Source organism: Watersipora subatra, chromosome 3 (genome assembly GCF_963576615.1).
Source record: "Watersipora subatra chromosome 3, tzWatSuba1.1, whole genome shotgun sequence".
In the NCBI taxonomy this organism is placed as follows: Eukaryota; Metazoa; Bryozoa; class Gymnolaemata; order Cheilostomatida; family Watersiporidae; genus Watersipora; species Watersipora subatra.
Genome location: NC_088710.1, coordinates 18003573 through 18075661, shown reverse-complemented (window position 1 = coordinate 18075661; position 72089 = coordinate 18003573).

Here is a 72089-nt window from a genome sequence, read left to right as displayed (position 1 = left end):
GGGCAAATAGCCCACCCACTCAAAGCGCCAGACCCTGGCTAGGTAAATAGACTAATATCAGGTTGAACTAAACATGACTAAATATGAAGAGCCTATGAAGTTTTGATCTGATCAGGAAAATGGAATCAATGGCTTTTTAGCTAGAGCTGGAACGAGACCAAGGAATGCAGGGTCAGACCAGACTCAGGGTCAGTAATGAGGGCCAAAATCGGGTCGAACCGGGTCAGCACGCGTGATTTTTTATTCATTTAAGGTTAGAAGATAGTCCCATTACAGCCTAATGTTGTGACATCAATAAACTGAGATAAAAAGAAACCATTATCACACCAATCATTATATTTTGTGGCTTGGTTTATAGATGCAATCTAAAATTTATGGCTAGACATTGGTGGATCAATGCTATTCAATGGGTGACAGATTAATGGCATGATTTGGCTAGTGTTTTTATTACAGATTTTATTTTCACCTGCTAGTATAATCAACAAGAGATTAGTTAAGAAATTCTTTACAAATATAGAAATAGATAACCCAGCATAGAGGAAAGCAAAAATCCATCATTTCTCTAAAACTTCTGGTATTAGTGGAAGAAACTAAAGATAAAATAAATTTGCTGGATTGAAGGCTCTTAGACGCGCTTTTAAGTTCCTCAGGATGCCCTCGTTGTAAATGCCTCAATAGTATTGAGGTGGACCGTTCTTTGCAGCTTAAAGGTTGACTTGCAACAAAATTCGCATCACAGTTATTTGGTATTAAAATATTCACCATGTCTTACTCTGCTGTGTTGTAGGTACCAAATATGTGGAATGTGATTACAAGCATTTCAAAGCTCAAAAACGAAAAGCCGCCGTAGATTGGAATATCTTTATTTCGATGACGTAGTCATTACAGTTTGGTTATCGCCTTGTCACGGGATGTTCTCACGTGAATTGAAAAGCCTATAAAAGCTAAATATAAAACTTATCGTAGCACTAGTTTTTCACAAACACTTCGGGTTTTATCGAAGACCCCGTATCAAATATAGATGCTCGCTATTTTACAGTTTTGTTTCGGCTTGGACTAATCGTCAAGTCGTAATCTGATCATGTGACCCAACACTTCGAAAATAATTTTTGCACCACTTTTCGATTATCACAGGTGACCAACAGGCTCATCATGATTATCAGACAATGATATGTACTCCTTCGAGCTAAGGTTAAAAACTTTAACGATTTTTACGGTAACTTATAAGATATCAGTACTCAAAGTGACAGCATTACAAAGACGATAAAACAGACGCGTAAAACAATAGACATGGTTTTATTGAATGAGTGAAGTACATTTATAAAAATATTTTGACAAATTAGGTTGCATGAAAGTGTAAACAGAAACCATCCTGTAACAATTACGTCCTATTTGAGTCGTTTGGAAAGCGAATCCAAACTACGGCGGTCTCGTGTGGCTGCGATTAATTGTTCGTTTTTGAGCTTTTAAGAGCTTTTAATCACATTTTCACATATTCAGCATCTACAACACAACAGAGTAAGGCATGGTGAATTTTTTGATACCAAATAACTGTAATGTGAATTTGATTGCGAGTCAACCTTTAAACAATAGCATGATGTTGAATCTCAGCAGCTTCTCCATGGTAGCCATTAGTGCTAGCCTGGAAAGGTTTTTCACCAATCCAGCACTACTAAGCAACACTCTCGTCGCTTTCTCACTGTGGTTGCAAACCTCAATCACCAAAGGCGAAGACAAAGTCAAGCCACCACGTTTCTTAACTGTGATTAGGGAATTTGTTGCTTGGTTTACATCGTAGTTGGTAACATCCACGATACTAGTAATACAATCATTACATTTTAGCTTTGGTGACCTAGCCAGCTACATAGTCAGCTGTAAAGTTATCATTCTGTCTCATTTTTTACTTAAGACATACTTGCAAACTCATCATATTTAGTCATGTTTGGTTCAGCATAATGTTAGTCCATTTACCTAGCCAGGGTCTAGCGCTTTGAGTGGGTGGGCTATTTACCCCCTCTCCTTTCTCCCTTCTCTCTTTTCCCCTTCTCACTTTTTCTTTGGAGAAGGGGAAAAGAGCGAATGGGGATAGGAGAGGGTGGCAAATAAAGCCCTCATGACACATGATTTGTTCGCAACAATTTATAGCTTTTATAGTTTTAATCTTAGGTGGTTAACAGATATTATCACAGAATTGCTTTAGTTTACTGGATTATGTATCCAAGAAGGTTTTTATGTGAAAATAAATGTGATTTTGTCAAATTCTCCTCATTAGCTTCATTGTTAACAACAGCGCAGTCAAGCGTGAGGTACAATACAATGACGTTACGTCATGCTATTTAAGTCTGACAAGGCAACCGATGAGAATAACTATTATTGGCCAATCTAGGTTTCTATATCTATGAAAATAACTTATTATTTTAGCCAACAATAGAAAAATGTAGCAAAAGCTGTTGTTTACTAAGACAAGTATACTGACCTTCTACAGCTTCTGCCTACAGAGAAAACTTTAATTTCTAGCAATGTACTCTGTACACCAGCTTCTCATTGTTCCATGGAAGGACATATCCTAGCCTTTTTCCTAAGAATATTTCAGACTTAGTAGAATTCAGTACTTTTATTAGCTATAATATAAACAGGCAATAATATAAAAGCAAACACTCCTTCTTAGTTAGTATATCATCTCTGCAATCATCAAATGAAGATGGGATGATTTCAGCTAGTTGCTATCTTAGTTTGCTGCTAAGGATTCCTAATTCAGTAAGTATTTTTAGTACGAGTTAAATTTTGTTTTTAGCTGTTGGACTGTCTAAGAGCATACCTTATTAAACAGATGAAAGAGTCAGACGGTAAGAGCTTGGCTGAATTGATAGTTATTGAAAAGTTTATGTCAGCGTGCCTTGATTATTTTGCAATACACTTACTATAGTTGACATTCGAGAGTTGTGAGCAACTATGCATTGCTGTTTTTTTGTATCTTCGTGTAAATGAACATCAGAAGAAGCTGGCAAAATTAAAAAGGAATAACCTAAAAGAGATCAAGAGTCAGAATGGATGTAAAAGTGATGTCGTTTGTTTTATCTGCAAGGATAATATTCGTTTTGTCCATAACTACCCAGTGCGTTAGGAGAAGTATTATTCTCACTGTAAAATATTTACTGAATGACAAAACCAACAATTGTGACCCAGGCAGTCAGAATGTACAATCGTGCTAAAACCACATTTTTGAGTTATTTAAAGAATTGAAATCAGCAAATTCTGAGGATTTTAATGCATTTTAAATTTTTTAAATCGGATTATTTATGCCCAGGTTATGCAAGATTTAGTAGAGAAGGTCTCGTGATGAACTAAAACTGTCGTTTTGAGTTTAAGCAGGATAAAGTTGGTGATTCATGAACTGTAAATTATGGTATTTGTTTACAAATCAAAATGCCATAGCAACCGACCACTTAATCTCAACCTATATTGATAAAACCTGGCATTATCTACAATAAAACCCTGAAAAAGATGATGGTTGCATTTTTGTTCCGATTTGATTGACGGTTGACCTCCCAAAGGTCATGGTAAGCTTAACAATATATGTGGCTAAAAGCTCGCAGTCCTGGAGTTTTTCATTAAAAGGGTATGCTTCAAACTGGGCACTTCTCATCAACCTATATTGCTATGACTGCATATAATGACAGTCCAGCAACTTAACAAAGTGTTGGAAGTGCATTCAGATTTGTCCATCTATACAGAAGGTCATGGTAAGGTCAAGGAAAAGTGACAACAGGGGGCATCAGGATGCGGAAATATCAACCCATCAAGTGACCATTCAATCTAGAGCTTCTTTATGTAGTTTAACACTCACACAGTGTAGCACAAGTACGCTGCAGAGATTTATTGTAGTGCATTGGAGGGGTTTGTTTATTATGCTAGTGGCAATTTGTCCCAACACAACCATATTCAATGTTTCCTTCGGTAATTCTTGATACACAGTTCTAATGAGGCTTGATTGTTCAGACGACATAAAACTAGCGCATAATTTCCTACATTTGCACCCACTTATTAGTTTGATGTCAACAGCTAGAATAAGAATGTTATCAGTAGTGATAGGCTGATCTTTGATAGGCGGTAATTTGATTTAATTCATTAGGATGACCGTTATTACTCGCATTACCGTTAGCAGCCTCATATTGCGTAAGAAGCTGTTTTTCTAAGGTTGCCCTATTATGACAACCTTCCCTCATCATCACTTTCACTATGATCTGAGGCAGCTGACTCAGATTCTAAGTAGAAATACTCATCTAAATTGATAGCAGCAACGAGCCGTAATTTTTGCGATGGTTTTAATTTGTTCTAGCCTGAAGCATCAAAACAGGAAATAGCCACATGCATGCGTGCACCCGTAGTTAGAGCCTATATTTATGATCTTGGGTTATGAAAAATTCCATAGCAACCACCGATATGGGTATAGTTAAAAGGCAATTCTGGCTTAATAATTGGTCAGACACAAAAATAAACAAGACCATGTGAAAGAGCAGGGTTGAATGCACTATAAACCACTGTTTACTAAAATAGTGACGGTGAGTCATATAATAGCGTAAGCACGTTTAGCGCCGCTATTGTGAACAATGGAATTACTGCACGATTGTACATTCTGACGGCCGGGGTCACAATTGTAGAAAACCTAAGAGAAATTCCACCCAACTAGCTAGAACAGATTCCACAACAACCAATGAAAAACCACTACAGAGATTGACATTACACCAAAGGAAATCATCATTGATGGACACCAGGGTTTGTTGGTACTGCCATGTGTCAGAACAGACCAACCTTCAGTGGAGATTTGGTCTGTTCTGACCACTGGAACTACCTGTAAAGCATAAGCCCTACAAATTTGTCCTTATGATTAAGAGTCACAAAAGGAATGTGAATGAGATGCATAAGATGGAAATAATTTGGTCATCTACGTCACCATATACGCCTTACCTACGGCCATAGTGCAACAAACCCAATAGAAGCAAAACAATTTGCACTGATTAATGCAAATTCAACAAAATTTTTGCTTATGACCCTGAACTATTGACAACACCAGAAGGGCTGTTCCAGAAACTGAGAAAAGATGAAATTTTTAACAAACTCGACATGTCTAAAGGCATCTGGCAAAACCCTTTAAAAATAGAAAGCATCTTGAAGATGAATTTTAAGAACCCTAATGGTCACTTTGAGTTATTAAAAACGCAATTTGGAACGGTAAACCTTTAGTATTGGTCAGATGTATAAAAGAACTACGAGGAGATCTGAATGGAGTTAAGAACTGCATGAATGACGTCCTTGTTTACACAAATACCTGGTTCTCCTAAACCCAAAATCTAAAAACCTAAACTTTTCAAGATAATATTCTCACAAGTGGCTGATGAAAGATTCATGGTCAAGCTGTGGAAATGCAAAGTAGACAAAGCAAGTCTGTAATTCATCCGTTGCAAGTTGGAGCACCACAGAATTGCATTCAAGCGTCAACAACTTGGGACAATCAAGGTGGCATCCTATTTTTCTCTTGTCCCACTGACAAAGTAAGATAAATGTTGGGTATATGTGGCTACTGCAAGCTATACATACCTTTTTAGTCAACTAACACCAGCTCACTAACAGACTTCACAAAATGGGTAAACCAAAAAAGAGAAGTAGAAAAAAGCTCAAGAAAAGGCATACAATACACTAAAGAAGATGCTGATCAATGAACCAACCTTGAGACTGGCTGACAGCAGAAGGCTTTTACTCTAAGAACTAAAGCATTGGATTAAGGTATTGAGATTGTTATAATACAAGAGCGTGATGGAACACTGGTCAACTACGCAAGCAGGAAACTACCAGACAAGGAACTAAAGTACTCTGTAGTTAAAAAAAGATACTCGGCTGCAGTAGGGACAATCAAGTCAAGAAGGTTCTACAATATCTCTACTATGTAGAGCTCCCTCTTGCAGACTGTTAATCGGTCTGGTCTATATCAATAAAACAAAGTGTAGGAAAAGCGGAGTCATGAGATGGCAATGTACCTCCAAAATTTCAGAATGTGAGTAGAATTTATATCCAGAAAAAGTAATTATGGAGCAGATTATCTGAGAAGACTGTTCAAATATTATTATATCATAGTAGTTTAGATAATGTTGGATTATGTTTTAGAGTTGTCTGCTCGTCTTTATTACTATTCAACTTATATTTTACCCACAATTCTATTTCTTCTTCCCTTGCTTGATTGTATCCTTATAATGGTGGCTGTATAATAAAAAGGACTCAACTATAAATCCCTTATAATCACGTATAAAACAATAGGTTATGGGCCCAGGAAGACTCTAATATCAAGCAAGCACCATGGATGATAAACTGTCTGTGGATAAACTTACTACGTCCAACTATTCTACCTGGAGATTCAAACTAAAACATTTGCTCATTGCAAAGGAACTTTATGAACATTGTGATGGTAGTATTGCAGAGCCAACGGAAGGTGCAGATGCTAAGAAAGCTTATATAAAACAATCACAGAGAGCTCTTAGTCATATTGTATTGGCGATCAGTGATGAATTCATATATTTGATCACTGAGTGTGAGACACCGAAAGCAGCGTGGGAGAAGCTACAGTCTCACTTCGAAAGAGACACACTAGCAAATCGGATATATCTAAAGAAACAATATTTCAGAGCTATCATGCGTGATGGTACATCTATAGAAAATCATGTAAAATATATGAAGGATATTGTAAACAAGCTCACGGCTATCAAAGCTCCGGTGAGCGAGGAAGATCAGGTAGTAACACTGTTGGGCAGTATGCCGAGTAGCTATGCAACTGTCGTGACAGCCTTAGAAGCGCAAAAGCCTGAAACCCTAACATTAGAATTTGTTCAAAACGCGTTACTCAATGAAGAGCAGAAACATGGCGTAAAAGCTGCCGAAATGATTTCTGGGGAAAGCGGCAAGTATGGAAAAACGACTTCAAATTCTGACACTGTCTTATATACCGTTGGAGATAACACGTATGAGAGAAAATGCTATAACTGCAATTCACCATATCACATGGTCAGAGATTGCACAGCGCAACAGAATAGTCGAGGTAACTACAATCGTGTTAATTACAATCGTGGAAACTATAGTCGCGGAAACTACAGTCGTAGTCAGGGCTGTAGTCGTGGTCAGGGCCATGGTCAGGCAAATCAGCATGGAGCTAAATTTGTGACTGAATCCCAAGCAACTGAAATTCAAAGTGAGGAGAGTGCTTTTCTAGTAGGAGAAAATATAGCGGCAGCGAAAGAATGGCTCATTGACAGCGGGGCAACTCGTCACATGACTCCTGAAAACGGTGGTTTCAGTACATACACAAAGTTCGACCAGCCTGAGAAAGTTGCTATAGCGGACGGCAGAGTATTGGATGCCATAGGCTCAGGTAACATTATGATATCAATGTCCGTTAGCCGGAAAGTGAAAAGAAAAGCCACTCTCCAGGATGTACTTCATGTACCAGTATGTAATAGGCTGCTTGTGAGAGCAGCATCGCTTGAGCTCTATCTTTGAATTAATTGGAAGAAAATCTGGCAAAGGTTGGCTAAAAGTTATAGTAAACACGAGGCAAAGGCGCCAAACCAGAAACAAATGATAAAACATTAGGACAACAAAATTTACATTTTTTTAAATATTAAAACTTAGCTTCAAGTGTGAGTTTAGTAAGCTAAAATCATTTGAGTTAAGTTCAAAGTTTCTGTTATGTAAGGTAACAAAAGTTTAGTGTACCGTACGCATTTCTGTCAAGTCTCCCAGTCCACCGTTAGCTATTACATCTGTCTCAAAAGTGAGAACTTCATAAATAAATGTACATAGTAATACTACAACTTATTGCATGTTCACCAACTAAATAGGTTTTGTTATTTTGTTAGTGTAGGTACTGAGCTACAACAATTGAAACATGCTTTTCCACCATAATGTTCTCCTTTAGGTAGTATTTTCATAGTGTGGTAACATATAAACTTGTAATTAGTTATCTTATGTAAGAAATAGTGCTTTGATATGCAAGTAAATTGACATATGAGCACAGTCCCAGTACCAATTAGACTCATAGGTCGAATATGATCATGAATACAACAGACAAAAATGTTTGTATATACCGGAGATGACAAAGTTAGACATACGAGGCACTTGTAAAAGCTTTTAGTTTAAAAATTTAGAAAAAGAATGTTTAACTTTTAATTAAATGTTGAGAATTATTGTTATGTAGACAGCTCATGTTTCTGTACAGTCATGCTAAGATGCATTAAGTGTACTCACCACTTTGTACTGCCACAGATTTAGACGAGTCACGTTGAGAGAGTCTAAAGAGTTGAAAACTTGTTGAATGCTATTTTCACTCTTCTGTACAAGTTATTATGTGGCCCATGTTCGCAGTTGTTTAAGTTGTTTACGCTATTAACGCATAACAAGAACAGTAGTATCCTTTCGAACTGAAAACTATTTAGAGTAAAGCTTTTCAGAAGAGAATGATGATGTCGGGTCTTTTTTATTTTTAACAAGCAATCGTTTTCTTTAAGCTCAGTTGGTAAACTGTGTATGTTAAACTTAAGACAAGTAGCCCTTTGTTAATGCTTTGAATAAATGTAATGAAATTACTGCTCATGGGTAAACTGACATTAAAATGGGCTCTTTCTTCCATGATTCATTTCTATTCATTTCTATTTGAGCAGTCTCAATGCACCAATGTTTTAAATGAATGCTGCTAAGCCTAATTTGACAAAGCAGCATAACTATTTATGGGGTTTTTAATTAGGTTAATACTTAACCTATGGCTTCAAGCGCTGACGTTGAATGTCTGCCATGCAGATGTTCATTGAAACAGTCCCTTTCAACAAGACTCAACTTGCGCACAGATTCTTTGAAGCGGTGTGTTTCAAAGAAGCTGTAATAAGTTACTTTGCAACTCAGGGTTCAAATGAGCATTCATACCTTGCGCATTTAATGCCAGAGCTTCACAATATACATAAAGCATTAACCTAATTAAAGACCCTACAAATAGTTATGCTGTCTTGTCACACTAAGCTTAGCAGCATTTGTTCAAAACATTGTTGCATTGAGACTCTTCAAATAAAACTAAAAATGGCTGAAGCATGAAAATGTTTAGAACGGAATAGCCTGCGCAATATTTTAGTGCGCATCCTTTACAAGTTCCGGTTCCATAATTCTCAAGCATGATCGACTCAAAGATTTGCAGACCGCAAAACTCACTCAGCTTGTGAATTTATGCTTTTTCCATGTTGCGGTTAACTTGTGGGTTGGCTCGAACTTGTGTGTCTTGCGAGTCATTGAAATGGTGGTGCACTATATACACACCAGCTAATTGAGGCCTTATAACCCTCTTGCTACAAGTACATCAAGCTTGGAATTGTCCGGTGGTCAGTTGTGTAATTTTGTCATTCACCATGGCCGCAGGAGGGCTGTTATATCTTAACTTTAACTGGTCATAGATCTCTAAATAAACATGCATTTGGAAGCTGGGAACTATCTCTAAAAGTTGATAATTATTGCTTGCATTCAATTCTTTCACTGCCGCACACCGATGTATCGGCTCGAGTTTCCTTCTTTTGTGAAGCTGATACATTGGCTTTTAGACAGTGTGTTAGTATGAATACTTAGTTTTCGCTTTGAACAGACCAAAAATATTTGGTCTCCATGAAAACAAGCTAAAGCTATGGAGTGATCAGCAGACCTCTCAGTACCGGCTCACTGATTATCAAACAGCAAGTTCAGTGCGGAATAATCACGGACAAAAAAGAATACCGTGATTGTTTAAGCTGTAGAAGCTTCTAACATCCTTAGCCATTGGAAATCCAGAAACTCTATATCAAGTGTTCCTGCCTTTTCTAGTGCATGTATTTCATGTGAAAATTGTAATATTAATCAAATATTAAGACGTTAGTCAAAAGTACAACTATTTAAATCACTGGCAAAATATTGCTGGAAAGTTTGTAAAATCCTTTACCATTTTTAAATGGATTTAATTTAAGATTATTTTATTTTCTCATAAGGTATCTTCTTTTCAACAACCTGTTTTTAAAATTAAGTAGATATCTTCATTCTTTCTCAAGTTATCACAAAATTAGTGACGTTATGTCAAAATTTGTGTGACTAGAAAAAATAAATTCGGGCAGAGCTATAAATAAATTCAGTAGCGAGAGAGTTAACTTACGAAGATCTTTTAGGCTACCCTGCAAAAAGTTATAGCTTTCAACACTTTCTCCCATTATTCTAAATTTTAAAGCATATTTTTATTTTAACCATATTAAACAATGTTGAATTAAAGTTCATTGCGCTCATTAAAATACTCGCTACAGTTTGGAGCAAAAGCTAGCTTTTGATGCGCAATAGAAAAGGAGTTAGGAGCTTCAATCCGTCAAAAATTAGTTTAGATAACGGTCACAATGCTATCAAATAGTATGCTATAAACCTGTATATCTATGAGTTGTCCCACGACCAAACACGATTGAATCGATTGTTTGAGGGCTTTATGATAAATGCATATGTGCACACAACTCACAACTCAAAAATTATTAGTCTGGTTGCCACAGGACATTTTTTGTGTCACTTTTCTACTAAGAAAACAGGACTACGGAGTATAACGAGTCTTAGGCTCAAAAAATTGTTCAGAGCATCCTTCAACTTTTTGGTTACGCCTACCGGTGATACCATTGCCAAATGGCGATAATTAGCCATTGAAAGGGTGAGTAGAAATACGTTGAGATTTTTTTTTATTGCGCCATGTGTAGTTAGGCAAATCTACCAATTAGCTATACAGAAAAAGATGTAGGCTTTTTAATATGACCGAAATTTAGAGGCAACGATAGCAATTAGTTGCTGTTAGCAATTATTGGTCAATTGGCTAAATACATATAGCAATTGGTCTGTTTTTGGTATTGTTCTGGTAGAAATTGTTGTTATCTTTGGTAGTAGCAGTAAAGACTTGATATTTTTACTTGCATTGGTTCCTATGGCTAGCTATCATAGATTGCATAATTCATTACAATAGAGCACTGCATCCTAGCAAGATCATTAGCTTTGTTATTGGAGACAAGCCGGTAGTACAACGTTTTTGTGAGCTACTGAGCAGTACTGTATCTACAAAGAGCGTGACAGGTCCATTGAAAGCCATCTTAACATCTCGAACAGCTCATCTCTTGTAAAGACTATGCTGAATACTGGATGACGTTAGCTTGCGAGTCAAAATATCAAATAACTTCCCAAAATGCAATAAATCTCAAGTGTGAAGAAGCTAAGGTCAGAAACCAGCAAACTAGTTTGTCTACTTTATCCTTTAATAAATAATTAAATGATTAATCAATCAAAAAGTAAATGCATTACTTCATTGAAAACTCTGCTTACTCTCCACCTGATCACTACTCCGCAAAAGCTGTGTACTGCAATCAATTGAATCAATGATGTAGACTATAACTCCATATGATTCCATGTCATACGTATAGATAATATACATTAAATCTAAGTGCTGTTTGCTTTGATTAGGTGTTGTTGCTGCACACATATGGTCTATATTTATGCAACTAAAGGTGTCTCATTAGCCCTGTTGCAGTCTCATGACCTGCCAAGTTCCTTTGGTCATCCAGTCAGATCTCACAACTGCAAAAACCTCTCCCAAGTGCATATTCAGAATTCTGTCTGAAACGCATCAGTTGATGAGTTGCTTGAGCAGCGTGGAATGAATTACATAGCAATATACCCCAATGCATTAATCATATTCATCATGGCTGAGTTGTACCTTTCAAATCTTCACAAAACATATGGTAACAGTTTAACATAAAAAACAACATATGGAAAAACTGTTTGTTACTCAGTAAATCTCTGTAATTGAAAGACTCAAAAGCAAACAGCATGTTATTAAGTGAATGGGAGTTTAGGGAAACTCGTGAACTTTATGGTCAGACAATTAAGATAGTTGTATAATATTTTTAACTATAGTGTAGATGTGGCCATGGCTATTCACTAGACTTACAATCTTTTTATGGCTAATGATTGCAGCTGTCTGCATAAGATAAAGACTGAACAATTTTAGTAACCTTTGATTTTTATGATGCTTCACCACCATTTATTCAAATATTATTATCATTGATGCCTTTCATTCGTAACAAACAACCATCATGACACCTATTTAACGCTAAATTTTATCCCCAACAAACTTTTAGCTCTTTTTGTTTGGGTCAAAATGTCAAGCAAGATAGGCTGTTTGTTTTGCTCATAGAACATTTCCAGTTGGATGTCAGTAATTTTGTTGATCTTCTCACCGTCGCCATCATCAACTCTATCTTTACCCATTGTCATTATTTTGCAAGTGGCATCATTCATATCAATTTGATGAACTTGTGTCTTGCAACTTACTAATATAAATAAACATATACAATCAATGAAAATAGTAATGTATTAGTTGTAAAACTTTCTATGCTATCTGAATAAAACAGGCAAAATAAAGTATAGTATATCTTTCTTTAATCAAGGTCAAAACATTAAACAACACTTTTTATAGTAAAAATAGTTCTTGCATGATTCAATTTTGCTCTAATGAGCTTTTTCAATACTGTTCGCTCAACTTAATAATTTCACTTGTGCTTGAAACAGTTTGCGTATGCACTGTGCAACAGTAATCCTTTTTATAGGAGTAGTAGTAGTAGACTTCCTTTGCTATAAAGCTCCTTTGCAGTAATGATATCACAATTGAATAGTTTCCAAAATTTAGCTGTGTCAAGTGGCCTACTTGTAGTGATTATACCTAAGTCACACAGTTGACCACAGTACACATAAAGTACAAGGTTGTGGCAGATGAATGTTTTAGTAAAATAATGTAGAATTTTCAATAAAATAATACATGGGCTTATTGATTGATTATTCGTTTGATTATTCGTTGAAGGATGGAGTTAATGGGTATGCTAACTTCTCACATTAGTTTTTTCAAAGTGTGTAAGATCTTTTGCAGCTTGAGAAGCACTTTGATAGATATTTTGGTTCATTAGTAAACTTCATCTAGCATTCCATTTTTAGATGAGTCAACAATGCAAGTTGTTGCGGTGATTTAATTAGTTTGCAACAAACCTGGCATGCTCTTGGTTAATAGTGCTCCACAGCTCACAAAAAACATCTGATTACTGGCTTTCTCCCATTAATAAAGCATACTAGAATATTGAGATGTGATACTCAATTGTAATGAATTATGCAATCATGATAGCTAGCTGTGAAAATCACTTTGGGTGAGATGTTACGTTGTTCACCGTACTTAGCATTACATACAGCTTCTAATCGACCAATATCGGAAACAGACTGAAGACCTTACCGATATTGATACACGGAAATATTCACCGTATTAAAATGATCTAGATTTGGGTCTCAAGTTATGATTGGCTGATTGGAAGAATGGCTAAGAAAAAATAATCTTTTGTGTTTCCGCACACCATTAATAGCTAATTATTCCCAGCTTATCAACTAAAATAGCAGTGGGGAATCGAATTACTAATTACTAAAAAAAATGTTAAAAGTGGTAAGCTGCCATAGACCCCTCTTTCCGCCACCTGTAGACAAAATGGTGATGTGTGGCAATGATACTATATTATTTTCCCACAAAAGAGAAATGATTGCGAAACGGTATAGAAGTTTCACGATTCGTAATTGAAAGAGACTACATAGTCATACATGTAGATGAATTATGATCAGCATTCACGGTATTGACACTTACAAAAGGTTATTTGAATAATCTTAGTGAAAAGCTATTATTTGCACCTAAAAAGGGCAAGGCCACTTCCAATTTGAAAGCTTATTCTCTAATCAAGAGAAAACATATCTTGTTGAAGTCAAAAACAAATACTGTAAATAGTACCCAAATTAGCTAGATTTCCAGAGAAGGAAACATTGAAACTTATTTTATTTTTTACATCCGGCTATTCATCTCAATTTTAGCAAAAAATAAAATTTGTACATATAATTTATACCACTACACTGTTTTGCAAATATTATTGCAGGTTTAAATTTAATATTTTTATTGTTTAGCTTTCAGAATTGTGAATTTAAAGACACTACGCCCATATTTTTTAAGCTCTGGTAAAATCATTATACATTCATTTAAGTGATTATTTTTATGTTTAATCATTATTTAGAAGGCGTCTAATTTAATAGCTGTCGCACGTCAAATATTTCAAAACTAAGCTATCATGCTTCGGGATTCAATTGTACCGACTTTGGGTCAGAAAATGCTGCAAAGTGAAAATAAATATTGACACTTTGGTTAATCTTTTGCCACAAACTCGATCTTAAAACTTGTCTGAAAATCTATTATCAGGTTTACATACATGTAAGCTTTTTTTGTGTTATGAAGTTTTCTGTCAAATGTTGATTAAACATGATTACTCAGTATATGTGGCTCATCAAAAATAACAGTGATAGTTATTCTAAGCACAAATGATTCTGATGGCTTCAGTTTAACGATAATAAGGAGCTGTGACAACTACTTTCTAAAGCAACAAGCAATTTTTCTGTGACTGCCTTAAGGTTTTTGTGTTACTTCTATTTAAACAGGAATATTTTGTGTCTGTAAGAAATTTACGAAAGTCAGAGTTCTTAAAATGAGAACCACTGACTGACTGAGTTCATAGTCTAGTTTTTGGTTACCTAAAACAGCAGAACATGTTTTAGATGAGATCTTTAAAAAATCTCCATCTAGAGTTAATGACACCAACAGTAATTATTTAGTGCTTTCAAGAATTTAACTTGCAAAGACATGAAATAGCATTTGCCAAACCATTGTATGATTGTACATGTATGGCTAAGATACAAGTATTTCATTTCATTACAAAACTGTGAATGCATATTTTGTTTGCACAATCATTATAGTACTTGCAAGATTTGTTTTTAAAGATGTATGACTTGACATTGTTTAATTAGTATCAAAAGCAGCTAAGCTAACATCGGAGCTAGTCTGCTGGGTAGAATGCATTTTTTGAGTACACCACCAGTCAGACATCGACGAGCCAAACAAGAAAAGAGGTGAGGAGCTTGACACAAGAAACTTATATATAAAGGCACCACTTGGCAATGAACAAAAGAGTAGCTGTGCTTAAGTTTTACACTTCTCTTTGTGTTATTATCATATTTGTATACAAATAATTATATCTCATGTTAAAGCTACAATAATCTGTGTTAATAAAAAAATTAAAGTTGATGCCTTTAAACAAAGAGGATTTGGTAAAGCAAAGCACTTAGATTTCCTACCAGAACAAGTCACAAACCGTAATGTAAGCTTTCTTTACACTGGTGGTAGCCATGGTATATCAGGTACCGGGTGTCATACCAACTTAAGTGGCGCTCTTAAGAAACTTCCTAATAATGCTTTAAAAATAGCACCTGGAAGAAACCTAGAGAGATGGACAAGAAACTTGCCTGAGAAATGCCACCAATTGGGGGACTCAGAGAAAAGGATTGGAGCCTGGCTTTACGCTTATCAATTAATACTCAAGAAAAAAATTAGACAAAATGACTGCATAGGCAATGGACTATAGAAAAAAAATAGACAAATAGGCAATAGACTGAATACTCATATTTGGAATGATGTGCTCTTACAATGAGGTACTTGTCTAATTGAAACAATGCATGAACTGTTCCAAACGTGCTCATGCGATGATTTTGTGAGAAAACAACTTGTAAGAGTAGATGACTTTAACTATATTTGGAAATTACTGTAAGCAGAGCAGAAATGTATAAAATATTAAATATGTTATATGAAACATCGAATTTAATTAAATTTATGTAAAACTTAAAGGTTGGCTGAAAGAATTTCATGGCTATTTATATCTACAACAGTTTGATCATGATTCTCCAATTTTATCAATGGTTGCAGAAAAGGCTGATCCATGTATCTAATTCCTACTACAGTGCAGCTCCATTCAACTTGTGCACCCACACATGCTGTGGTATCAGCTGCTGCTTACTCAGCTGTTTGTGTTGATAAACTTTAACAGCATAAAATGCTTTTGATGGCGCATTCAAAATTTTATTCAAGTGATTGCAAAGTAGACAGATTCACGTAATAAAACTAGATTTTTTAAAACAAATTAACTACTATTAGCAATCTTTTGCACTGCTTTTGGTCAAAAAACCAATTGAATGCATAGTACCATCAAAATGAAACAGTTTTCCAATAAACTTACACAAATATTCAGCATAGAATAACTTTAAAGAAAATGTTAGAAGCATTTTTAAGCCTAAAGTAATTACGACCTACTATTCAAAATTTGATGAAACGTGCCAAAAATTTCAAATTGGCTGACAAAATATTGTTACTGCTGCGGGCCCAGCGCCTCAACTAGCAGCAGTGCTCCTGTGCATGGGGGTGTTATCATATCTTAACAATAAGAATAAGGCTTTCATTTAATGTTTTTGTTATTTAAACAATAGTGTAACTATATCTTCATTTTTGCTTAATGTTACATTTCTGTTAATTGATAAAAAAAAAAACTACACACAATCACGCGCACATATGGCGCACATACACGCATGCACACACACCTGCAACCACTTTCAGACACTTGCAAACACACCCACATATATGCACACACAGTCTTCTAAATGCATGCAATTGGGGACGCGATATTTTTACCATCATTTTGAGGACAATTTTAATCTGTCATTAAGAGCTTTAAAAAATAACATATTGAATTATTTTTTGTTGGGTTTACAAATGCACTGATTTTGAGAGCTGTCACTTTATCCGTTTTTCAGTTATAGCTCATGAGAATTTAACACTAACTTTGGGGATTTCACCTGACACACATTTATGAATTTTTTATCTAATAAACAGGGACTTTTCCGTGGAGACGATAACTCTGGCTTATTTTTGCCTTTTCAACTATTTTGGAGTTGTCGGTATGTGATATTTTTCCCACACTTTCGTAAATGTGCTTGTAAAAGTTATCCATGACTTAATTTTTCCGCAAATATCAACTTAAAAGTTTGATAGTTTTTTATCAAACCTGTGCAGAGTACTAATTCTACACATGTATGATGCGATAAGCTTAAATTGACCTTAGACTTTTATGTTTGGTAATAAATTCAGTGTAACCACTTGCTTTACATAATTCACGGTGATCTGTTCAAGTTATGGTTTTGAATTGCAAACAGCCCGGCCAGGGTTGCAGGCTGATGTCTTATCTAGATTTATGACTTTTCAACATTTTACGCGATTTTTTTCAAGGTAAACATTTTAACATAGTTTTCATAGAACTCTCAAGCCCTGAATAGGCAACAATGTTAATTACTATAACCGATTAAGTATTTTGCACTACCAAGGGCAGCTTTGGTCTCATTTTTATCACTACCAAGGGCAGCCATCAGAAAATTTACATTGCGTAATCATGAGTTTACTTTTGTAAACAAAAGTAAAACGAACCAGGCCAGCAATTGTGAGTAATTTCTTTTAATCAGGGAACCAAATCAATTTGAATATAGTTAATTTCAGTTGTACTTTTCTGTTTGGTTGCACACAATGATTACCACTTTTGATTTAAATTTTTGTGCAATTCCTTTGTTTGTAAGCCATGCATGAAAAGCAAAGCATAGGCGGAGACATATTAGAATCAAGCTTTGGAGATGAAACATTGGTATCTCTTATATGCATAATGTAAGCCCGAAAAAACATTTGTCTTATAAAAAATATAATTATGTTTAATAAAACGTGCTTCCCATACTAAAGAAATTGCCTTCTATTACATTTTCTTAAATATATATCGAGTTGCCCATCTTTGCAACAACCATAAATTCAAGTGTAATCTATTTAATTGCTTTATAACAAGATTGACTCAATATTTAGTGCAAATGTGACCAAAAGTATGCAAAATATTTTAACCATTAGCTTGGGAATGTAAAATAGTTACTATCACTGCACACACTGATTAGAGCTATCTCGGTACTATTGAAATAAGCTTTGTTCAATTTGAAGGCGCCTTTGTCATCAAAATTATGTATGATTCTACAGTCAATACTTTTTGAAGTAATTGGCTAGTTATTGGAACTGTAAACCATCAAAAACAGTCTCAAATATGTTGTCATACAATTTTTCTGATGTATGATATGAACATAAAAGAAAAACGTGTTTGTATTAGTACACAAGTATGTTCATTATTTAGGTACAATTGACCAATTATTACAAATGCACACGATATCATAAATTCTCTCAAAGGTAGTCTAATAAGGAGTCTTGACTTGTCACCATCAACTATTTATTATAGGCCAATATGGACACAAAGGAGTGTTTGGTTTTTTAATCAGCAAGTTTATAACCATTAGTTTAACCAATTATTAGAAATATTATTAGGGAAAGGTTTTCCCTTTTTGGTTGTAGAAAAATTATCACAAGTGTGTATGATATTTTAACCATTGATTTGGGGACATTGATTGATTATTTTATTTGAGATCACAGTCATGATCATTCCTAATACTGTCGCTGCAAGATGTTCTAAATTTAATGCCAAAATATCAACCCCAAGGAATATGCTTCTTAAGCAGTTTCCTGAGCACATTGACCAATTATAACAAAAGAAAACAGACAGTCATAGACAATGTCAACACCATTGGAAAAATATGTCCCCAATTTGATGGTAAAATTATTCTCACAAGTGTGTATGATATTTTAACCATTGATTTTGGGTCATTGACTGATTATTTTATTTGAGTTCACACACAGTCATGAGTATTTCTAATACCATCGCTGCAAGATGTTCCAAATTTAATGCCAAAATATCAACCTCAATGAATATGCTTCTTAAACGGTTTCCTGAGCACATTGACCAATTATAACAAAAAAACACAGTCAGTCATAGACAATGTGACCACCATCGGAAAAATATGTCACCAATTTGATGGTAAAATTATTCTCACCGGTGTGTATGATATTTTAACCATGGATTTGGGGACATTGACTGATTATTTTGTTTGAGGTCACAGTCATCATCATTCCTACATAATATTCCTGTAATATCATTGCTGCAAGATGTTCCAAATTTAATGTCAAAATATCAACCCCAATGAATATGCTTCTTAAGAAGTTTCCTGAGCACATTGACCAATTTTAACATAAGAACACAGTCAGTCATAAAAGATGTCAACTCCATTGCAACAATATGTCCCCAATTTGATGGTAAAATTGTTCTCACAGGTCTGTATGATATTCTAACTATTAATTTGGGGACATAGAACAATTACTATATGTGAACTCACAGTCATGAACAATCTAAAAACCGTAGCTGTAAGATGGCCGTTATTTGACAGCCAAATATCTCAGACATTTTTACGCTATTTTAAACATTTGTATGATCGCATTAACCAATTAATATAAAAGAATGTGCAGTTTTAAGCCATGTAAAAGCCATCGTGCCAAGATGTCTCAATTTGATGACAGAACTATTATCACATGTGCATATGACATTACAAATTTTTGTAAGTTCACTTACAGTCACTAATCATTTAGTGGCTTTCAAAGCATTTTGGCTGCTGTAAAATCTCTCTAATTTGATGGCACAAATATCAAAGCGAGTTTCTGTTATATTTGTACCATTAGCTTAAAAATTGATCAATTATTGTAAGTGCACACTTACAATGTCATACACACTTTGATGTGTATGACATTTAACCCATTAGTTTGGGATTTTTACCAATTCTTTTACGTATATTAATACTGCCCTATGTTGGTAAAACTAGTTACCAGACCAAATTTTAGTTTTTTCGCTCGCCGCTCCAGAGTTTTTAATCAACTGGGATAATTTTCACAACAGACATGTATTACAAGACAAAGAATATTCATATTTATTTTGAATGATCAATGTAAAACCTAATCCTCAATAATCCCATTAAACTAGTTATGCAAGCAAAATGTTGAGTAATTAGGCCGGGTATTTTGCTTGAATAACTAGCTAGCAAGAGTTACAGACTTATGAATGCAGTTATGCAATGCATGCAGCCATGGTTTCTGCTGGTAAAACTAGTTAAAAGATTTGCAAAATTTCTTATTATCTGAAAATTAGAAAACTATTTGCATAATAACAGTAGATGAAATGGGTTTCTGCAGGCAAAACTAGTCTCTGGGTAACTTAGACAATGCTTGTGCGTTATTTCTATAAATTTGCGCTTGAAATTGAGTCACACTGGTACTAATTTTCATGAAAATTAAAATAATAATTGTGGTGGTTGTACTCACTAGCCAAATGTAAATATTCATAAGAAAGTAATCTACTTCATTAAATTACAAGATTGGTAATATATTTTGTGAATAATGTAAAAGGTAGTATCATAAAAACTAATAACAGATGATGATATTAACCGAGTACATAACATAACTACTTGGTTTGCAAATGCATGCTTCCCACATGTGATAATATTTAAAATTTTGACATGGCATAACACAATTAGTTTAATAAATTTACCATGATGTCTGCCTGCACTATCACTCAAATAGTAGGTGCAATAATCCTAAAATAAGAATATACAATCTGCATGTACATATTGCAAATATTATATGCATTAAAATAATAAAAAGCTGTTTAATGTCATCAAATTCTCCATTGGCATGTAGTATTATTGCAACAGCTGGTTTGTCTTAGGTTGGATGGAATTGCGTTACAAAAATTCATTGTGAGCTAATCGATGTGCATCTACGTTGTAAGCGCCAATCGAGTATTGTTAAATTTTTTGATGTTACATGTTAAACTGCTACAAAATAATGGCCGCACAGATTGCAAAAGTTGTTGCCTAGGAAAGTGTGCAGACTTGAGTAATGCTGTTGTAATAAAATATTGTAGAACAGAGTACTTACTGATATTTTGATTGTGCCACCTATCCTTGGGTTAGTGAACGTCTTGTCAATTAAATAATGAATAAAAATTGTTCGCTCGATATAGAAAATGTTCAAAAACATGATATAAATTTGAACTCTCTGGCGCTGATTGATGAACACAGAGCACTCTCTTTCTCTCTGACACTCACTCTCACTGCATGGCTCATTCAAACAGTGTGTTTCTCTTCCATGCTGCAGCTTGTCTTTTAACGCACATCAACGGCTCATGGTACTTGCATGGGTCATATTTGCAGAGTCACAAAATGCGATGTGACAGTGTGGTATTGGCTTCAATTTTATATACTGTGACTATGTGGATATTTTTGTTATTTTTGGATAATAAAAACTTTTGCAAACATCTTAACTAGTTTTACCAGCAGGAACGATAGCTTCATGCATTGCATAACTGCACTCATAACTCTGTAAGTGTTGCTAACTAGTTATTCCGGCCGAATACCTGGCCTAATTACTCAACGTTTGGCTTGCATAACTAGTTTAATGGGATTATTGAGGATTAGGTTTTACTTTGATCATTCAAAACAAATATGAACATTCTTTGTCTTGTAATACATGTCTGTTGTGAAAATTAGCTCAGTTGATTGAAAACTCTGGGGCGGCGAGCGAAAAAACTAAAAGTTGGTCTGATAACTAGTTTTACCAACATAGGGCAGAATAGGTGTATTAATATATATTTATTTTCTTTCAAATGTTAGCATGATTAATTAAATTATTGAGCCTATAATTGGCACACATACACAAGACAATAACACTAATGCAATACAAATATAATATATCCTGTGTACAGTAAAAGACAAGTAAGTTGGCATTTGCCAGATTATCTGCAGGATCTGGGAGACAGAACACAACCTATGACTTTAAACACATTCCACTTGCTATGCCTGTTTGGCTTTTAACTCATCTTGAAGTTTTGAAAAATAGAAAAAAGTAGGTAGTAACTATTAAACTCTTTAAATAATTAATTAAACTTTAGGCCTAACGTTTTAAACCTTCAACAATATTTTACTATGTCACTATAGTTTATGATAATAGTAATCTTTGTGAGCAACATCAAATAGTGTGAAATATTTTGAAAAGGTGATTCGTCCTGATTGTTCACTATCGTTCACTTTATTTTTTTGATTCAAGACATTGCTCAACTCTTTGGCAACTGTGCAGTAATTTGACGCACTGTAAAGGCTATTTAGATAGGCAAATATGTAAGCATTTCCTTAGAAAAATGGGCATAGTTGAAACCGTGTGATCTAAAATTAAAGTGAGCATAACTATCATTAATGCAAAACAATTATAATATTTGCTGTTTGAGGCTAACCGGGTGATGTTGCAAATAAAGTTTAAAATCTTGTGCCTAGGTAGATTTTTGACAAATTATTTGCAGTGTCTGTGAGATTTACAAGCTACCATTTCATTAACAAACTGTCTCACTCACTGAGTCTGGTTGGTTTTTAGCTAGCCATAAAGCCGTGCGCTGAATAGAATATTATAAAACGGCGTAGAGGGAAAATAATAAGTTCATTTAATATTTGTAAAGTGTATATGCTATTGAGCACAAACTTTATGAGAGTTTAGGAGCTTATTTGTCTTTGATTTAGTGTACAAGCAAAAAATGTTATAATCTTGTTATTGTGCATGAGAAGTACTGAACTTTACTGATTGAAGTACTGAATAAGTTTTTTGGTTCTGTAAGTTTGATTGGTTCTTCTTCAATATTACATAATCGTAAGCAGAACACGACATGCTCGATGTATGACAGGCAAAGTGTCAACAATGATAAACATGTTGGCTCAAAAAATCTCAAACAGTGCCGAAAGTTCACCAATGCTGCAAGACTTTTTCAAAGCAATTATTAATAAAAAATGAGTGGCTATAAGTTACGCAAAGTAAAGTGCGATGAATTTTCCAACCATTAAAACTATAAGTCACTTTCCAACAAAAGTAGTCAATGGCCAGCTATAGAGTAATTCTCAAAAAAATGTTTAGTACAAAGTAGCGATCACAATAGAACAATTAGTAAGTTATTGCACTACTGCTATTGATATCTAAAATTATTTTTGTTACAATGCAATTTCTAAAAATACTTGTGTAATTTTTTAAATGAAATTAAAAATTGACAAAACAGAAATTTTGGCTCGTGACCTTCCTTAACCTTTTGACCAGGTATAAGCCCCCAAAAACCACTGAAACTTGTGTAATTTATGGTCGAAAATTCAATAAAATCAATATTTTATGAACATGCATAGCTCAAATCTTAAATTTATTTCTATGAACCAAAATTTTTGTACATAAACATTCAAAAAATACAACCATGTGCAATTGTCCCTGTATGAAATGCTTGAAAGCATTTTTTTTAGTAGTCAAACGCTATAACGTAGCCGTGCTAGCCACCATAACAATCATTTTCTCTGTATACTCCAAGTATATTAAAAGTACAAAAAGTTTACATCACTTCTATCATTTGAAATATTTTTATTCTGATCAGACAAAAAATCACTAACGATCGCAGGATCAAATGATCTTTAATTTTACCATTTTGAAAGTCTAACCGAAGTTGACTGGTTTTTCCAACTTTTATTCTTTTCCAAGGAGGCGCGATTTGTTTAGCTTTTAGCACAAAGCAACGCTTCTCGAATAATCGTTTCATATTGTAAATCATTGACCGATATCTTGTTGATGATATTTAAAACTTACTAGTGTTCATATCCTTTGTTTAATGTTACTAGGCGACAGCTTTATAAACGTTTACCTAAATAGACATAAATGTCGTTTCCCCATGCAACCGGTAAACGACATTTCGGTCGTTTCCCCTGCAAAAAGGTTAATCAAAAGAGCAAAAGTAATAACTTTGTCAGTAGTAATAAAAAACAGTTGACAAGGATCTGCTGGCAATTTTGCAAGTGTGCTCTTGCGAATTTTCAACAATGGATCTACTAGTTGGTCATTATTGATGCTCAACAGAAGGTTTTGTTTAATTTTTTGTCTAAATTATCAAAAATATTTTTGCAAATTGGTATCATTCCTTCAGACTTTTTATTATTGTAAATTTTATAAACAACTATCAGCTTCTCCTGCTTCATATAAAATTAGCATTGTAATTAAAATCATTAAATATTTTTCAATTTTGTATGTTATGGAGTGCATATCTTAAGAGAACAAATTTCTTTTCTGTATGAGAGACTGTGTAAAAGTTGCAAACCATATAATCTTATTATTGTCTGCAAGTAACTGTATTGCATAATTTCCTTTGTTCTATTAATTGATCTTGTGGCTGTTTAATGTTGCATCATGATTACCTGGACCTTTGCTGCTTAACGTTTAGCAGAGATTAAGTGGAAAGTAGTAATATTTACTTGGTTCAGGAAATTCTCTAACAACACCGAAAGTATACCAAAGCAACGGAAAATAAAAAAGTTATTAGAAAAAAACGGCACCAGAAAATAACTTTGCAATAAACAATTACTCACTATTAGAATTCTTACTACGCAAGCTGGTTCATCAACCGAACTAATGTGATGGAAAAAAAACAACTTTATGAGTGTGATAGTCAAACAACCAACTTTGAGAATCATGCATTTTGGGTTTGCAAGATTTTTTCAATTGCAATTTAAATTAAATACTAAAGCAAGTCAGTAAAGACATGTTTTCAAACCTTCCATGGTTAAGGGTGATATAATTCTATTGTCTATCATAATTTTCTTCTGGTATAAGTTGCTCATGGTTGAATTACATATAAATAGTCAAAATACTAAATTTTTTTGAGAAATTGAAAAGAATTTCATAAGAAATAACCTTCATATTTGTTTTAAAATATAACTGTTCAACTCTTGGTAAATTCGATAGTCTGATTAAAGAATTAATTTGTGTTCCATATTACGTGTTATTTTCATAATGTTTACAAATAAAATATTTGACAATATTGCTCTATGTCAGTATAGCGTATGATAGTAGTAGTCTATTAGAACAACATCAATTTAGATGAAATATTTTAAAAAGTATGATTTATCTTGATCATTAGCTTTTGTTCATTTTATTTTTTCTATTGAAGATGCATGTGATAACTCTTTGGCAAATTTACAGTGATTTGGTGCTTTGGGAAAGCGGTTTAGATAAGCAAATATGTGTGCATTTCCTTAAAAAATGAGCATAGTGGAAATCATGTAATCTGAAAAGAACGTGAGCTTTACTATCATTAATCCAAAACAAATGTAATATTTCCTGTTTGAGGCTAACAAAGTGTTGTTGCAAATAAAGTTTAAAACCTGGCACCTGGGTAGATTCTTGAAAAGTATTTGCAGTGTCTGGGGAATTTTGAAGCAACCATAATATTTACAGCATGTCTCACTCACTGAATCCGCTTGCATTTTAGCTAACCAGAAAGCTTTTGCGCAGAATAGAATACTGTAGAGCAAAGTAGACAGAAAATAATAAATTCATCGAATATTTGTAAATTGTGTATGCTACAGGAGCGCAAACTTTATGTGAGTAAACATCTGATTTTTCTTTGATTTGGTGTATAAAGCATCAAATGTTATAATCTCGTTATTGCAGATGACCAGCAGTACTGAATAATTTCTTCGTTGTCTATATTTAACTCCTGCTTCTTCGGTATTACATAATCTTAAGCAAGACACTACTGTAACAGGCTAAATGTACGTCAGGCAAAGATTGAAAAGCCATAACATGTTGGCTCAGACAAATCACAAACCGCATCAAAATTTCGAAATAGTTATTGAAAAAAACAGTAACTATGAGTACACAAAGTATAATTAGATGGGTTTCCCAAACACTGAAACTGTAGATAAGATTTACAATAGAAGTTGTCAATGGCCAGTTATAAAATAATTCTGATAAAACTGTTTAGTTCAAATTAGCAATCACAATAACAATAGAACCATAAGTAACTTATTGCACTATCGCTGTTGATATCTAAAATTAGTTTGTTACAATGCAATCTATAAAAAGTGCTTGCGAATGTCAAATAGGATGTTTCCATGTGAAATATTTGACAATTTTGTTCTATGTCTGTATGGTTTATGATAACAGTGATATTTGTGTGCAACGTCAATTCAGATGTAAAAATTTGAAAATATGATTCGTCATAATCATTACAGGCGGCTCACTCTATTTTCTCCATTTAAGACATATGACATTACTCTTTGGCGACTGAGCAGTAGTTTGATGCATTTCGAAAGCTATTTAGATTGGCAAATAAGTACGCATTTTCTTAAAAAGATTGGCATAGTAAAAACCATGTGATTTAAAATGAACGTGAGCATGAGTATCATTAATGCAAGACAAATGTAGTTTTTCCTGTTTGAGGCTAACTGGGCGATGTTGCTAATGAAGTTCAGAATTGCGCGCTTAGGTAGATTCTTGACAAATTATTTGCAGTGTCTGTGAAATTTACAAACTACCATTTTATTAAAAGCATGTCTCACTCACTGAATCTGCTTGGTTTTTAGTTGACTATAAAGCCTTGTGCCAAATGGAATATTATGGAATGGATTAAACGAAAAATAATATACTCATAGAATATTTGTAAATTGCATATGCTATTGAGCACAAATTTTATGGAAGTAAACATCTTATTTGTCTTTGATTTAGTGTATACAGCATCAAATGTTACAATCTTGTTATTGTATATGACCAGGTGTACTGAATAAGGTTTTTTGTTCTCCATATTTAACTGCTGCTTCTTCGATATTACATAATCATAAGCAGGACACTACAGGCTAAATGTATGACAGCCAAAGATTGAGAAGCGATAAGACGTTGGCTCAAACAAATCTCAGATAGCACACAAATTTTACCAATGCTGTGAGAGTTTTTCAAAGTGATAATTAAAAAAACGAGCAAGTATGAGCAACAAAAAGTAAAATGAGACGGTTTTCCAAACATTAAAACTGTAGGTAAGCTTTTCAACAAAAGTAGTCAATGGCCAGCTATAGAATAATTCTCATAAAACTGTTTATTTCAAATTAGCAATCACAATAACAATAGCACCACAAGTAAATTTATGCACTATCGCTATTGATATCTAAAATTAGTTTGTTACAACGCAATCTATAAAAAATTATTGCAAAGTTTTTTGAACAATTTTAAAAGTAGCAAAAAAACCAACATTTGCCTGTGAACCTTTTTAATTGAAACAGCGCAAGTAATAACATTGTCAAGAATAAATAAAAAAACAGTTAACAAGAAATCGCTAACAATTTTGCCAGTGTGATTTTGAAAACTTTTGACCAGGGGTCTACTGTTTGGTATTTTTGGTTGATCATTCGCAGTTTTGGTTTCATTTTGTGATTTAATTATAAAAAGTTTTTTTTAAAAATTGGTCTAACTTCTTTAGATTTTTAATTGTTGTGTATTTTTACAAATAGTTAGCAGCCTCTCCTGCTTTATATAAAACTAGCAGATTGCCTGATTTTTCACGGGTAATAAAAACGGGTACTGCATTTATTTCTGTGTACTGTTTATATATTTGTGTAATTCATACTGTGCCTGTTTCAGTCCTACTAAAGCTCTCTACTGATTGCAATATTCTTGCTTAGCGTGTCAATTAAGCTTATGCGAGAGTCATGTAAGTTATGCATTGTTATGTTGAAACAATGCATACTTGCTATAAATGAACATACAATAGAAGACAAAAAGACACTGAGATTTATGTATAGATATATATATATATTCATTATGCATTGTTTATTTGCTGACACGTTAGCTAAGCGCATTTGGCTTTGTATTGTATAACAATTGAAGTTTCATGCATTCATTGATGCGTATTAGGTTCTTAGATATATATACTACTGAAATCCAGCTAAAATTAAATATGATGAATACTACAATAAAATTAAAAAACTTTTAATCTATTGTACTCCCCTGAGCCAAGTAGTGATAAACATTAAAAGAAATCATCCACGTTGGCGATTATTTACGTTCAGTATTTCACACCCATTTTACACCCCAAATGCTCTTTTTATTGTTTGCGAGTATGCAAGAACACTTTGCTTTTCTGTATACTTAATTTTTTGCCAATTTGATGTGCTCCATGGACAATTTCATGGGCAATCTCATGTGCACACTTTTATAATTATGCTAGTAAAAGTTATGCATGACTTCATTTCTTCTTCAAACTCAATTCAAAAGTTCCATAGTTGTCTATGAATTCTCTGTTGAGTAATAAACATACATATTATGACATTTCTTTAACTTACTTTTGGGAACTATTAATTGTACACATGTATGATGTACAAAAGATAACTCGGCGTTAGGCCATTATATTGGGATATAAATTCAATAGAACCAATTGATTTCCAGGATCAATGCTGATCTCTGCGAGTTTAGTTTGTAAGTTGTAAACAACAGGAGTGACACACTGATGATTTATCTACATTTTTGATTTTCCAACCAGTAATGCTTTTATCATCAAGGTAAAAATTTCCACAGAGTTTTCTATTAACTCTCAAGTCCTTTCACTTTGCAGAACTGAGAAAACAGCTGAATGTAAGGATGTTTTACACTCATGCCAAGCGATTGGCATAAACCGACAACAAATTTGTATACGTTACTGAATTAATTTTGTTGCCATATCTCATTTTATACCGCTAGCAATGCCAATCATCAGCATATCTACATTGTGTAAGCATGATTTACCTATTATAAACAAAAGTAAAAAGAATAACAAGTGAGATGATGACAAGAACTTTTGAAAAAATCCAAAAGCCAAAAAGAAATAAATATATTCATTATATGTTGACATTGCTGCTTAGTTTTACACATTGATAACCGTAATTGATTAAACTTGAAACTTGTATAATTCCTTTGTTTTCAAGCCATACATGAAAAGCAAGCATAGAGACATAGGAGATAAATTACGATTAGGCTTTAGATAAAAACATTGGTATTGTCAACATACTCAATATAAACTTGATAAAATATATATATTTTCTAAAAAAAGCTATAACTATTTTCAATGAGGAGCGATAAATGTATGGCAGAATTTTCTATCTAGCAATTTCATCCTCTAAAAATATACTGCCTTGTCAATTTTTGCAATTGACTCTGATATTTTAATAGTAACTAAAGTTTTTTAGTGGAGCTTATGAAAGAATACTACATAGTAAAAATGTTCAACGATGGACAGTGGGTCTGAGAAAGAAAAAAACAGAAGATTTGTTTGAAATCTAACAATATACAGATCTCAGATTAGAAATTTGCAGAGACACTTGAAATTGGTTTAATAATGTTTGTTTGAAATGTTTTGAACCAAAATTACCAAACATTTGAGTTAACTTTTAAAATATATTTTAAATCAGAATTTCAACCATTATTATTCATAGATATAGGAAAAATGTAGACGAGTTAGAGAAAGCATTGGAAGCTACATGTTTTATTTTTATATTTTATTCGGTCTAAAAATATCAAGGAAGGATGATATAGTAAAGTTTTTGCAAATACATCCAATGGATCAAGATTTAGAAGTCAATAAAGTACATGTACAAAGATCTTATGCTTAAGACTATGTGAAATTAACCTGAAATTTTATGCAGCTATACTTATGTAACAAATGTACATAATGAATTCAAACAACTCTTTAGAATAATAAAGCACAGTTTTTTTTTAATTACGAATAAACTACAACCATACTAAAAATAAAAGCCAGTAAGTAAAGAAGGATGCATATGTGAAAATATTAGAAAAAGTACAAGAGCTCTCAAGGATTATTAAAGGCCTGAACTATTGAAGGAAGCAAATGAGACACACTTTCAAATGTCTGCTGAGCTTGTATAACTGCTGACCAAAGACATTATATTGAAAAAATAACTTTCCAAATACTAAACTACAAAATAAATTTGTATTGCAGAAAAGCAGAAATAGCCATTAGCTAAACATAAGTTCAAAAATAGTGTAAACTTTCAATTTGCTTCCGAAGCTACAGTATAGATAAAAACTCACAAATATTGTGAGTTTTCACTCACAAATATTGTGAGTTTTCATCTCTTGTAATTTCATTCTTGTAGAAACTCACAAATATTGTTGATTTTTACAAGATAGAAATTAGCTCCCCAATAAAATATATGTCCCCAATTGTTAGATAAAAGGTTTCTATGAGAAGAAAACTCCGCAAATAGTTGCCTACTAACAAATGGAAACAGGTCAAATATGTGTGAAAATTTAACAAACCTTTTGGGGACTTACATATTTTTTCACACACGCACACTCACAGATGTTTTCGTACAAATGCAGGCAATTGGAGAAACTGCTCAGATTTTGTCGGGAGTTGAATTAAACTATTTATTTTTCAGTTTTTTATAAGAAAAAAGGGTATAAAAGATTGGGGATGTCCTCAATTTCTGAACTTCCCCAATTTGTCTGTTAAATTCTGGTGTGAGTCCCCAATTGCATGCATTTACACACACACACGCATGCACGCACACACACACGTGCACACGAGAATGCGCATACACAGTAGTGTTGGGCCGGTATTGGGATATCCGCTCTTACCGATACCGAGGGATTCTCGGTATCCAAGGAAAACAATCATTTTCGGTGTCAGCTAGGTATCTGCGGCCGGTTTGATATGATCGGTATTTATCCGTAAAAGCCTACCGGTAAATGGTTATACGGATATCCGGAGAGATTTTTAAAACGCTTCATGACGAACATGCTAATCTCAGCACGCATTGGCGAACAAATTCAACGAAAATTTCCACGTTTACTGTATCTACTATTATATTACGTTACATTAATAATGCCACCAGCCTCGAAGGTTTGGGAAGGCGTATAAAGATTCTAACGGGACTGGACTCTAATTGGACTGCGTATAATTATGTGATTACATTACCTGATTACAATATATGATAGTAAGATTTTTTTAAACTGTTTCAGTATATTTAACAAAGAGAGCCCCTTGTCATTATCTATCTGTTCTTTATTATACATAACGTTTGTATCAATAACTATATTTTGTAATAGAATTAACAATAAAAACACCTATCATGAAAATTATATTTCCATCTTTCTTTTTTTTTTGGCTTTCTAAAACAAGGAGTCTCTTTGCCGTAACAATATACTGCTGACTAAAGAATGTTTTTTTGCACTGGCTACTTTTTGCACAACGATAAAAATTGTTCGAGACAGTTATGATTTAAAGTTTAAACCATTTAAAGACACACTGATAACCACATACCAAACAATAGTACCGACAATACCGAACTTTCTTAGTTGGCAAAGGATACCGAAGATGGTTAATACCAAGGATACCGACACCGGGAAAACCGATAAAAATGTGCAAGGATATCCGATCCGGGACTAAATTAAATACCGGCCCAACACTAATACACACAGACACGCGCACCACTCCTGCACAAGCACCAGAATATTACAACTTGTTACAAGTTATAACATTTCCACATATAAAGAAAATCCTAATGACTTTCGTTAAATCCTTATTGAACAAACTCTCTGCTCACCAAAGTTTTGCTGAAAATCAATTGTGATATAGAAATTAATTATGGCTATACTGTTAATATCTTGATATGACTGATTATTATAACCGAGATGCTATCAGTTGTGCGGGTTGGTCACACCGATTGTTGTGACCAAACCACACAACCGATAACATCTTACAATGTATGTAATCGGGGCATCTGCTAGCACCCATATATTGCTCAGTTGTACTACCTGCGCTTGATTCATAACAATTTCATGTGCATATTGCCATAAACAATCTATTATTATGATCCTAAGTTTTCATTATATACAGACAAAAGCCACTTTAGGTCAAACCAGTAAAAGAGCAGCTTTTTAATTGCAAACATTCGCAATTGTTATTTATCAGTTAAAAAGTTATGTAAGCTATGTATGACTGTTCTACTCCAGATTCTTTTGAGCAATTTTACATTTTAATTGCAAGGTTGTGATGCATTAAAACTGCACTGCATCATTTATATATAGTACACAGAAATATTGCGATGCATTGCAGCTTTTTAATGCGCAGTAGACATTTACTGCTACTGCAACTACGATCTAACTCAAATTGTGCACTCCTATCTACCGCGCATTTTTTATGAGGCTTCATTTAAAACCAAGTAATTCATAGATACTGAAAGCAGGTATTCTTCAAAAATTGAAGCTTCCTGTGTACTGCAGCTCTGAATTAGTATGAGATTGATACGGTGGATTAACTGACACTGCTGGCTTTTTGAGCGACTGCACTACATTGTACAAACTTGTTAGATGAGTTGTTTAGCAAACTCATGAACTTCCACTTAACATCCATATCATTTCAAAATAGGAGTCAGACATTATTACAATTTCAAAGAAGTTAGGTTTTTTGTGTTACCTTTGCATTATCATTGTAGACAGAAACCATAATGTATTTTAATTTACACATTTTACGACAAGTTGATGTGATTAAATTGTTTACCCTCACATACTTTCGTTTGAGCAGAATTCAAATCTTACAATTGTGTTGTTGTTGCATCCAAATTGGCTCTATATTGGAAACAGTGATGAGTTTCTCTAAAAATGTCCTGTGCATGTAAATACAGTGTGATGTGAAAATTAAAATTGTATCCAACACTGGAATGGGCACTAGCAAGACTCCTACTACATTCATAACTGCTGACTCCGCAGTAGTTGCCACGACTGTACCAATACTGCCTACAGGCCATTATGAAGTAGCTGTAATGCATGTATGTATATTGCACACTTTACAGTAGCAAAAGCTCGACATGATTGCACTGCAAGGCTATGATATGCTTGCTAGTGCAAGGCTAAGGCAATTCCATGAACATTCAAGAAAAAATTTACTGTAAGTGCAAAGTTTGCACATCAGTGAATACATCAATTCGTAGTTATTATTTTTTGTCATAACAGTCACAACCCTCATTTAATGCCTTGGTATTGTGGAGGACTGGACAAACGCTAACCATGCTCTTAGCTTTAGACACCGATATTCTTTGTTATGACCTTAGGTGCGCTCCTTTACATCTTATTATGTAATAGGCTTGTGTGTGCTTCTTTTATACCCTATTATATAATACTGTGTTTCTGGGCCTGCCTCACAGGCCTGCCATCATACCATTATATGTTATTATCTAGGCCTGCCTCACAGGCCTGCCACAACGCATTTGGTGTTACATAATCATTATGTAAGTGGGCGGAGTGAAACCGTATATAAGGAGAAGGCGCAGGCCACCTCATTGGGATTTTTACTTGTGAGCTCGATGCTGTTTAACGCTGTATTGCATATGTGCTGATTATATATATATATATATATATATATATTAAATAGACTACATTTATTCATACGAACTGATCACATTTATGCCTGCCTGGTTGGCTTAGTCAGGATCATTCTGCCAGAACTGATCTGGCTTCAAGTATGAACTGCTTGGGAGATACCTAAGGAAGGCTAGGGGTTGGCTACGCTACAGCCGGACCTGATCAAAAATGCGATAGCATTAGAGATCAGGTCCTACAGTAAGCTTTCCGGGACCTAGACTAGCCAAGATAGGGTCTCAGAGAGAAGGCCGTGTTAGTATTCCAAGTGAGCCTAAACTGAGGGCAACCAGCCGCGGCCTGATCAGACCACTAGGTGTGTCAGGCAGGCCGACGAGGGGAAGGCCCAGTGTTCAGACTGCACCGGCTTGTTAGGAAAGTAAGGCTGGCTCAGCTACCGGGGCCAAACCTTTACAGTATTATTGACCTCATAATGAACTTGGATAATTTTGAATAGATCTACATGTCAATTATGAAACTTGAAAAACTTGAGCAGGCTTTAGTGTTGTTAGTCGGATGAGATTATGACCCTGTCACATAATTGTGAGTGTTTGAACTCAGCAGTTTCTATGCATAATTGTAGATCTGCAAACACCTGATGCTAAGAAGCTAATGCCAGCTCACTTATCATGACTGCTATTACATTATGTTTGTTATATTGTGTTTGAGCACTTATTAACACTGGTATTTAAACAATGTGCTACTTCAATGAGTATCTCACTTCAGTACTAACAAGATGCGTCAACTGTGTGAGATTTTGAAAGCTTTTACGGAGGCTGTTCCGCATAACTAGCTAGCTTTGGATTTCTAAATAAGAATTTTCTCTACCTTCTGTTCAAATTCACTGGTCATATCATGGTTTGATTAAGTCAGTTGTATAGCCTACCTTTTTTGCATAGTAATGTTTTTGCCGGTTGTTTTCTTTAACTGCTTGTTGAACTACCATGCTCAGACTCATTAAAGTAGCATTGCACCCAGTTGGTGTCATATTAGTGTAAATGCTTTATACCATGCCCTGAATTCATCTATTTAAGCTTTGTTAAAGCGTATTGACAATTTACATGTATATGCATTTAGTTTGATGAGTAATTTTGTTTTCCGTATGGTCATTGTAAATTTTTTTTGGTTCATCAAGGAGCTCATATTGACGTCAGACTGCGTATTTGATATAAACTCATTGATACCTTCCGACTGCTTTGTACTCAGAATTCTGCCTTTAAAGGTTGATAAATATTAATAAATATTTGTTGAACAATCAGTTTTAAGCAGTCATGTTTCCCACTTTTATCTTTTTTAACGTTGCCGTTGCGAGAGCTGCGTTCTGCGATATGAGATATACAATTTTAGTCATTGTTTCTTCAGCTGCTTCTAAAACACTAAATCTTTCAATGAATGTTAAAAAAGGCTATTTACTATAGTTAATTTTTGCTTATCAAATTGAGTTCATATTTTGGCCTTTCTAGAAATAATTCTACTTTTTGCTCAAAAATAATTGTGCTATTCGAAGTACTTTCATAGTCGATTGAAGTTTTGGTAATTTAGTTTAGGATCAATTAAGGGCTTGCTTGTCTATACAACCTTCAGTTTCAAAGTGTTAACAAGTGTCTAAACTTATGAAATATGTACTCTATTAATATTTTATTTTTCAAAAAAATTCTTTACAAAGATAAGCCTGAAGTACCTGATTAGCCCGTAGCCAGATTATAGAATTGGCTTCCCATTCATGAATGGGAAGCCAAAATTATAATCTGACTTTTTATACTATTTTGCTAATAATTTAAAATGTAGCTTGAAATAACTCGAATGTTCTCAATTTGTGTGTCCTGGCCCTTCATACCTTTTTCCTACTGTTGGTCTGCATCAAAAGTGAGTTTGTTGGTTATCAGGCTAACCTTTTAAACTCTGACACTCCGTGTCAATGTGTGTCAGCACTCCCGAGAATTTTGTCCAGCTAACAAAAGCTTTTACACTTTTATTAAATATATCTAAACTGTTCATAATATGAGAGTAGTTAGTATAAAAAGTCAGGCAACACACAGCGAATAACACTAAAAGGAAAACAAAGTGTTTCACAATTTTTGGGAATAAAAGAATACAATTTTGCACACATTTTAAAACTTATAAAAACCTTTGCAGTAGCACCATATTTACCAAGCACATGTTCATCATCGCTTTATGACACAAAACAATGAGGAAAGTTGTAGCTAGTATCATTTGTTTTTTATATGCATTTCAATCAATCAAGAAAGAGAGGCCAAAATCATGGCGATCGAAGCACGGGAAGCCTCAAAGCTGAATAGCTGTTCTGTTATTCCCGTTTCATACTATACAACGTGTTTATCATAATATACTACCTTCTTACATGATAATGCTGCTGGTTATAAGTGATAATAAGGTCTAATGGGTTATTGGGGTGTAATATAAACATCAAAAGCAAAGGATCGATAGGCAGTACAATGCAACCACCAATTGGCCTTAAGCAAGTGATTGAAAGCTGAGCTATGGTCAATACAACTTCGAGCAAAGACATATTATCCTCAGTAAATAGCATATCAAAAGTGTGGACAGCTTTCCTAAGTTAAAGCTTTGATCACAAAATTCGGTGTCTAAGAGCCAAATTATATTATTTATTTTGTGATTTACCACAACAGCATTTAAGGGATAATCAATAAGCAATTACCATGTTCTTTGTCTACGTGATAAAGAAAACAGGTTGAGCTAGGTGTAAAATAAAATCTCCCTAACAGCACTGCAGCACTTCACCACTGCACCAGTAGGTCTATTGGTGACTTATTTGAATCTGTGGGATAGGAAGGCTGTGAGTATAAGTATTACATCATTAGATGACATTAAATAAACATCAGCCATTTAGTCTAAGCAGCCATAATTAAACAAATGTGATGAGAAGTTGAATATGCTTTCTCTCATGACGTATATGACAAACTAATACAAAAGTCTCACATGATTGACTGTCTCACTTTCAGGTGGTACAAGGTTTGTCTAGCAGTAATACATTGAATTTACTGAAAACGCTTCTCTCTATCATATTCACATACGTGTGTGAGACATCCAGTTTACCTAAGTTGATGGAAAACATAAAAAGATAAGTAGCTGAAATGTACATATCTAGTACTTACGTCATCAGGTAACTAAGGTAACTTCTTGAGTGATAAGCCAAAAGTAGTTTCTTTCTAAACACTTAAATCCCAGAGCCCTCTGTGTAAATACCTATCTCCTCCTACTTTCTTATTTCTGACATGATGATATAATTCGATATCGGTCTTGCAGTCAGCAGTGCTATTTACATTACTAGAGAATCGGTAAGTCATGTTTCAAATTTCTCAAAGAGATAGATAGAGTCTTATTAGGTTATACGATTAGGAAGAGAGTCAGCTATGCCTATCAGTTGTTCGTAACAAATTAAATTTGGCTTATATGTAGTCAAACCTGAACTTGTGATCAACTCTACATCCATAGTAACTATTGGATTATATAAAGTTCAGATGGTGAGATTTGACTACAAAAATGTAGAAAGAGTTTAGATACAGCATAATAATTTTTTAAATAAAGGCTATTTGGGCAAACAAATTTTCTGTTAAAAGCTGAAAATGATTAAAATGACATAGATTACATGTACACGTGAGTGTGAACATAAAATAAAATCCTGCTTAGTAGATTATCAATTGCGTGTTAACAGTTATCTAATTATGCTGCAATGCGCCAAAAAAGCAGCATTTTCTGATTACAGTCACATACAGTAAACTTTATAATGATGAAATGTATATTTGAAATTAACATTTATTTAAAATGTTTTATTTATTTCGAATGGTTTTTTGGTTGACTTCCCTTACATATTCCTGTGGATAATAATCACTAGATGGTTTTATAACTTCTAAAAGAGCTGATCCTGCAACATTAGTTCGCATTTATTTATGATTGTTCTTAAAAACAGCATTACCTTTATGTTAGCACTACCACTGCTTGCCACAGGTTTTATGGAACCTATGATTTTAAAATTATTCAATTAAAACAGAAGCAAACTATGCAGAAAGAAAATATGTACATATGTGTTGGTTTACCAAAATCTGATGATTTAATACTTCGAGCGGACTATCTTTAAAATTTAAAGATAATGCGCCATTTTAAAAAATTTAAAAGAGTTTTAAAGTCATTTAAAATGGCTTTAAATGATGAGTAAATATTTGTAAAAATTTAATGTAAGATGTAAAAATCTCATTATAAAAAGAAGAAAGTTAAGAATTGACTTTTCATATTCAAATGAACAAAAATCTCGAAAGGCTTTTACAATATTCACTCAGACATAATTAATTATAGCTTGTTACAGCGCATGCGACGCATGCAGCAGGTAAAGTACGGTAGATTACAGTTTACTTCAAGTAAAATTAACAAGTAGAGACAGCATTCTCAGGCAAAATTAAACTGTTGGCAGTGGTTGCTACAGTTTTTAGAATGTACCCTTTACCTCGTGAGTCAATTCACTACCATGGCCAGCATGCACACAGTAAAATAGGGGTACAGAAACTTTTTTTTGAAGTAATTATTATTTGATGTCAGGCTGTTGGAGCATACTGCTCATATTTTATTCATTTCCTTGTTATATTCTACTAATGCCTGAATGAGCCATATACTGCTCAAAGACTGCAAACAAGTATACAAGTACGACAAATGTGTTATAATACTAAACTTCATTGCGATGGTAACTTTTTTTGCAGCCACTCTTGCATACAACGACTATAATGGATAGAGGTAAAGTAGCATTTGGAGACACTGATCCTGCCAAACAGTTTCTTGAAAACACTTCTGGTAATAATATAAATATTATATTACTTTTATTAATTTGTTTTAACTTTTTATGCAGATACAGTTGTAGACAGAGTTTGTGGATAACAGTGATATTTTCGTACTTCAAACCTGTTGAGTAAATAAACTGTTGTGTTTCCTTTAGTGCTCTGCAAGAATTAAAACAACTTAGTGCAAGGCAGCAAAATAAATATGTATCACATAAGCACTTAAAGTAGCACTTTATTGGCGGTGACATTCAAATAAAGGGTGGCGTAATATTTTTCAAACACTTCGTCAAAATTCAGAAAAATAAATTTAACCCTTTTACGAATTAGTCGAATGTTACTTATATTTTATACTCTCCTTCAAGTAGCATGACATTAGCACTTTTGAACACAAAAAATTTCCTAACTACCCCACAACTTTGCATAGACCTTAAAACAAAGATACACAAAAAGCTGAAAGATTTCTCTACCAATTTATATTTACTGCTTACAACTAACCTGCAATAATTTAACGCGCGTTGCAACTTCAGGGAGCTTTTAAATTTTTTTATCTCATTTTTAACTTAAAGGCATGTTTCCTTTTTATTACTAAAATTATTTAACAAAGTTGCATGAAAGCTTATTTCACTCATCAATATGCTTGCTACAGTTTGCATCAAACGTTGGTTTTTTATGCACAATATAACTGGAGTTACAAGCGACTTTTTGTTGTAAGTTGACTTCAGATTGCCTCAATCAAGCTTTCAAGTAATATGCTATCAATGTGGAAATTTTATGAAATTTGTAATGATAATAATTTATTAAATGCTACAAATATATATGCAAAAAAGAATAAAATGAAGAAAATATAAATATAATACATGCAAAAACAAAAATTAACATTGAAAAACAAATATTAGCGTATTTAAAACAAAAATGTTCTTATTGTGTGCTTGGCCAGTTTCATTCTGATTGTTGCTTCTGTTTAAGACATTTCATCTTCTTTTGACTTTCCACAGTGTCTGCTGGCTTCAACTCTTCTTATGCACAGCTGAGCCAGTCAATATTAGCTTTCAAACAATCTTTGAAATAATCAAAAAATCACCTAATGCCATTTTAAAAGAAACTTCCAGTACAGAAAAGAGAAACCACATGTAACCAAAATAGGTTTAATATGTTAGCTTCAAAATACGTGGAAGCACATTTTTCATTACAACTGCGAAAAGGTTTTCCAACATTTATTGAAGTATCAAGGCCGCATTAAAAAAGAACTACTGTTAGCATGATTTTTCTGTCAACTGCAATCAAATTTTTTAACAAAAAAAACCTAAATACAGAGTTGGATATCAGAATTTGATACAAATGGAAACAAGGAACTAAGTAATTGTTATTGATGTGCTCGAGTTGTTATTGATACGGTTTTGTTGACAGTTTTCTACTGATCGCTAGCTAGTATGAGTTCGTAAAGATTAAGCATGTCAAGTAGTATGAGCCTGCCAACTATCTCTGCTTCCCTTGGCTCAGTTGAGCTCCTTATATATGCTCTCGTTCTTGGCTGGCATTTCTCCATTGGCATCTCGATAATGTGTTGGTCTCAGCAGCTGGACTTTGACTGACTGGAAATTCGTTGGTCAATGTGTCTTTTGCCAATCAGGGGCTCGACCTGGTCATAACATTGGTTCTGTGGTCAGATAGGCAGCCAGCTTCTTTCGGCGATTTTGCCTTGGACCGCAATAACTAAGGCAACTTGGTTCCATGATTTTTAAATCAACGCATTTTTAGAAAATTTGTGTGGACTATATTGTTATTTACCTTGATTTTTATTAATGTTAAAAGCATTGAGTACACTCATAGCTAGAAAGTGCTTGGCAAACCATTTTAAATTTTAAACTTCTTACAGTGCGTGAACCCCAAATTTATGTTACTTACAGCCGAAAAGGCATTACGTTTAGCAACATTGTTTAACATAGCATCTGCACTGTGTAAACAGCATTGATGTAATATTGGTTTTGATTAGCAGCAAGTGGAATTGTAAACATGGAAGCAGTTTTAACGTTTTGCCACCTAGTTCATCTACATAATAAAGGAACATAGTAAAGGAAAATGCCAGTTTCCTTTACATGTACTCTCCACAAGAATAACTATACTGAGTGTATTGGCCACAAGAATATATATTTCTTGTAAATATATACCTATACATAAAGACACTGTGTGTGCATACAATGAGCAATCAAGCAGAGACACTGCGGTAGCTCTGCTAAAGTGCTATTAGCAAGCTCCTATATAAACAGTCTTGCTGGCTCCGGTCAAGGTGCTCTGATGTTACAATATTCTATTAACAACAGCAAGCTACACTGTCAGTGATGTAAGATAGGCATGTAGTATTTTACATTATTATCTACAATCATTCAATAAATCACTAAATTTATTTATATAAAATTATATATATAAAGTATCTGTATGCTTACCTACATGTATACAAACAAAAAAAATTAAAGATTGAAAACAAGGACAGAATTAAACAGAATATGTATTGAAATGGGTAAATAACCTCAGAATATTCATGTGCATGTAAATACATCCTTATTTAAATAGTCAAGTTGTTTGGCTGGCTAATTTTTTCAAATCACTATCAATAAGTTCTTTAGCTTGTCTTTATTTACTTTTCATGAAATGTTTTTTACAAATGTGGTAATTGCTAACAATGTTAACTTGTTACCTGTTTAATGTCCTTAAACATTGTTGGAAAAGAGCATTACTTACTTCATTTTAAACAAGTTTAGCTTTTTTGGATGTGAACTTGTTTGTTTACCTTGGTATATCTTTAAAAATGAATTAGCATTCCAAAGCACAGTTTAATACATAATTGTGAAAAAAATATTACCATTACATGGACACGGTTTTTTCTCAAAGAATGAAAACATCACTATTACTATTAAAAGGCTAAAACAATTTTATCAGAATTATCAGCCTGATGAAATAAAAAGTTCAAACAACATTATCAAATGTAACTCAAAATTGGATTTAAAATAACGAACAGCAAAATTTGACTTTAAGTATTTTGATGTTTAAATGGTTAAAAACCAGTTTTTGCAAAAATAATTATTGTCATTGTAAAATCTTTTTGCTTAAATCAGCAACAACCATGAGCTGTCATAAGAAAGTTTTCAAAATGTGCTATAGTATTTAATACTTCACAAAACTAAAGTTTTAAATCCCTGCATGGCATGTGCAGATTTAAAATTATTTAAAACAATCTCAAGAGCCTCGAACAATAAATTAAATGAGGTAGTCTTATAAAGTTATTTTTCTATAAATAGTGGAACAGCTACACACCTTAATATTTATAGAACAACAAATCTTTTGTTTTTACAGCATTTTTGCACGTTGCTACACCTTGGAAAAGAAAAGTGCTATCTAGTTCAGAGCTTACAAGTAATGAAGCAAAAATTGTCCCAGAACTTGTAACTGGTTTACTGGAACAAGAAGCAGGTAAAATTTCATCATCATTTTTTCATGTTCTGATAACTGTTTCAATGTATAAAGTGTCTTTTGCTTAAATGGTATGAAACTGTTAATAAAAATTAAACATGATTTAAAATTAAAAGCTTTTAAAGAATTTTAAGCAGATTTACATGTAATCATGTTAAATATGGCCAAAGTGCTTTCCTGCAACATTTTCAATATATGTCTGTCATTTCTATAACACTTTTCTGATTACTGCTGATAAATATCTTACTCTTTGTTATTACTTACTGCAAAGTTGAACAAATTGAACAAATTGTACAAGTTTGTAGACTTCTGGTTTTTGTCAGCACATGTACAAGGCACCATAGATAAGTTAGGCCATAATGATTTTCTTGTACATGTCCTTAAATTGTTTAAGTTTAATGGAATTTAGCTGACTGTCTAATGATAGGGGTGAGAGTCATTTCTACTAACAGTAGTCATGTGATAGACTGAAGAAAGTGGGCAGAATACTATCATTATTCTTCTTACTCCCTTGATTGTTAATGCTTTTATTGTCACTGAAATTTAATGATACGTCAACAAGCTAGGAGGAACTAGAGTTTTTGTTCTTTTTGTTAACATAAGCATGTCTTAATACATTTTTGCTTATTTATGATGAGATAGTTCGTCTTACAGAATGGAGAGTAAAATATTGCTGACAAGTGGAACAAAAGTATAAAACTATAAGCCATTTAGGTTTTAAAGGTAAATGTGAGCTGTCAATATTATGTAAAATTTGCATCGGCTTTTTGAGAGCAATTTTGTAATTTTTGGCAAACATACAACCCAATCAGCTCACTTTTTTGGACTAAGAACTATGATGACATCATAAAATTTAATCCATGATAGTTAAGTATTTGTGAAGTGAAAAACCTGAAAGTTGGTGCATCTAAAAGCCTTTTGTATGAAGTTATTCAAAGTAGCGGTCAAACATTAAAAGGTTTCAGAGGCGGCTGGCTTTTGTCCTAGCTAAAACAACACAAGTAATCATCAAATCATTAAACAGCTCGCAAATAAGGTGCATTGTAGGTTATAAATAATTTAGTTTTAAATTGCTCTTAGACAAGTATTATGAAAGCAAAATGAGCGGTCTTTTGGTCTATTGTTATATGCTGTTACCATATAAATTGTTTGAAACTTACACACTCAGTAGAGAGAATAAATAGTCTACATCTAGATTTTTGTAGTCATAAGCAAAGATTTTATTGAAAAACTTTAAAAATAAGAATTTAGTCATTGAAATTAACAAACAGGTTTGAAAACCAGTTTTAAGGTGTTTTTAATCTAGTTCCAGAGAAGAAAAGGGCATCACATACAAAGAGGCAAGATGCTAAAATAAAATTTCTGGATATAAATCTGAAACTGGAACCGATGGCTGTAAGATCAGGTATGAGAACCAAAATATAAAGAACGAGGTTACCCTGTTATTGCTGCTATTCACTTTTGTATTTCACTCACTAACATTTTAAAAGTATTTAATCATATTGTGACCTTTTAGAAATTGAATTTAAAAACCTTTTGAAATCTGCAAAAGAGTAATGAATCTTTTTGGTTTTTAATTCCTAGTTTTCACCTGCTTTCTATTCTATTTATTGCTCCATCAAAACCGTTGGTAATTTCACAATACATTAACATGCTCGTTTACTTTGGTATACCTTTGAAATGAATTAGCATTCCAAAGCTCAGTTTAATACATAAATGTGCAAACATGTTATCATTATATCGACACTGTTTTTTCTCAAAGAATGAAAACATCAGTATTACTACTAAAAGGCTAAAACAATCTTATCTGAACTATCAGCCTGATGAAATAGAAATTTTAAACACCATCATCAAACGTAGGTCAAAAATTAATCTAAAATAACAAACAAGAAATTTTGACTTACGTTTTTTGATGTTTCAATAGTTAAAAACCAGTTTTTACAAAAAGAATTATTGTCACTGTAATTTTTTTTTACTTAAATCAGCATCAACCATGAGATGCAATAATAAAGTTTATAAAATATGTGCTATAGTATTTAGTAGGCCTACTTCACAAAACTGAAGTTTAAAATCCCTGCATGGCATGTGTAGATTTGAAATTATTTAAAACAATCTCAAAAACTTTGAACAATAAACTAAATAAGGTAGTTTAACAAAGTTAATTTTCTATAAATAGTGAGACAGCTGCACACCTTTATAGTTATAGAACAACTTTTGTTTTAACAGCATTTTCGCATGCTGCTGCATGTGGGAAAAGAAAAGTGCGATCTAGTTCAGAGCTTACAAGTAATAAAGCAAAAACTGGCTCGGAACTTGTAGCTGGCTTACTGGGAAAAAAAGCAGGTACAATTACATTATCATTCTGTACATGTTCTGATATATGTTTCAATGTTTAAAGGTCTTTTTCTTAAATGGTATGAAACTGTTAACAAAAATAAACAAAGCTTCTGAAGGATTTTAAGCAGATTTACATGTAATCATGTTAAATTTGGCCAAAGAGTTTTCCTGCAACATTTTCAATGTAGTTCTACTATTTCTATAAAAATATTTCTGATTACTGCCACTAAATATGTTTCTCTTTGTTATTTGTTATTCTCTTTGTGTACCAGGCACCATAGATAGTTCATGTCATAATGATTGTCTCACACATGTCCTTATAGTGTTTAAATTTAGTGGAAGGGAGCTGACGGTATAATGATAGGAGGAGAGAGTCATTTCTATTAACAGTAGTCATATGATAGACTAAAGAAAGTGAGCAGAATATCATCATTATTTTTCTTACTCTCATGATTCTTATTATTGTTCATTTCGCTAAACTTTGGTGATATGGTAACAAACTTGAAATAATTATGAGCTTTGTTTTATTTGTTAACATAACCATCTTTTAATAATACATTGTTGCTTAGGTATGATGATATAGTCAGTCTTACAGCATAACGAGTAAAATAATGCTGAAAGGTGAAACAAAAAAATAAAACTATAAGTCATTTAGGTTTTTAAGGTTATTGTAGGCAGGCAATATTTTATTAAATTTGCATGGTTTTGTTGAGAGCAATTTTGTAATTTTTGGCAAACATACAACCTAATCAGCTCACTTTTTGGGACTAAAAACTATGTTGACATCATAAAATCTAATCCATGGTACTTGAGTATTTGGGAAGTACAAAAACCTGATAGTGGATGCAAGTAAAAACCTTTTGTAAGAAGTTATTCAAAGTAGCAGTCCAACATTAAAAGGTTTTAGAGGTGGCTGAATTTTGTCCCAGCTAAAGCACCACAAGTAATCATTAAATCATTAAACAGATTAGAAGTAAGACAACCTATAAATAATTTGGTTTTAAATTGCTAATAGACAAATATTATGAAAGCAAAATTAGCGGTTTTTTGGTCTATTCTTATATGCTGTTTGCATAAAATTGGTTTGAAACTTACAAAATCAATAGAGAGAATAGTCTACATCTAGTTTGTGTAATCATAAGCAAAAAGTTTAGCCTTGAAAAACTTTAAAAATAAGAATTTAATTATTGAAATAAAAAAAGAGGTTTAAAAACCAATTTTAAGATATTTTTATTCTAGTTCCAGAGAAGAAAAAGGCAACGGTTACACTAATGCAAGATACTGAAATGAAAGTTCTGGAAAAAATGCTAAAGCATGAACCAAAGGCTGTAAGATCAGGAGAACCAGGAAATAAGGAACGAGGTTACCCTTTTATTGCTACATTTTCTTTTGATATTCTACTCACTAACATTTTAAAAGTATGTAATCACATGGTGATCTTTTAGAAATTGAACTTAAACATTATTTGAAATTTGCAAAAAAGTAACAAATTTGCTTGGTTTTATTTTCTAGTTTTTACCTGCTTTTTATTCATGCTTGTTGCTCAATCAAAATTGTTAGTAACTTTACAATAAATTACCAAGATAACTTATGTTGATTAATTGGATGCAACACTCCTAATTGGTTAATATTTATTTTCGAGTACTTTTTGGTGATACAAATATATTATTGTTCAAAAGGATACTTAGTTTCATAACTACAAATTTACATAACATAATAGTCCATATACCAGGAATATTAATGAGCAAAGGCTCACCTTTGCTGGTATGTTTAATGTAACAAGATAGTAGTAGGTGGGTACTGAGTCAGTATTTTCCATGTACTATTTACTTTTAAAAGCTATTATTGCTGGCTCTATAATTTTCTGCCCTTATGGGAAGGGTTCCAAGGTAGAATTGTAGAAGGTTTTAGGTATCTGCTTATGAACCTTTTAGCGAACTTGCAACTGTTTGACAACCTTTAAAAAACCTACTTTAAGACTAAGATCTAAGTTTTAATTAATATATTAAACTTGTCTTATAACTGATGTAATGTAATGTACTGATGAGACCTTTTACCTTATTGGCAAAAACTGTTTAACAACCTTTAAAAAACCTATCACTCACCTACTTGCTATCATGTGATTAGTCCTGGCTTCTGGCCTTATCATAGTTTACTAAGATCTAAGTTTTCATTAATATATTAAAGTTAGGAAAGACATTCAGTCTTATAACTATAAAATAATAGATTACAACCTATTATTAATAATCTCAAAAGTGAAAAACTATAATAACATTGTTATTATAGTCCCACTACCAAACATGAGCAAAGTGATTGTTTGGGAGCTTTATGATAAATGCATATGCGCACACAACTCCGAAAACATTATCCGTCAACTGCTGTGACCAAAACCTTGTACAGAAACCACATCAAAAGATTTAACCATTTTTGTGTAGGTTCAATTAAGTATAATAATGATACAAAACACATATAAACCTATTTAAATATGTTACCAAGTCATTGAAAAGTTGATGCAATATCCTAAAACGTATCCATCTGATTGGATTATACATGACTAGACAGCTTTATTTGGCCTAAAATCGCAATTACAAGTTGACAAACGTTTTTTAATCAAAATTAAGATTGGCCAACGAAACGCTGATAAAGCCATGCAACAGAAAGTAGAACCATTAAGTCGTCTACATTTCATGAGAAAAATGGGGACATTTCACCAGTCTATGGCATTGTCCAATTGCCGAAGGCTTCTGTAATTAACGTAGAAGTAATGAAAAGTAATCTTTTCTTTTTTGCCGATTCTAATGGATTCTGATATGTTGGACACTCATAACGAGTGCTTTGGGTATTTCAACTGATGTCCAAAACAGTGAAAGTGAAGGAAATGACAATGACATTTTTCCAACGATTCTTATAAGATTATAACAATATTTAATTGTAAGAAAAATGTTGCCTTTTAATAAGATTATTATAATATATAGTTATAGGAATAATCATTCGAATTTACAAGATCAAAGTATATATTGACCGATAGTGTGCAATATGTTGCTGTCATAAATTTTAACTAAATATTTTCTTGATGATACTGTGGCTGTGCCTAATATCGGGGTACTGCCAAGTTTTTTTCAATATTTGCAAAATTAAGTATTAGGCCTATGTTTTCTTATGGAGATACATATACTTCTATGACAACCAGCTAAAATCTGTTTAGATTTTTAAATTCATCATAATTTTTTAGATATAAATACCGAAATCTAGATAAATGTCACAACTTTTTGATACTGGTTGCTATTGCCAATGATATACTGTCCTCCAGCCTGTGTATATTACACAGCAGCTTGTAATTTTTTTCTAATATTGCATTTTTCCTAATGCAGGAGTGAGGTATAAAAATATAAACTTTGCCTTTCATTATCTGCTTGTTGTACATAATAACACCCAGTACATTGCAGCTAGCATTGCAGCTACCATTGCAGTTCTCATATTGCACCGTAGTGCCAATTGAATGCTAATAATGCATTTCTCAACCGGCAGTGCCCTTTATTTTTTATTATCACTTTGGTCAAGGGCTGTATGACAAGAGAATTTCTAGTGTTTAGTATTAAAATATGAATGTGCTTTCATTAATTACAGCCCAGCTGAATAACCAAGTGATGATGCTAAAGAAACTGCAGAAACAGAATGTAAAAGTTGAGAAAATGATCCAACATCAATATCAAGGTACAATTATATTGTTATAGTCTTGTGGTTGTTGTTTTAATCATTATTTTTTATTTTCCACCATATTTATTTAACATAACAAAATAATGATAACGACTATGATTTGATTTTAAAGCATAATATTTAACAGCAACTAAAGATAAGACACAATTAATAAACACGACAAATATGCATTATTAATATGTATAAACCATTCTATAAGCCTATTATTATAGCGATAGGAAGGCTACTGGCTGCAGAGAAGCAAAGGCTCTTGAGCACAGGAAAGCCCAAAAGATCTGTGACTGAAATGCCAACAGCCTCTAAAAAAAAGTTGAGTTTGTCCAAAGCAGCGACGGCCATGGATGAAGCTGAATTGGATCCCAGTGTGACCAGTGAGAGAGATTTTGATGAAGAAGAAAACGGAATTCCAATGGATCTGAAATTGGCAATCAAAAGGTAATCAACCTTTACATATTAAGTAGTTGATTAGAGAATATTTAGTTTATGCTTGAGAGGTTTGTTTTCTGGGTCAATTTTAGGTGTGAATAGTTACATGTATAAGTTTAGTGCATGCAGTACCATCTTAAGTGTAAAGAGTAATGTATTATAAGTAAATAGTTAAATCCGAACTGTAAATAGTTATATCTTATGTTCAAATAGTTATATCTTAAGTGTAAATAGTTATATCTTATGTTCAAATAGTTATATCTTAAGTGTAAATAGTTATATATTATGTGTAAATAGTTATATCTTAAGTGTAAATAGTTATATATTATGTGTAAATAGTTATATCTTAAGTGTAAATAGTTAAATATTAAGTGTATATAGCTATATCTTAAATTTAAAAAGTTGTGTCTTAAGTGTAAATAGTTATATCTTAAGTGTAAATAGTTATATCTTAAGTGTAAATGGTTGCATCTTAAGTGTAAATAGTTATATCTTAACTTTAAATAGTTATATCTTAAATGTAAATAGTTATATCTTACATGTAAATAGTTACATCTTAAGTGTAAATAGTTATATCTTAACTGTAAATAGTTATATCTTAAGTGTAAATAGTTATATATTAAGTGCAAATAGCTAAATCTTAAGTGTAAATAGTTATATATTAGGTTTAAATAATTATATCTTAACTGTAAATAGTTATATCTTAAGTTTAAATAGTTATATCTTAACTGTAAATAGTTATATCTTATGTGTAAATAGTTATATCTCAAGTGTAAATAGTTATATCTTAACTGTAAATAGTTATATCTTAACTGTAAATAGTTATATCTTAAGTGTAAATAGTTAAATCTTAAGTGTAAACATTTATATATTATGTGTAAATAGTTATATCTTAAGTGTAAATAGTTATATCTTAACTGTAAATAGTTATATCTTATGTGTAAATAGTTATATCTTAAGTGTAAATAGTTATATCTTAAGTGTAAATATTTTTATCTTAAGTTAAAAAAGTTATATCTTTAGTGTAAATAGTTATATCCTAACCGTAAATAGTTATATCTTATGTCTAAATAGTTATATCTTACGTTTAAATAGTTATATCTTATCTGCAAATGGTTATATCTTAACTGTAAATAATTATATCTATATTGCAAATAGTTATATCTTAAATTTAAATAGTTATGTCTTAAGTGTAAATCGTCATATCTAAAATGTAAATAGTTATATTTTAACTGTAATTAGTTATATCTTAATTGTAAATAGTTATATCTTAAGTGTAAATAGTTATATCTTATGTTTAAATAGTTATATCTTATCTGTAAATGGTTATATCTTAACTGTAAATAATTATATCTTAATTGCAAATAGTTATATCTTAAATTTAGATAGTTGGGTCTTAAGTGTAAATCGTCATATCTAACGTGTAAATACATGTAGTTACATGTATATCTTATGTTTAAATAGTTATATCTTATCTGCAAATGGTTATATCTTAACTGTAAATAATTATATCTCAATCGCAAATAGTTATATCTTAAATTTAAATAAATATGTCTTAAGTGTAAATCATCATATCTAAAGTTTAAATAGTTATATTTTAACTGTAATTAGTTATATCTTAACTGTAAATAGTTATATCTTAAGTATAAATAGTTATATCTTATGTTTAAATAGTTATATCTTATCTGTAAATGGTTATATCTTAACTGTAAATAATTATATCTTAACTGTAAATAGTTATATCTTAAATTTAAATATTTATGTCTTAAGTGTAAATAATGATATCTTAAGTGTAAATAGTTATATCTTAAGTGTAAATAGTTATATATTAAGTGTAAATAGTTATATCTTACGTTTAAACTGTTATATGTTAGTGTAAATAATTTTTTTTAAGTTTAAAGATGTTGAAATAGGTATCCAAATGAATCCTGACTAACATCATCTCATGGTATAAAACTGAGTATAAAAAGTGTAGTTAAATCAACCTAAAGAATGAGTTTGTTCGGAAAGTTTTTTTTGTTGTATGGCGAAAGAAGCTGGTTGCCAAAAGTAGGTAGGCTGCTAGGCGAAAGCTTTTCCTAGCCTTTTGTTACTAGGCAAAAGCAGTTTTATACTTCTTCTGTTAGACCAAATTTTCACAAAAAAGTTGAGTAAGGATTAAAGCTCGGATTGTCACTTTATTTAATATTTCATATGAATTCTTTATAGATTTTTTTATCTGTTTGTGTTTGTTAACTATCGTAGATGTTAAAAAATATTAACCAGTACTCTATAATATTTGTTGTTTATTATATTTGACTATGTCTTATTTGTTTTATTCATTTGGTCCTGCAATAATCATGCATTTATACCTGATCATTTGCCTATATGTCTTTTATGATTATTATAGTTGTTAAACAAAACAAACTAATTTAATTAAAATAGTTATTAGTTCTTGTCTACTTTTGATCTCTATGTACTAATAATGCAACGAATTATTAACAGTTTCTAAAACATTATAAAGTATGACAAAAACATTTGTTCATATATTGCCTATGAAACTTATTTTCTTGCAGAAGCTTTATTAAATTTTGTTGGCAGTTATGATAAGTTAGTTTCACTGAATAAGTTTTATTCATTTGCTATAAACTAAAAGTAAAATAATATTTATATATGTTCAATTTAACCACTATCACAATTTAAAGATACCTTATGAATCATATTTCCAGATAGACAAAAGTAACAATTATTTGTTTCCCATACTAAATATATTCATCTCCACCATCTTTCAGACTTTGTACAAGAAAAGGCAGCACTGATTACTCTCTGATGCAAAATCCCGGTAATTTGAAGAACATTGCTATTGTGGGAAAAGGCTTGGAAGGGCTTGAGAAAGAAGTAGAAGAGCTCAACTCAGAGTTTGCTGATTACTCTTTGTTTGTTTTAAATGAAGATTGTCATGTTTATACCAAACAGCTCATGGGGAGGAATGCTCTAAAAGTGGAGAGATTTGGCTTTGAGATATATGGGACTTGTGAGCTGATTCTTTGGGGTTTACTGCCTGAAGGCGATACTGAGGTATTTGGGTTCTTATAGGTATGAAAGAGCTAGTTTTTATGAAATTAACATTTTGTCATAAAATTATCATTGTTGCGATGAGACTATACATAACATTTGTCAACAAATATTAACATTTATTTTAATATGTACAAAACATATGCCTATAACCAGATCAACATTAGCATGAATTAAACCTATACATCCATCTCTTGATACTTATGACAGAATCTCTCCTGAAATCCTAAAACCAAAATTATAATAATCGCAGTGAAACTCTATATTGCAAAATAATATGTATATGGCAGTAGTAACTTTAGTGTTATAGAATCTTTATTGTTGACACAAAATAACTAACATTTTTTTCTAATTAATATGATTGCTACAAGGAGCTGCACAATACAGACTTACTCCTGCTGAAAGTTTAGGCCTGGAAATTCATATTCAGTTATTTGGGCAAAATCTTTTTAAGGCCGGAGCCACAGCACAGAAATATGGAAAAAATTGAGTTTTTAACTATTTGTTTTATAAATATGGCTTCGAGTGACCACTGATCTTCTCGGAGATAAATTCTCAAGCTAAATTTCGAACATTCTAATTTTTTTGCTAAAGTTTTGAATATACTACTATTTTGTTATTTGCTTTTAATGCTGTTTTTATTTCTAAAGCTATAAATGATCTAATAGGACAAAGTTAGCTTTTTATTGGATTCAAATAGTTAGAAATGAGAATAAAAATGGCTGCAGCCTTCACTTTTTATCTGTTTTATTTTACTTCCTTATATTCAATGTTTTGCCCAACTACCAATGCTATAATTACCACATCAAAATTATACAAACAATATTTTTAAGTTACTTTTATTATTTTTAAACATACCTCCTTGTCCGAAAGTTTGACACTCAGTCTAATGGCTTCCTTTTTACTTTTTTAGGTTTTCTTTGCAGCAGCTCCTGCCCACATGATGTTTAATGAAGAAAGGAACAGGGAACTAATGAGCTCCTTTGACAATAGTTCTCTTAGTACAGAAGTTGCAAAGATGCCTCCTAAGAAGGTGTATCAATTCCGCACGAGTGACGAGACAGCGCATAATGGAAGAGAAGAAGGAGAAACTCTTATGGTGTCTACAATTCACCCACCTCTGGTCAGCTACAGATACAAATACAGAAAATTTGAATCAGGTGGCCCACATCAAGGTGAACCGGAATTATATGAGCCACGTGATGAGGCTTCCTTGCTTGAAGAGAGGTTCTGCTTAAATGATATGGTCCTGCTTCGGTTTGATAGTGCAAATGCGGAAAAGATCCAACAAAGACTGCAGAGATATCGACGAAGTCGACGAGAACAGCTTGTAAAAATCACAACCTGGAACCAGCTGAAACTCTACAACCGACCAGAAGAAAGTGAGATAAAAATAGCGGTAAAGAACTTTGTTGGCAAACTCTGCAACAACTTTCAAACAGTTGGTGAGCAAAGGAAAAACGGCGTTGCTCACTATCTGCTTTTCACGCTTGATGATGGGTAAGAATTTAAAAGTAGTACACATATGTTTGCAACCAAGTCCAGTTCTGTTTTGATCAGGCCCTTAAGTCAGTCATTTTGATTTTATGAAGTGAGTGATGAGTTTTGTTGTAAAATTTCTTCATTATCTATTAATGCTTGTGTTTGTAGACCCAAAACTTGTGACAACATTTTTATGTATTTTTTGCTGAAAAATCTATAAATGTAGTCTTATACTAAGCTTTTGTTAATGTAGCCATTAATTTTTGTTTTCAGAAAGCTGGCTAATGGTGACTCTGGTAGCATTGTCTATCAAGTGGGAAATGATGGAATGCACTATCCACTCGGCATGCTCGTTGGAAAAGCAATCTTTCCTAGTTCTGTGAGATATTATAAGGCCCTAATCCTAAATAAAGCTCTTGAGGATCTAAAGGCACTCTATAATCTGAAAGAGCTGGCTCCTTATATCGCACAAGTTGATGCCCAGTGATTTACTTGACTAAGTATTATGAACCCCTCACTGTTCCCTGTGAGATGACATAAACTTTGCAATCAAAACCCCCAGACTAATTATATTTGTGTAGATTTTTGTTTTAACACTTTATAAGCACCAAGCATTGTGTGTCATAGTTTTATTTAATTTATTTTCAGCCCATGTGACAGAATATTTGCAAAGCTCATGTTGTTTGAATGCAATTCCTAACCTTCATATGAATTTTAAAAAAGAGGTAATTACCTGTTTTTACTATTTGATTATTTTCTTGACAAGTTTATCTCAATGGTTATTATTTTTTTATCTTCTGCTTAGAATGAATACATCAGTGATTTCATGTGTGAAAGAGAAGACAACTTCAACATTCAGAAAAAATTCTTCTCAAATGGGTTATAGAAAAAGCTAGCGATATATTGAAGCTCTACACATTTGATTTCTAACTAACAATGAAATAATCACTAATTAGTAATGAACAACTTTTAGCAGAGATAAATTTCACTGAGTAAACTAAAAAAGAACATGGATGAAATTATCTTGCAAATGAAGCCTATCTGAATTAGATACATTTGCATTGAATGTTTGCTTTAAAAGAGTAATTAGTAGCCAACAAATACAAGAACTCTATAGATTTACACATTTTTATAAAGGTCCACTGACATATTTTGCGTTCTATAGCAACTTTATGATGATTAGCTGGCAGAGTTCTAAAAAAAACATCAAAGTATGCTTTTGTAAGTTGGTACATATTCTGCAGAAATCAGTAGCTTTAAAACTTGTTCCTAGAAGCACCACCTTTTTAAAGCTCTGTTAAGTACTGGTAGATGCTTTCTAAACTTTAAAACCTGAAGGCTTTGCTACCATTTGAATAGAGAAGTTGTCTGCTTACTGTACCAGGTGGGGACAAAACCACATCCTAAAATGTCCCACGTATAGTGATGTGATGAGCAGTGATGATAACCTTCAGATTTTCAGTCTGGTAAATAGGAGAGGCTGAAAAAGATGAATCCTGTTTTAAAACCTTTTTCTGATTACTATGAAAGTATTTTCAGTGAATCAAAAGTGGTTGCCTCAATATACCACAACATTCAATCATGCAGAGACTACGGAGACTGATTGGGACATGTCGTTGCCAACATATAAAAATCTGTTAAAAACTTTTGTATTTTAAGATTTCATCCAATAATACATGTACATTGATAAAACAGTATAATACATGTATGTTTGTCTGAGAGAAGCAATGACAATAACATTTTGTATGAAAGTATGTGCTTTTTATTAACAAATGCAAAATTGATAGTTTTTTGAACAATAATGCAACATGCATGAATTCTAAACAAAATCTAAAAAATGTTGGCTTTTTTCAACCTAAACTATAGTAGTAAACATAAACTAACTGTGTTTTATATGTATGTGTGCATAATATTTATTCTTGTTTGGCATTTTCTATAAAAAATATTGTGAAGGAACTGACCGAGTTCCTTTACTTGCTCCCCATGAATTAAACTACAAAAAACTCAGGGTTAGAATCAGCAGCAGTTCCATCGGCTTGAGGTTTTCTTTCTCTCTCCTATCTCTTTCTTTCCCTCTCTCCCCCTCTCTCCTCCTCTCTCCCCCTCTCTCTCCCTTCTCTCCCCCTCTCTCCCCCTCTCTCCTCCTCTCTCTCTCCCCTCTATCCTCCTCTCTCCCCCTCTCTCTTCCTTTCTCACTCTCTCTCTCCTCTCTCTCTCTCCTTCTCTCTCTCTCTCTCTCTCTCTCTCTCTCTCTCTCTCTTCCTTTCTCCCTCTCTCTCTCTCTCTCTCTCTCTCTCTCTCTCTCTCTCTCTCTCTCTCTCTCTGCAATACGGGTAGGCTTGGCTTCTTTCACTTTCTGCCTCATCCTTGACTCTAAGGCGGCTCAGCCTTAGCCCAATCCTTCGGAGCAAGTGAGATACAGTTTAAGACAGTCATAACTTTTATGAGCAACTGTCCTGCCTTTTTATTGAATAGGTGTAGTTCAGCCAAGCTCAGACGGACCGATATGACACCACAAGTTTGGACGATAGTTTGAGGTGATCTTATCTTTTTTGAGGCTTTTTGAGCATCCATACTTATTTTTCAGGGATGCATAGGGGCTGCTCCTCCTTTGTTTTTCTGCTGTTTTATGGCTACATGTTCTTCTATGATGGTAGCATGGATTTTTTCCAAATGCTTGAGCATCTCCAACATGTACTCATGGTTTGGGTTGAGTCTCTATGGATAGAGATGATACTTCATTTGGCTGCTTTTCCCATTGTCAATAGGGCAGTGCTTTTGAATGCCCTTATGAATAGGGGGAGCAGTGTGTCCTCGGGTCAGCAGCAGTGCTTGGATTGAGTCACCGTGCTACCAGTTGTTGCGCTCCACCACTCCATTAGGTTGGGAATAACAGTTGGTGGTGTGTGGCTTAATCATTCACTCAAACTAAAAGGGTTCATTTATCACCTGATTCTTGAACTGTGCCCCTTAGTGTGTGTAAATTTGCTCTGGTAAGCTGGTATGACAGAAACCTCTTTTGTCCAAAACACTAGCAGCTTTGGAGTGTAGAAGTTTGTAAACAGGTCAAAGCATCATTTCATTGAGTAGAGGGGTAACCCTTGTCACCCATTGGTGTCATTTGTTATGGTCTCACCAATTCTGCTGCTACCTTCTGTCATAGGCGTTCCAGATACAGCTTTTGCTTACCGCCGGCTGTTTTTGTCCTCTGTGATTTGCTGCTTGGCATACTTTTCAGCTTTTTACCAGTTTCCTCACTGTCGCTGACATCTTCGGCCTGTACTATGTTAGGCAAAGGCAGCTGGTCATTCTTCTTACTCTAAAAGAAAAATTCATGTATTTGCCACTCGGTGGGCTTTTTAATAGCTTGTGTAACTATGTGCTTTATTGTGTAGCTAGTGTAGCTCTTCTGTGTAGCTGAGATACCTTCTGGCCTCTCAGCTCTAGCTGGTTTTTGGTCAGTTTTTCTGCCCGAGAGAGTGTCTGATCCACAGTGACCCTGATACGGCTCTGGTCTGTAATCTGCATCTTGACCAGTTCTGTGTTGAATTCACTTTGAGTCTTTACCCAAACGCTGTCACAGAGTTCCAAGATGGCTTTAGCCAGTTCTGTGCCAACCTTTTGGGGCTGCCGGAATAGCAGTGGGCTGCCCCATGCAATCAACTGCCTTGTGCATAGTCTTGACACCCCCTGTTGCTGCTGTGTGTTTCCCTCAACTTGGCATGGACTAGCTTTTTATGGTCAGCCTCCTGGTCAGTTTGCCTTACCTTTGCTCAAAAAGTTCACATTGCCAGCAGTCCTTGCATGTCTGTCAGCTCAGTCTATCAGTATTCTCAGAGTGCTGCCTGACTTACTGCTTCAAGGTGTCCTGGAATATGACTAGGATTTGTAGCCTTTCGGCCAGTTGGTTGGAAGGCTCTATTCTGATGCATGGCTAGATGAGTGAGGCAAAGCTGGTGCAAAGTAGGAATTGTCATCCATAAAGGTGAGGTCGGAAGTATTTCACAGCTTTGACCACAATTAAAAATTTTCTTCGACTGACACAGTAATTCTTTTTGCAGGTGCTAAGGTTTTGCTAAGGTACACAATCGCTCTTTCAGTGCTGTCCTAAACTTGAGACAATAAGGTTGCCACTCTGCATTTTCTCGCATTCATGTCCAGTATGTGGCGATGACTTTGATTAAAGTATCCCAGAATAGGTATCGAAAATATGTGTCATTTCAGTTTCCCGACGACCGTCTGCTCCTCTTGACACATGGCACATGACACTTCCACTTCTTGCCGTTTACTGTCAACCAGTGCAGGGACTGTGGTAGCGGCCAAACGGAGGATTTTACATAGAGTAGTATCCTACCATGCCCAGGGAACCTTGCAGCTCCCTGAGCTTCATCGAGATTGACTGTTTTTGGATTGCAATTTTTCAGGGTCAATAGCTACCCTTCAGTGCTGACCACAAAGCTTGAGGAGCGCACCTGTGACTGAAAAAAACCTCAACTTGGCTTGCTGGAATTTTAGTCCGGTTTCCTACAGCTGCTAAAACACTTTCTGTAGTTGGTGAAGGTGTGAGTTAAATTTTGAGGAGGGTATTAATTTATCAAAAGGAATAAGGATGTTCGTTAGTTTAGACTATGCATCAAACATTCCAACAAGCTCTAAAATGTAACCCATACGATCTGTGTGTGCTTTGTGGGACCTGTAATCGTCCATTTGCACAAACCGAAACCGGTAGCAATTGCTGACGTCTCCTAAGCATCAGCATCCCATCATACCTGCCAGTAGCTACTGATCAGACCCGGTAGATAAAAGCGTTTGCTGCCAAATAGAGCATCAAGCCTGTGGTCGATCTTGGAAGGGTGCAAGGATTTTGTTTTGTCAATGCAATCCATTGATGGTAGTCAACACAGAACCTCTATTTCCCATTCTTTCCAACCAGCTTGACTGGCGAGCTTTTAGCATTTCCAGCAAGCTTGTTGGACCATTTTTTCAAAAGCTTTTGCACTTGTCACTCTGCATCAGCTTTTTTCTTCCATGCCAGCCACTTCGAAAGTTAATTAATGTATATGCCGGGCACCTTCATTCAGTAGTATGGAGTGTCTTATTTTAGAGGTCAAAACCATGTGGCAGTCACTGGTGCTGAACATGCTGTAGTAGTGTAGTAGCAACCTGGTTAGTCCCTTGGCTTGTCCCAGCTCCAAACAGTTCTTCTTGGCTGCTGGGAACAGATCTTTCAGTTGGGCTGACAGCTATGTCTCTGACGCTTTGGCACTTCGGGTTGTGAGACTCCAGCTACATAGAAAAGGCAGCTCATCTACCTGGTGGTTTTCTATGCTCGTGTACGTGCTGAGCGTAAAGCTGACTCAAAGGTGTAGAGGTTTGTTTGGGAAGTTTAGGCACCGCGTGACTAAGCTTGCCTTTAGCCAAGCTCAGCTCATGCTTATAGAAAACAGTAAACTCCTTGAGGAACCTTTATCAGCCTCGACAGTCAGCAGTTTCGGGGGGTGATTCGACATAGAACAGACCTCTCTGTTTGCGTCTACATCACCATGTTTCTTCTTACCTGTACTTATGTAAGAAACAGTCGCTTGTGTCTATTTGTGCAAGTCAATAGAAACCACGATCGGCTGAACGTTTTGCAGGAGCTCAATAGGTTTAAAGCCTTATTGATCAGTTTGGGGCATCAGAGCAGTATTTTTGTTGGTACTACTAATATGGCTCATTGGCGTTTTCCCAATTCTACAGCTTCTGCCTAGGGCAGTTTTTACAAACTTTTCCTAGACACTCACGAGTCAAGAATTCAAGAAACTTCATTTGTGGTGGCATCTTCAAGCCCGAACTTTTCATCACGCAGTTGCTGAACCTGCTTGATAAGCTGCCACATAAGTAGTGCCAGCTGGCTGACGGTCTGGTCTTGCATCACTCCAATCTACTCTGTCTGTTCCTCTCCCACATAACTCTTTTTCAAAACTCCATGGCAGCTGGAACCTTGTTGGTCAATGTTGTCTAGGAACCCTAGTAAAAGAATTGTAGCCTTGAGTGATTCAGGGTTTTGCAGAACAGTTCCTTAGTCATGTCTGCTCGATATTGCACTGGTGTGTTTCTGTAGACTACCCAGACTAGGGTAGTCATTGTGGGTCTCCTAAAGACACTCAGTTCAAACTGAGCTTGTTTCGTAGAGAGGCTGAACCGGGCTCTGAGCGCATCAAAGACTGTTTCACCCAGTCAGCTAGTTTACAATTCTTTGCCTTATTCCGCAGAGCCTCTTAAAGATACAGTACAGTAAGCTGGCCATCTCGGACCATTCATTTTTCTCAGCCACTTACTTTAACATGCTGATAGAGTTTTTCATGTTACTAAAGCCATTGCTGAAGTGACTTAAACTGGCTAGCAAGGGTCGAGGCTTGGGGCACCACTATTATCTTTTTCAGTATCTTAGTACGATACGCTGAGTCGTACCGTTACACATGCTTTGAGCCCAACTGGTGGCCATCCTGGTGCTAATCCTTAAAAGAGTACTTCTCAGATTTCTGAAGGCAGGCTACCTATTAAGCAACTTAACCTTTTGATAGTCCAAGGTGGTCTCACCTTGGACTGTTCGTTCTCGGTGCAGAGCTCCCCTTACTATTACTACGATAGCCACAGTTAGAGCCTCCTGAAATTGGTTGATTCTTAATGTAATTCATAATCGATGTGATTATAATGAGGTAATGGTTGTCATATAAGGCTGACATATATAGGTCAACTTCGGCAGTATTCTTCGCTGAGCTGTAATATCTTACATAACTACTAACATGCAGTTTTTAATCTACTAAACAGGTTTATTTGTTCATACATTTTTCCTATGTCATTTTCTTGCCCAAAGAGCCTGCATTTATTTAACAATGAGCATGCTGTATATAATATTTTATAACCATTGCTGTACTCAGGCCTCAACATCTAAACTTCATTTATTCCAATAGTTACTATGAATGTAGAGTTGATCACAAGTCGAGGTTTAGCTACATGCAAGCTAAAGTCATACAAACAAGTGATAGGCATAGCTGACTCTATGTAATTGTATAACATAAAAATAATATATTGATTTCTTTGAAAAACCTGAAACTTGAATTACCGATCCTCTAGTAATTTAAATAGCAATGCTGGCTGCAGGACCAACATTGAATCATATCATCTTGTCAAAAATAAGATAGGAAAAGAGATTACCTTTAATGCTAACCGCTCTTGGATTCAGTTTTTTTATAAAAAACTGTTTTCGGCTAATCATTTAAAAATTCAGCGTATTTACCAGATGACGTGGATACTAAGTATGTGGATTTTACCTTCTGATCTTTCTTTCACTTATGCTTTCTATTTAATTAGTTATGTTAGATCTTTAACTTATTGACAATGATAGCGTGACAGCAAAAATGATTATTTGCTCAGCTTAATTGTTTTGGTTAACCAAAAACATTAAGGATTCATTTACTTATCATTCGCAAGATTAGTCTCACCGAACTCACACTAGATTTACTTAGGCCCTATCTAAAACGTTGCATAAAAAGAGAATAAGTATGGTTTTTCGTTTGTTTTATTTATGAAGAGAAATCCATTAGTTGAGAAGCTTGCAACTACTGCTGTGCTCTTTTATCGAGCATGCTTCCTTTAGATACATTTATTTACCCGTTCTGGATAATGGAACAGCGTAAAAAAACTAACTAACAACAAAATAAATAGAGCTGCTAATGCGTTGGCATAGTTATATTAAGCTAACAATTTACTAGTGGTACAATATAAATGATGGCAACATACAATAGCGATACAATATAAACAAACAAACTATTAAAGATACGATATGCAATAAAAAGAGCAAACACAACATGCAAGATATATAGGAGTCCTTATAAACATAAGAAAGTTATGGCCTTGCCTCCACCACACACTCCATTAGATACGTTGTCTAATTAAAACAAAAGGGTGGAGTAACCACCCGGGCCCATGTCTCAAGCTGCTTAACATACCCTAATCAATTTATTTCATAAAATACTAAAGCTAAGCAAATCTACACTAGAGCTCAAACTATAAAGTTGCAATGAAGTGTTTTTTTTTTCATGAGCTATACAAAAAGGAGTAATCAGCTGAAATTTGATGGCATTCAAGAAAAATGAACAGGCTTTACTTTTAAATAAAAATATGAATCTATTTTTGATCAATTAATTAACCAATCACATTTATGGTTTTGGAAAATGCTAAAATTATCCAGGTCGATCTAATAAGTGCATAAAGAATGATTGGCATATGATCTGCATCTATAATACTCCCCAGCATCTTCCTTCACCTTGTTCAAAATGCTGCCATTTGTTTCATAGCAGTAATTATAAGTTTTGTTCTTAATCTCAGATTGCTCAGTGGAATCTCAGTCAAAATTTCCTGGGTCAGTGCTGAAAGCATTCAACTATTGCTAAAAAGAAGCAATAAAAATGCAATGAACATGCCATGATTTAAACAAAAAAGCTATTTCTATTTAAATCTTTGTACATGACAACAGAATATTTAGGCAAATGGTCTCTAGTTTTACTTTAACTTTCTACTGTAAAAGCTATATTATTTTAATGCTTGCAAAGCTCATAACACAAGCCATGTTATGATTATGTAACACTTGAAGCACTAGCACACTCATTACTGACATTGCTCCAAAAAAGCTTTGAGCAGCAGGTCAGTTGTACTTCAAAAAGATTTGCGAACTTGCAGAAGCCTATTTTTAGCAAGCTGCTGCTAACCATGGAACCATGTCAACCATTGCCTCTATATATTCAAGCGCATTACCACATAAACTTGTGTTAACATTGTTTTTATCATAAAAGGGTTAAACTGTCTACAAATACAAGCAGCAAAATATACTAAATTTCATGCAAAATTAAACTTCATTACACATGAAGTGTGAACACACTCTGCTGCTTAAATTTAAGGAGATGGAGAAACTACTTATACATTTACTGGGTGTATAAAATGTTCGAAATGGGGGGTACGCAGGGGTATGGCGTATCTCTAAGAAGAATTAGCAAGAGTACTCTCTGGGAGGTGTACCCCCTCATAAAAGGCTGCTCATATCTTATTAAATGCGGTAAAATTGGAATGAAGTGAAATATTCACACAACCTTTATTTCCCTTTTCTTCCCAAACTTATATTAGCCCGAGTTCATTACACCAGAAACTGCGTGCGTTTTCAGAACGATAGAACCTTGCTATTGATCTTTAATTTCTTCAGTTAGTTTTCCGCTATTATAGCGAATCAACTAGATTATATTGTCAAAAGCCTGAGAACCGATCAGTTTTATATCAACCGACACAATCGACGGGCCTTTGTGTTGGCTGCCCTGTGGAATCCTAGAATAGCTGTTTTGCATAAATTCTTGCTTATTATACTAGTTTCTTAAATAGATGATAGCTCACTGGAGGGTTGTCACTTTCATTGTAAATATAGTAGGTTGCAGTTGTCTTGTAACTTAAACATATGCATACGGTACTGTTTCATTCAATAGATGATAGTTTGCTATGGGGTAGCTCACTGTATATCTTCCTCTCCATTCTTGCTCAGACTGTTCATTATTTCAGGGAAGTTTTTCATATCAATCCCATTCTGGTGTTTTGACCTTGTTTGGCATAATTTTTCAGCATGTGAATGTTGAGGGTTATACGATGCTCTGTTCTTGTATTAAAACATGTCTTGTAGCTTTTGTTTTTTCATTCAGGTTATGTAAAATAAACATTTTTAATACATCCATGCTGTGGTAAGTTATGTTTCAAGTTATGGAAAACAGAATCATTTAGGAGCATTCATGCTAAACAATTTCCTAAGGGTAATCCCCCGAACCCACCCCCCCTCTCCCGAGAGGGCGCAGCCTCCTGTCGGACTCACCATTGCCCCAAGCAGGGCCATTGGCTCTGGACACCACCGTCTTAGCATGACAGATAGTACCCACAAAAACTTTTCCCCACTTCAGACACTGGGTGTACAGCGATGAATGTCAGAGCAATGTAGTCATTCAGGATAAAAAAGAATGCTATGATCTCCATGTATGTTTTTGGAGGCTGGGCTGTATTGTAGTGCATCCTGAACTGCTGTGTGGGTGCAGTTTTAGCAATAATAAATCTCCAGCCCTTTAAATGCTGCACAGCCCCATTTCGCTATCCCATGTTTCCCTCAATCAAAGTTTCCATAATGATCAAACTTGTTTGACAACTTATTAAAAAGTGCAATTATACGTTAGTTAACAGGTGTATATGCTTTTTTTCAGAAAAAAATTACAAATAGAAAATGACGTTAGTAGGCATAATGATATATGTATCTGCTCAACTCGTGTGGCAAATATATTGAAGAAGAATTTAAAAATAATCTTTGTAAGATTTATAAGAAACTATTTGTATTTTTTATTATTCACAATTTTTTAGACCTTTGAATTAAACTGATTTCCAGAATAATTCAAGATTAAAATTGATAAAACTTTGTTACAATAAAAGAGTTTAGGTAAATTAAAAGCGTGATTATGACATCTATAGTTTCAGAAAGACCGACAGGATAGAGACTCAGAACGCTTATATTTTCACGCAATAACCAGTTTCAACTATTGCAATGATAACAACTAATGATGTCATTTTAAATGTATTTGTTCTGAGAATTATAATCATGTTCAAGTTTTATAAATTTTAATCTAAAAGCACCCTAGTAATCGGATCATTGCAACCTTGATAAACAATGGCATGAGATAGTAAAATACTGATACTTAATAAAAAATTTACCAAAAATGGTGCAAGTTCATTTTTAAATGTGTTGAATATAACTTTTTAGTTGTAATATTATTACTACGATATTTTAGTCACCACCCTGATTTGAAAGCGCCTATCTACTGGTAATAAATATGGCTGGCATTAATGGAATCATTGTGTGAGGCTTAACAGAACCTTTGTGTTTCTTCCATTGCACCAAATGAAGCATGGCTCCACTATTTTGTCATTATGCTGATTTTGGAACTGCACACATTTATAAAACTTATTTTAGAAATTAAAAAAAAAACATTAAGTTTGAGGTTGGATATAATTAAATCTTTGGCAGGAAATCTGTTCAAATGTTGGCAGCAAACGGTTAATGAGATACAGTAAGTTTTTATATTTTTATAAATTGATTACTTGAGGAATACAGATTGCTAAAAACTTGATTTCTTTCTTGGTTTTTTCTCAGAGAGCTACAGACACTAGATTGCCACTTGTAGGTTTTAAAATGTAAAAACGTAAAAACCGTATGACAAGGGCAGCATGCAACCCTTTACTTTAAGAACATTGCCAATTTATTTAGGCATTTTGGTAGCTAAATTTTCATTGTCTTGTAACATAAATGGCTAAGAGTGTCTATTGATATTATTACTCAATAATAAAAATTATCTTTTAAAATTAATAAAGCATTTAAATTAGAAAAAAATTAATAAAACTTGAGGTTGGCAGTTTTTCAAGCAATTTTTTGCAGTCTATTTAATCAGGGAATCAGACCTCTTAAACTTAGATCCTAATTTGCAGTTATGTTAAAGGGTTTAAAATAAAGAGTCCATTTCTTAGCTATTTAATTTGTTTTGAAAAGAAAGCTTACTTTAGAGATATTTTACCAGCATGAATTGCATTTGCAAATTTTTACTATGATAAGAAGGGTTTCCTTCAGTTTGTTTATCCAAAGCCACATTCAAAGCATTAGGGATAAAAACTGCTCAAAACAGGAATTTAATTCAAAGACTCTGGTTTCCAGACCAGCGTGCTAACCACTACTGTAACACTACCCGGCCATTTTGCCATTATAAATCAATCATGCGCATATTGAATCATTATGATCTCTCCTGGTGCACAGGGCTGTCAAGTGTCACCTGTGATTACTAAGCTCATGTGCACTATTGATCAGAAAGTCTGACTGGGAAGGAAGTTTAACTGCTCTCAGATTTGACCAACACAGACAAAAACATAGTGTGAGCAGGTATTTCATTGTTTGTTGCTTATATAATGTACATATGGAATAGTAACTATAGTGCAATATAGCATACATGCTTAGCATTACATAAAAATTCTTTGAATATTTTAAATACAGCATATATTCTTGATGCTGTTATTTGTTGGCACGCACATACATACATACATAAATGGTATTTGCTTTGTTGACCTAACCAATAGCAGTCTGATTGGCGTGTCTGTTTAAGCTCAAATTTTTTTTTTGACTGCTCAAGACCTTCTACAGTTTCTTCTGATCTCAACTTCTTTTTTGCATTGATGAGCTATTCTATATCAGCATCCAAACTATTTTTAGTTGAGCAAAACCTTTATACTCCACAATTTAGAATAAACCTTTTACGCGGATAAAGAGAAACCTCGTGTAAAGTTGCACTGTGTGCTAAGCTGAAACTTTAGCCTCACAAAAGAGGTACACTGAAGTATAAAGACTACATTAAATAATACAGTACCATTAGCTTGAAGCATATAAATAATATTTTTATCGTGTTTTCAAAACTTTAAGAAAAAACTGTGATCCGTCTGAATGACAAAGTGAACAGCGATGCAATCCACAAAAAAAAATAATTAATTGTTATTGATATAACTGAATCCTTATTAGTACTATTTTTTGAAAGATTATTTTTTCCTTTGCTACCATTGGCTTGTGACAATAAGTGAATGTCAGAGTGGTGGTCAAATAGGTGTAGACACTCAATTAAAGTGTAGTGCTCTTTTTAACATTTTCTACAGTGGCAATAAAATAGAGGTTAAGGTATATACCTCATTCAGTGTACTGAATCCTATTTTTTTGTAATGATTCATATCTCGCATGTAAAGTGATAATACTGTAAAGCGATGTAAGCAAAATCAAGGAACTCAATAACATATCTCTTTTGTACAGCTTCTGTGCTAAACTACTAACAGCAGAAAATTTATGACACACAAAACATGGTAAAACATCAAACTGTTTGCTACAGAGTAGCAACTATTAGCTTGTATAAGACCAGTTGGGTTAACCCCGAATAGAAACTGACAGCACAGGAAAGCAACATTAAGGCAGTTGTTTATTTAGCGCTCATTCACTGTAATATATATATATATATATATATATATATATATATATATATATATATATCCATATATGATTCTCAAACTTTGGGTGTCTGTGTGTCTGTGTATGTTCAGCTACAGCTATTAAAAATTAGGAATTAAAGTTCTGCATTCTGATGGATTTGAACCTACGGAGATTGCAACCACAATTTTTAAATCTGCGTGCTCTACCACTAGGCTTTGTAAGGCATATTGATCAAAGACATCATCATGTACCGTGTAGCAGGTGCACATGCTAAACGATGTATTATTTGAAACTCTATGATTTATATTAACTCTATGAAACACGATGCGTTTTCGTATATTCGTACAATTGTATTTTTATTTTTGTATCATTCAATGGCTATATCGCGGTCAGGGCCAATTATTTTTACGCGGTCACTTGCATTAGTTCCGTAAGAAAAGTCTCTGCATTATATTTTTGTTCGGTCTGACAAAGACAGTTTGATGTTTCAATTTTTCATTCGTACCAGTATCGAAAAGTACCAGTATCGTCGTATCCAAAGTTTTGATAGCTTCTGTTGGATCAGTAACCTTGTTTTATACACACACACTTTTATGCACAAATTGTCATCAAGAATTCACCAAATCCAGGATCTTTATATTTTCTCTCAGTTCGTATTAATTGTATCATTATCGAATCATCTTTTATTGTAATCATACCAAAATCGATTTAATTAGTCATTAATTGCTAATTATTTGACATTTACATTCAAACCCTTTTATATTTGTTTCTTTTATTTCAGTTTCACAGAACTTTTTTTTTGTGTAATAAAGTTTGAAAGTTACAGTTGTTTGGCAAAGTTTGAAACCCTTTACAGTTGTTCGGTTTTCTCTCTTAATTCATTTTACCAACACAAAATACTTTTCCCTTGATATAAAGTTTGAAAGTTAGAATGGCAAATGCTGTTATGTGTAAGATAAAAATAAATTATCTGTCCAAGGACCCTTTTGTTACCCGGGCAGTGCCTGACGTTCACTTAGTTATTTATATATTTAAAAGAAATGTATGTATATAAGTTCTTTCATAATCAAAGTGGTTTAATTTTTTGTGGAGCAATAAAGGGTCATAGAAAACTGATTACAACAGCACAAAATTAGATTGGCTCAGCCAAAAAAACTCTTTGTAAATTGGCGTAAAAACCCTAACGATAGCAGAAAAATGAAGAATTAAAATACACACCACAGTTCTTGACTTTGGTTTTTAGACAACAAATAAAATTTATGTTTAATGCCAGTAACAAAAGATAACTTCGAATCTTATAAGCAAGTCTTTATTAATTCATAAATGAGGTTAAGATAAACTATATGTATTTGCTTGGCACTGCGAGTAGGCATGTTGGAGAGCAAATAAAAATACTGTGTGTTGATATAATAAAGTAACAAATATTTAATAGGATTAATTTTCGCACCAGTAGGAAGACTTAACCAAAACTTGTTACCTGGTTGATTTGGTTTGGAAATAAGTAACGATAGGAAACTTTTGCAGAATCGCACAAGAAGAAACTAAACTGTGGCTACATAAAAATCGCTATACAAAAGTAATTCTCCTCATTAACAAATTATATATCAGAATCAAATTTCACTGCGGCATGTCTTTTTTCTTTAAAGCCTAAGAAGGTGATCAGTATGAATTTATCATGTTAGTGCGCACAGTGCGCTAACATTTATGTTAGCGTCACATGTACTTTTAAACCTATGTAGAGTTCAACTTAATAAAAACAACTTGTTTGTTGGCCAACGATAAGTTCGTAAAGATAAAATGTAAAGATTATTCCTGCAGTGCTACTAATCTACACAAACATATGAATATGTCTAGATCGGCATACACAAAATTTCTGCTGCATTACTACCTTGCTGTCAAAAATGAATCCTTTAATAGTTTAAACACTAGTAAACCGTTTGGTTAACTGCGGAGCCTTTAGTAAAAGTGCTTCACTCAAATATATTCTAGCTTGTAAACCATCCATTGAATACACGGTAAGCCTACACAGTTCAGCGCAACAAATGGTTAATAGAACTGTACTTGGCAGTTCATTATGCATGGTTTTCGCAGCAAGAAACAAATTTCTATAAGTTGGCTCATGCTAAATTTTTTAGTTGTAGGCCTACTGAGTTTGTTTACTGTAAAACTGTAAACTGATTAAATTTTCTAACTCTAATCATTTTAGGTTGTTATACATCATATTGTAACACCGGGGCAGATGTTACGCCAGCAGAACAGTGTAAAAGAAATAGCAAAACTCTTATGTTATGTGAGTCTTTCCAATCGTGTAACATACTTTGAAATCATTGATAAAATCAACCTGCCAAGTATTTTAACAAATACTTGAAATTTTTACAATTGCTTAATCTCAGTTTGGCGTTTTTGCATTGGCCTGTCAGAGATACTATTTAAAGACCTTTGAATAGTTCAGCCAAAAACTATGTTGTAAAATCTACCTCGCCTAACTTCATCACAAAGTCATAATAATACTAACGCAAGATCATTCTGGTTCAACCAACTGTGACCTGTTGATGTAAGTAGGAACTGATTTATTATTCGTATTATTTTGTCATTGAGCCATTATAATTCATTGACTTTTTAATTTAATGATATGTATCATAAATAGTAAGCGTAGGCTACAGTAGTTTTCATTACCAAACAACTCAAGAAACAAGCTTATATTTTCTAGCTAGTCAAAACATTGTGTTTTAGGTTGTTTAATTTGCAACGTTTTGGCAAACAAGGCTACCGGAAAGAGTTTCTTGTAATGTCCAAATGATAATTCTAAACATAGTTGGAATTAGTTTAAAACAATCTGTTTCTTATAATTTCAAAAAGTTCTCTTTTTCCAATATAAAAATTTTTGGGGTGGCGAGACTGGCTTTAAGAGTGAAGACTTGTTTTTGCAGACTTATAGTTGCACTTTTTCACCTAATATTATAATATTAGCAATATGAAGTCTCGCTATTGCAGTTTTTGTATACACACATTAGTTGTATTTACATTTTTACATTTAACCAAAATATGTAAAGTATTATACTTTAGACTGTTTTTTTTTTTCATTTGTGACATGGTAAAATATCACCTTAGTTCTTTTACACTGCTAAACTAGATGCAGCCCATCACACAATAAAACATTTGTTGAGCTTGTCTATTTGTAATTCCCAATAGCTTGTGTTACCATGTACGCTGTTGATAAGAAATAAGAAGTTATGTCAGCAAATTAAAGTGACAAGAACATTGTGTAAAAATTAAGTTGTCCGTCAACCTTCGGTTCATAGATGACAGACTATTTTGCAAAAGTTACAAGCAGCTTTGTTAATGTATATATTTCTTAAGCAACTACAATGTAATAACCAGACAGTATGTCTTAAAAAAAGAGTTACACACTGCATGTTATAATCTGTGATGAGATGGAAAATTTCCTATGGTTATTATTATTGAGTAAACTGTATACGATGATAGGATGATAGTCAGCATACCAGTCAATTTTTATGGCTAATAATACAGTACAGAAAATGGCTGGGCAATAACTTATCTATGCACCGACCACTAAACTGCCACATCTGCCTATTTTACAATGACTAGGCTGTCTAAAAGATTGTTTTTTTTAGGAAACACTGATTAGATGACCAGCTACTAACATTTTACCAGCAAAAAGTTTCATAACAGTACATTTACAACTTTGGTAATGGTGAATCATTAGTCCGCAACAGCTCAAAGTTTCATGCAATGTAGAACAATACTCAGGTAAATAATTTTAAGGCAGCATTAATTCATAACTTTTTTATAGTGCATAAACAAGTATGTTGTTCACAAAAAAGCTCTTAGTAACTAGTTGATGTTTTCTGAGTGACATGGCTGACTTATAAACACCAGTAGCCTTGTATGGCGCATGTCCTACTTTTAAGCAAGTTTCTAGGTTTTTTGTACTGAAGAGGTTGTATTTTTACCTTTTCGTGGAGCTTTGTTTATTGGTAGCATCAGGGAAATCTCAACCTTTTTTAATTCTTGTAAATGCTGTTAACAAAAGGTTAGCCAGTCTATCAACCATGTGACTCGTCAGAATCAGCTCTCCTTTGCAATGAAGCGTGTAGCTTCCGATTCATTTGTAACCAATTTTCACATTCCCCACTTGTTTTTTGCGTTATTGTTAAGAATAATTTAACTGATATCAGCAGAGTTCCTACCTTAGTGTATCATTACTTTACGTTTCACTTTACACTTTACTTCACGTTGTTCTACCTGATTTCATTATATTCAATATCTTACATAAAAACTGCTTGTCACACTTTGATTCGTTAGCATTATTCCTTCTAACTTGGCATCAGTAATTGCTTTTACACAGACCGCCAGTTCTCACTCTAACTGTCATTTTATATGCCTATACATAACATTTCAGTTGCTTTTCTTTTTTTCTGCCGCTCTTTTACTTTTAACTCACTTTAATTTAATTCACGTTTATTTCTTACACCTAGATTTGACTTAAAAGGTCTATCAAACAACGGACGACAAATGGAAAATAACCTGCTGGCCAAAAATCTGTTCTATAAGCTAACAACACCAGTTTATTAGTTTTTCCCAACAAACACTTTTCAGCAACTATAGGGTTTTTATGCTTCAAAGGAGCTCCAAGTTGACCTCTGCTGAAGATTTTGCACTGTACTGTTTCAATGACTTGGACGTTTTCAGGAGGTCCTCCTTAGGAAAGAACTTGTTAAAGTGGAATCGATTTTAACAAGTAGATAATTATAGCTTTTAGTAAGATATTTTATAATCTAAAAGAGTTAAGCCCAGGAAAAGGTCTGTGCCTGCGCCTTGAGAATTTCTACATTCAGTAAGTTATACTATTTTATGAATAATATAATAAAATGAATAACTGAGTAACTCTACCATCATTGTCATATGGGCAACTTCTCAGTGACAATAGCAATTAAATTATACTGATGTGGTAATGTGATGAAAATTCTTCGACCGAAATTTTTTTCTTCGACTGAGGTGAGCTTAACTTAGTGTTACCGGTTTTTATGATTTGGATTGGAAAAAATCTAAAATCTTTTTAAAGCATAGAAACCCAGTAACTAATTGCATTTTCTGTTAAGCCATTACTTTGAAACTATTTTGACTATTAATACCTATTTTAATTTTATATAAACCTGCACAATCTGAAATACCTGTAATAGTTAGCATGATCTATCATCTCAAAATGTATGATCAGAAATACCAAAGCAAACAAAAACTTTTTTGATTAGTTTTACTCTCACCGTAGATGCTTGACTGCTGATGCCTAGCTTTTCAACTCACCTAAAACAGCGGCTAATTGTTCACAAGTACAAAAAACCAATACAGCAAAAAGATGCCTCCTCATATAACTTTCTATGGTCCACCTCGCAACTCGTTGTTAATTATATATTGATGCCCAACTGTCTGCGGGATGATGGAAATACTACTTGTTATTTTAACCGTCACTGTCAATCCTCATAATTAGCAATCAAAAAAGTGACAATTTGTTCTATTGCTACACTTACCCATTCTTGGATGTCAAACATTACACGTATGTTAATAAAATTCTAGTTTGAACCTAGATGTTAAAATCTTTTTTCTGATAATACCACACTGTCATGTTCAGTAAGCTATTATTTTGTGTTAGAGAGTTTCACAAATTCACTTTCTTTCGTTTTATAATTTATTGGCTAACACTGTATAGCTCATTCCAAATACTACTGAAATTCAATGTTTTTAACATCTTCTACAGCAGTTTTTCCTTAAGCTGTCTATGAAATACAGTGGTATATTAATAATACACTAGTAATACAGGTGATATAAGAACTATTCACTTCTTTGCACTTAACCGCAACTCAATAATCACAAGAACTTCTAAGAAGTAGCTTATCTTACCTAAACAAACACATTTGTTATCCGGATATATAAATAATTCTTTACTCATACCTCATTACGGTCGATCTAGCCCTCTGAAATTTGACTGAAAAAACTGGCGAATATTTTTTAACCAAAAATAAAATCATTTGATCATATTTCAGCTCAATCTAGCGCAACTAAATAGCACTCAACCTTCAATAAGTCCCACATACAAGTAAATTCTACTGTCTCTGTATCTCCTTTAGAACATATGTCTCTTCTGAATCAGTCAATTTTCTTGCCTCTTAATTCACTGTCTTCTACACATTGCCTCATCTAACTGCAATAATACAGCTTCAAACTCTATTGTACGCACATCTGTACATACTCTATGCCTTTTGTTGTGGTATAAAACATACTGTACAATACAGGTGCCTGAGTCAAAGCCATATTTACCTTCCTACAAGATTTGTGCTTCTCTTTTACCTTGGCCAATTATCATCTAATTTCCAACCCTTTTAAAGAAGTTTTCTCAACGCTTCTAATTACTTAATCAACTGAATCAGATAATTAGCTATTCTTGCCCCTGCCTCATTAACGGTCTGCTATTAACCTAACACTGCCTCAGCTTTAGTTGTATTTAGCTTGATACTAG